Below are 60948 nucleotides of genomic sequence, written 5' to 3' on the forward strand. Positions count from 1 at the left end.
TGATTCTTAATCTGCATTATGGTGAGTTGAACTATTTAATTTTATATTAAAATGTAATAATAGAAATAATGTGCTTCAATCACCCTGATACCATAACAACCATGGTGCGGGATGATTGAAGCACTAACACCAGATGTTTGGAGTATCTTTATCTGCTTATTGTTAAACTTTCTGGAATACACATATTTCTATTGTGGTGTAGGATCTGGGCCTGCTGTCCCTCCATTCCTCTTTTTTTTCTTTCTTTCTCCAACCATCCCTCGTTCATCTCGGACTCTAACCACACACCCTTTGAGTCCCGCCCATTTAAGCCACGCCCAATATTACTCTTAAACCATGCCCATTTTTCACCTGGGGGGGGGGCTGTTTACAGGGGGGTGGCATACATTTTGCTATGGGACCCTGTTATTTCTAGTTACGTCCCTGGTTATAGTCTTTTCCTAGTGTATTGAAAACATTTGTCCCATTTGGCTGGAGTAGAGCTCTAAAGAGACCATGAAGCAATGCAGCATGATACTGATGCCAAAAACCCAGACAAGTAAATAGCAGAATGGTATATGGTTTGAAAGTACTGAAAGAATGGTCTTGGCTTCAGAAGAAAATTAATTTATTTGTATATTAGATCAGCATATACACATGCATAATATGTTAATAAAATATTAAATATGAAAAAAGAAAGTACTGAAAGATATTGCCCCCTTCCATCCCCTGGCACCTATATACACACACACCTTACCACTGCTTCCTTGCCTCTTCTTTCTCCTCCACAGCCTGCTACAATACTCTATGGAGAAAGATGAAGCATAAGGGTAGTGCTAGTAAGGGGAATATAGCATGCTTGCTATACCCACTGTGGAACCTAAGGGCTTAAAGGGGTTGTAAAGGTAAATGTTTTTTCACCTTAATGAATTCTATGCATTAAGGTGAAAAAACATCACACACTGCCGGCGCCCACAGCCCCCCCCCCCCCGTTTTACTTACCTGACCCCTCGAAAATCCCGCGCTCGCCCCTGCCATCCTCTTCGCCGCTCAGTCTGGCCGTTGATTGGTTGGAGTGGGTGGACTGAAAGCAGCGCAGCCATTGGCTCGCGCTGCTGTCAATCACATCCAATGACACAGCGTGCCGGGGGGGCGGGGCTGTGTGATACAGCGAGCGGCTATTGCGGCTATTGCTGCTGGCTGTATCACGGGAGCACGCCCGCAGGTGCTTCTCACCATGCGAGGGAGCTCGCATGAATGTGAGAAGTACCTGCAGGAGGAAGCAGCCGCCAAGGGACCCCAGAAGAGCAGGTTCAGGGCCACTCTGTGCAAAACGAGCTGCACAGTGGTAAGTATAACATGTTTGTTATTTTAAAAAAAATAAAAAATTTACTTTACAATCTCTTTAATCCTCTGCATCATGTAAAAAGGCTGTTTGATCCTGTCTCTGATTCTCACCTTCTTCTAGTGTCTCCAACTCATCTCTGGATATTATAGAGGCCAGGGGACAAGGTGCACATGTGATAACATTAGATAACCAACAGGTGGAAAATTTTCTGATACAAAGCAATTCCACACCATCGCACTATCATTAAAAATGTAATGTTTGTGTACATTTTTACATTAAAAAGTTCAGTTTGGTTTCTAGACAAATATAAAAGGGGACGGTACCCTCTAAATTTACAAACTATTGTACTTTTAAATCATTATCTTGCAATTTGAAAGACATTTCTGTAAAGTTTTGCACACTGCAGGCGGTATTGTTGAGGCAAGTGTACGCTAAAAGAAAATAAATAGAAACCTTAACGTGACACTAAACTCTGGTTGAAAAAAATCATTTCAAATATGTATTCTTAGCTCAAAAAGTACTTTCTATTGTTCTCAGGCTCCTCCAAATTCCTTTTTTTCTGCTTTGATCCAAGTTCCTGCTATAGGGTGACTACATTTGTTCTCCGTGATCCCTCTGTATGTAGGACTGTAGCACCCTCTCTTTCTCACTCCCAAGATGGACTAGATACTATGGATTTGGGATTTATAATGTGTACATTGCAGTGCACGTGATTGCAACTAAAGTGCACTGCTCATGTCAAACAAAGAGACGAGTGAAGGCGAAAAGAAGCGGTTCACAAGCTCATGGTGGTCAGTACAAGAAGGCAGAAAATCACACTAGGAAACTGTTTCATGAAAAACAGATTAAGGGCCCAATAAGTAATAGATGCGTATGGATTGCCTTTGGAGAAAAAGAAGATTGTTTAGTGTCACTTTAAGCCATGCAGATGCTCTCCATGTAGGATTCAAGACCATTACAAGTCTTGTTATACCAACTTCTTTCATTCATGTCAAATGGAGTTGGGATTTTAACAGATACATAACTTGAATATGCATGTATACATACCCACAAAGAATGGGAGAAGTGTAATTTAAATTCCATTTATATTAATCGATGTAATATAAAAGTATTTAATATTGCTTCATATTTTTCTAATTGTGTACTTTTTAAAGATAAATGTAATATGATGTAAAAATACTGACTCCCCTTAATCCAAGTCAGACTCAATAAGCATTGGTTCACAGTACATCATACAATCTGGTTAACTATCTGTTCACAATCGTTAGAAAAGGTTCAGATGTTTTGTTTTCAACTCTAGTAGAAGCTTCAAAAGGGTTATTCAGTCCCCCATATCCTATTGATGACTCCTAGAAAGTGTGTCTATCAATGCAGAAAGGAAGACATTTCACAGGTATTTTAGGCAGCGAGGATTGGTATTCATGAATTTCTCTGCTACCTTCCCGGAGAAGGGTATTAGGACACTTTTATTGGGCTTTGGCTTTGGGAATGTGTTTAGGAATGATTTGATTTACAGGGTAGCAGACTGCACACAGGAGAGGGATGGTTGACTTCCATTCCAGTGTATTAAGGCCTTGTAACAGGGTGTTTAAGTTCAGCCAAGCAGAAATCTATTTAATGAGGAAGTAATTCAATCCTAATATTTAACAGATGCATTGTAACCGGTCTGAGAAAAGCAAATACACTGCGTAACTAGTCAGACCTACAGTTTAAAAAAAATACAGCCAATAAAATCTAAAAGACTTTTAGAGAATAAAGTCTTTTGTCTCTGCTAAAAGGTAAAAACCTTTTCCCTTCCTCCCTTTTTTAGTGCGAGCAATAATTTGCTTTACTTCACCAAAATAGCGTTGAATGCAAACTTAGGGTAGATTCACACTAGGAGTGGTGGGACAGTATCGGGTGGCTATTCCAGTCCCACCGCAAGACAAGGCAAACTGCTCGTTCTATGAAACTGCAGTTCACACCTGCAAAAAAATGTGCATTTATTTTTTGGATAGGTGAACTTATCCTTTTAAATGTCTTTGCTTTGAAGTAAACAAAGGTTCACTTCACCTTACGGTACACTTTAGTAAATCAGGCCCATAATCGCCCAGAAGTGTAGAGCCTTGCAGGTGGAACAAACAAATGATAGTTATGTTTATTACCAGCTAACTGCTGTCAGCATTGGACCCGCTATTTCGGACTTTCAATTTGATCACTATTATTTACCCAAAATAAGGGTTGTCTGAACATCCTGTGCATAGTGCAATACAATTGATTTAAGTGTACCCATGCCCAAATCATTCTAAAACAGGCCACTTAAGGCTATGAGAAATTTTAAAGTGTTACTAACCCAAGACCCTGTATTCACTATATCTGGTCTACCACAGTACACAGAATATGGAAATGCAATTATTTTAGTAAATATAAACTGCTAAATACCCTTTCTCATCAGCAGTATATAGCAGTCTTGTGACTTCTATCAATATCTGGTTAAAGCTTGTAGGAGGAATTTTGGTTCTTCTCTGAGTGTCCTATGAGGCTGCATGACCCCTGACCCTCTGTCTGGGCAATGCTGATTGGCTCTGTGCTGATCACATGCACCCTCCCAAAAAAAAAACCCACACAACTCTCTAGCATTACACACCAAACTGAGCATGTGCAGAGTGTCCACAAGGCTCTGTTCTATCAGTAGATGGATTGGTGATTGTGTAAGCCCTTGTACACACGGTCGGAGAATCCGTCGGAATGTGTCCTATCGGACCGTGTCATCGGATAATCTGACTGTGTGTGGTATGCATCGGACTGATTCCATCGGGAAATCCGTCAGACCCAATTTTCCAATGTTGGAAATATTTCCATGTTGGAAATATTTCCCGACCAACTGGGCCGATCGGACATACTCCGATCATGTGTAGAGAATTTTGATCGGGCCAAGTGCCACGCATGCTCAGATCAAATTCCTACATCAAAGCTATTGGCTACTAGCCTGAATGTAGTCCCATCGTAATAAAATTACGTCATCACGTTCTGAAAGATCAGATTTTTCGCCAACTTTGTCCGACCGTGTGTATGCAACAGTTTCGGACAAGATCCGACGGACAAAATCCGACGGGAAAAATCTGACGGATTTGGTTGTGGAAATCTCCGACCGTGTGTACAGGGGCTAAGAAGGGGAGGATCAGAGAAAACAGCATCAAACAACCTTTTTACACAATATGGAGGATTAACCCCTTGGGTTTCACAGTGAGTATAACAAGCTTTACTGCATATACAGACTGACTTTACTGTTGGGGGTTTAGCAACACTTGAAAGTGTATTTAAAGCGTTTCCAAAGGCAAGACATTTTTTAATTTAATGCATTTCCTGCATTAAGGTAAAAAATGTCCTAGCAATTGTATCACCAACCCCTCCACCTCCCTATATATTTACCTAACTACTATCTTGATCTAATGCTGTGGTGCTGGTCTCTGTTCCTCTCTTCACAGGACACAGCGGCAGCAGAGAAAGCCATTGGCTCCTGCTGCTGTCAATCAAAGCATGTGAGGAGGAAAGGGGGGCAGGGCTGAGCCACAATGTGTGTGTCCACGGAACATGTCTAATGCCCCGTACACACGAGCGGACTTTTCAACATCCAAAGTCTGTCAGACCGAGTCCGTCAGACTATCCGATCGTGTGTGGGCTGCAACGGACTTTAGCTTCGCAAAAGTCTGACGGACTTTAGAAATGAAGCATGCTTCAAATTTTCCCGACGGAACTCCGCCGGACCCGGTCCCCTTTGAAAACTCCGCTCGTGTGTATGCTACTCCGACGGACTAAAACCGACGCTAGGGCAGCTATTGGCTACTGGCTATGAACTTCCTTATTCGAGTCGGGTCGTACGTCATCACGTTCGAATCCGTCGGAGTTTAGTGTGATCGTGTGTGGCCAAGTCCGTTCGGCCAAAAAGTCTGTCAGAACTCCGTCGGAACTCCTTTGGAAGTCTGTCGGACATAAGTCCTCTCGTGTGTACGGGGCATAAGAAGTGGCTTGTTATAGGGGCACACACAGAAAAGGAGGAGCCAAGAGCTGGGGGACCCCAGAAGAGGCGATTTGGGGCTGCTCTGTGCAATATCATTTTAGAAAGCCGGTAAGTATAGCATGTTCAATATTTTAGTATAAAATAAATCCTTTACTATCGCTTTAAGCTCAAAAACAACAAATAATATACTGCAGCTTATCAGTTCTTACATCTGGCTGGTGCTTTTTTCCCCCTTTTATTTCACTTGATGATCCTGCCAGTTAAACACTTCCTATCCTGGGGGGTGAAAATGCTCACTCACTGTACTGTATCTATGGAGGAGTGACGTTATCATGTTAGGCTGCTCACCTCGATTTGGACTACAGAAGACCTTTTCTCATAAGTACAAATGTTTGGGTAGGGCTCAGAACACTGCTTTAAACCCCAAACCTCCTCCCAAAAAAAAAAAATGATATTATACATAGCAGCTTACCAATCCTTAGATGTGGTTGCTGTTTTGTCAAGTATGCAAAGATAATTGAACATCACAAAAAAGCTTCTGCAAATTGAAAATGTTAGAATGCATTGCAGAAGGTGTAAATGAAAAAAAAACGCTCATCAGCCTTACAAACAGAACCACAAGTAAAGAGTTTCAACTAGTGCAAAAATGGCAACTGCCAATAGCAACAGCGGTATCACTTTTGTTTATTTATTATTCTTTTTTTGGGCTTTTCCCCTCTGTTTTAACCTGCTAAAATAAAATGTAATCTTTGTAAGCACCTCCGCCAGTGCTAAATGGTTTGTCTCATCCCTGTAAACTAATACATAAGGAAGAGAGCTTGTTCTTTTGAAAAACAGACTTACTGGCTGGATCGCCAGATGAAAATAGAAGAAATAAAGCCTATAAAAGGAAACTAATGCAGCCATCACATCCAAGAATTGGTAAGCTGCAGTATAATAAATGTTTGCTTTTGGGTTTAACACCGCGTTGAGATTTTAGTGCAGCACAGGCATAAGGGGTTATTTACCAAAGGCAAATCCACTTTGCACTACAAGTCGCTGTAGATCTGAGGGGAACACGCAAGGAAAATAAAAAAACAGCATTTTAGCTTGCACGTGATTGGATGATAAAATCAGCAGCACTTCCCCTCATTTCAGATCTACCCCTTAGATTTAAAGTTACTGCACTTCCAAGTGCACTTTCAAGTGCATTTGCAGTGTACTTGTAGGGCAAAATGGATTTGCCTTTCGTAAATAACCCCCATAGTGTACATAAGCTCAGCGGATTTCTGGTAAGTTCAGGTTTATATTTGCACATATTATTATTATAATACATGATTTATAAAGCGCCAACAGTTTATGCAGCGCTTTACAATGTATAGGGGGGACAACACAATTACAGTACAGTTCAGTACAAAAGGTACAGGAGGGCCCTGCTCGTAGAGCTTACATTCTAAAGAGAGGGATTGGTACAAAAGGTAATAGATGCAGAGAATGATTTGATGGTGGTGGCTCGGGGACAGTTAGGTGGGTGTGGGATAGGCTTCCCTGAATAAATTAGTTTTCAGGGATCTCCTAAAGGTGGACAGGGTAGGGGCTGATCGGACAGACTGGAGCAGGGAGTTCCAGAGGATGGGAGAGGCTCTGGAGAAGTCTTGAAGGCGAGCATTAGAGGAGGTGACAAGGGAGCTAGAAAACAGGAGGTCCTGGGAGGAGCGGAGGGGACTTGGGGATTTGGAGGGGACATATTGAACAGATATGACAAAACACTTTCATTGCTATATTTATAAGACCAAGCAGGAGCAAATGAGTAAAGTTCATTGTTAGGGTTTGCAATAATTGTAAGCCACGTGGGCAAATGAGAACATCCATTCAGTATTTCTGTCTGGAATATGCAGAAAAGTTTTCACATTAATTATATATCTCTCCTTGGATGTCAGGTTTTCTTGTTGGCATGGATTCATTACATGCACTAATTTTCTAGTACTTTCACCATTTTTTTCAATTGAGAAATCTAATGTGGATAATTTATATGGCCAGAAATAACGCTTTTGACAAACATATCATGGTTACTATATATAGAATTCTGTATTAGAGTAATTCTCACTAGCTAAAATAGAGGCGTTTTCTACAATGCAAACTTCTTCTGAAAACATTGTCATTTATTCATGATGTCAAAGTAGAACAAACCACCATTAAGCTCATATGAAGTATATTCTTTGTTAGATGAGGTTTTTAAAGTAGTGCAAATTCTTGTTCTGACGTGTTCCAGATGAATTAATATACTAAAATAAGTTCATTCAGGTAAAGGCTTTTGTTTGAAATTTATGACTTAAAAACAGGATGATGCTGCTCACACTTTCAAAAAGCCCTCTCTTTATATGTCTCTTCTCCTTTGAACACATTACTCCCATTCACTCCGATTCTCCCGGGTTACCCACCAAACAAATGGCACATGTACAGCTGTATATAGTAAATCTGCACCTCTGACATCTGTCCTTATTGAGTAATGGTCTACACCAACCTTGGGTCACTTCACTGCAAACAGAATGAGTTGGTGGCTTGTAAGTAATTGTCTCACAATTAACTCTGTTGCTTGTCAGGCAACGAAGACGTGTGCCAAAGGCAAGCCGTATAGAGGAATTACTGTATATACATGCTGAATCCAGACTGCTGACTTTGTGAATTATAAATATGACATTGCATAGAACAGATTTACTGAAATGGCTCCTATTACTGTCCTAAGAATTTCATTAAAATTTCCTCCATTGTAAAAAAAATTAAAAATCTACAACTAGCATACCTGCCAATATTGTGGGCCATCCAGCTAAAGGGTTCACTTTAATGGTGGCCCCACCAGTAGCATATACCTTTCCTTTAATCTCCAGCTGTTATGTTTTGCTGCTGGAAGTGAACAAAAGTACCAGGTCCTTCTGGGCAAGCATGCGACTAACACTCCCCTTTCTCCCATGTGAAAGTTTGGGTGCTTAGTGATTGCCCACTCTGGCACTCAGCACTATCACATAGGGGCAAGAAAAGAGTCCTAAGCCTTGTGTAAGGTCCAATTCATGACTTGGCATTTACACGGGGCTTCCTATTTCTGTTACCAAAAGCAGAAGTGAAGGTAGCTAAATGTGCACTGTTGGGGCCTCCGTTAAAGTGAGCATGTTGCTTGGCCCCACATGGCGAATCGCAAAATATATCTTTAGTGATGTTGCAATTAAATAAAAACATCTAGTTGTTTTCAAGCACTGTAAATAGATATTTGAAAAATTATATACGTGGCCCCATAATTTGTTGCTGATTTCTCCAGAAAAAATAAACTTTTTTCATATGGTGGATATTCTTTTTTTGGAATGCTGCAATAACTGAACAATCGGGTGTGAAGAAACTTCTGTCTGAGGTGGCTGGAGAAGGATGGCAGCCATGGCTGGGGAATGAGTAACCTAGATACTATGACCAATGTTTGTTCGTGTTAAAATTGCAGGTATCAGCTATTGATATCTATAGGTATTTGTATAGGTCAGTGATGGCGAACCTTGGCACTCCTGATGTTTTGAAACTACATTTCCCATGATGCTCCACTACACTGCAGAGTGCAGGAGCATCATGGGAAATGTAGTTCCAAAACATCTGGGGTGCCAAGGTTCGCCATCACTGGTATAGGTAATGAGTACCATTTACAGGGGCAGTCTATATGCTCATCCTTACCTTGCTTCCTTTACCAGGTTAAATATGTTAGAAAGGTAGAATTGTTAACTGTTGTATCATTTGCCTTAAAGTGGACTTAAAGTGGAGTTCCACCAAAAAAAAAAAATTCAAAGTCAGAATCTACAAAAAGTGTAGCTGGCCATAGACAAATCAAAATTCGACCAGTTCAGCAAGGATTAGCCACATTTTGATCCATGTGTGGCTGTCCCTAATCGTTTGATCTACTTCCGTTGAAGGGACATGCTAAAAACTTTTGTCGATTAGCAGCTGCAGCCAATTGGTTGCCGCTGCTGATCAGTGTACTATAGCTTAAAGTGGAACTTTACACAAAACAACTTAATAATAAATAATGTTCTTTAGCAAGGAACATAGTTTCCGCAATAATAAAAATGCTACCAAAATTTGTGTGTGCTGTAAATTGCCTCCAGCATTGCTCTTATTTCTTCTTACTGGAGGCTGCCATTTTGCTGAAGCCCCTGAATAGCAGTAAATCTTTAGGATCTTGTTGGAAGGAACTGGTCAAATAAAAAATTCAGGTTTTTTTCTGTAAGGCTACTTTCACACTGGGGCATTTTCAAGCGCTTTGATGCTAGAAATAGCCTATGCTAAGCGCCTAAAAACTGGATCGCATTGATTAGTGCGTCTTTTCACACTGGGGCATCTTTCCGGTGAGTTAGGAGCGCTGTATTTAGCGCTCCCAAAGCGCTGCAAAAACTGGACTTTTTCCCTTTTTTGGGGGTAAAAAGTACCCAGTTAGCGGCTGAAGAACAGCACTAAGGCTCTTCAAAAACAAGCAGCGCTTTAGCGCTAACGGTCAGTGCTGCCAGTGTCAAAGTAGCCTAAAGATTTTGCGTATACATGAGTACAATAAATAAAATGAATCACTGCGCTAATGCCTATTCAGCAGTGAGCATAAAATAGAGGTAACAATATATAAAAAAAAAAGTAGATATGCAGCGTTAGAAATACAAACATGAACTATGTACATAAAAATTAACTGTCATTGAGTGTAAAGAGTTCTGACACTGACGACGTTCCTTATTGGATGAAACACTGCGTAGGGTGGAATCTGGAGAGCTGACGTCACAACCCTACATGTGCTGATCGTGCCCATTTTGTTCGTTGGAAACAAATGTTAACCAAGGACTTTTTGTGTTCCTGAAATGCTAATTTTAATTCTCCAAATGTGAGTACCCTGTATGATTTTTACTTAAAAAAATTATGTTGAATTATCATACTACATTATGAGGAGCGGCTTCTCTTTTATCCTATATATGAACCTGTGGATTCACTACATGTTATGACCCTATGAGATTCATCTGTCTGGTACCAGAGTGGAGTCATGCTATAGTGGATATATCATGCTTATCTGACCACCTATAACCCAGTGGTCCATTTTCTGCGGTAAGAGGCTCTGTGTTTTGGTGCGCAGTGGAGGATTTCATAGTTCACCTCAGCTTGTCATATTTACACTGCGGGTGATGCCATTTCTTGGAACATGGACTATTTTTGCTCAATGACAGTGGATTTTTATTTCTAAAATAATGTATTTCTATTTCTTCATGTTTGTAATTCTAGCACTGTAGAACTTTATATACATGAGTACAGGCATGTGCACGCATAGACCCATACATTGCCCTTTCCCCCTCTTCTAGTTACCGATGTCTCAATTTATGCATATGTGCTTGTTCACATCTCTGAACACATCATTGTATTATGGAGCTTTACACAACTGTATGTATTTTCCTGTAGACAACAATGCACATTTGTTCAGATCTGTAAAAATTCTACAAACGCTGTCTTTTTTGCCCTTGTGCAAGAAGCCCTATCCACATAATCCAGTCCCTAATGTAATTTGTTTTCCATTGCATGTTTGAAAATGAACAAATATATTTAACTGGTTGCTATGGCCAACACATTTCTTTCACAATTTGCTGCTTATTGGAGCTGAAATACAATATGTACTGTATACATTTTCACTGGATATATTGTGTGCTTCTCACATCTTCACATTTACATATAGTTGATGGATGTAGTTGAAAGCTTTTTTTGGGCACTGAAAGTCTGAGCTCAACTTTGTATAAATTATACACACACAGACAAAATCCAGAGTTTTCGAGGATGTGTCCATTCAGCAGTGTCCATGTATTGCCTGTAAATTAGGAGGAGAAGAGATTATTAGCCTATTAAATATTCTGCACCCCAAGCTACCATCTTTTGTTTCTTCAAACCTAGCATGGTTTAAAAGTAGATAAAGAAGTTAGTGTGGGGTATTGTTTGGTTCTTTACCTCTAAGCACTAAATGGAGAACCATAAAATTAGCATCTCTGTGATTGCTGATTATGGGGTTTTCAAGACTGCTGACGTCCTCCTCCCTTTTTTCTCTTTTATGGCTCTCTATACATAGGTGGAGAATTGCCATTAGTTAAGGCACAGGGATTTCCATTAAATTGTAAAAGAGTTTGTCAAACATCTACTAGAAAATCCGTCACAGAATCACTAGCAAAGTCTGTATTTATAATTGACTTAATTACATTTTGGTAAGTTAAATATACATTTAAAATTTTATGCAACCAGGAAACCTGAATGGTGCACCACGGTCAGAGGGAATGATAAGCTTAGTTCTAATTTTACGGACATTCCTGCACTGTAATTTGAAATACTCTGTTGTGGTGACACACACAAAATGTGTGTAAATCACATTGTTGCACTCATTCGGCTCCACAAGCTTTACTTCAGAGGCCAGGGCAGGAAAAACAAAGGTTACCCCTATGCTGTGCAAATAAAGTTCCACCCAATGGGTTTCTAAAGCTAGCCATACATGTTTACATTTTTGTTGCTCAACCCTGCAGGCTGAAGGAGAGAAAAAAACGTGTTCATTAATTACCATGGGCCCATGGATGCAGGCATCGCACCTGCTAGCTATGGTAGAAGGCCTGGTATGGGCACAGGCTGCCTTATCTGTACAGCTACTGTCTTTTAGAAGCTAGAGAATGCATCATGTGCTTGTTTCTCTATTTAGAGACAAATATTCCTGCTTAAAACTCTCACTTTCTGATATATTATTGCTATTTGCAGATCTATTTGGTATTGGCTTACCTGAGTCCATTTAAGCACAGTCAAAATTCCTACGGAAGACATTCGATTTTTTTCTGCTAGGAACCAAATTTTCTCATGAATAACTTTGGATTATTTAATGTTCATTTGGCACCCTCATTGGATTGTAGCTATGATATTCAGATAGCTGCAGGATCTTGGATGGGTTGCAGTCACTGTTTGACCAACAATTTCCACTCAGTTTCTTTGATTTTTTTAATTGACTTTTGTGGAGCTAGTTGGTGCCAACAGGGCTGCCCCATGTCTGGCTAGTTTAACAATAAACTATATTAAAATCTTGGTACTGGCAGCTCCTGGCCCCAAGAGTTTAATATAGTGTAAGAGGTTTAGTTGTGATTGCCATGATTGGCTTTCATAGTGGTCACATAAATTGGAAAGCTCTCCACTAGTAACTGTGCACGGAGCGCACAGGGAGTGCGCTCTCGGCACAGCTGTATTTACACTAATTCATGCAAATATGCCACCGCCCTTTGCCAAGGCCCATTCGTGCGCCCTGTGCTAAGGGGTTAAGGAAAAGGACCACGTAACCGTGGTCCCAGATCTAATCTGAGGACCACCCTTTTTATTGCTACTATTACTTTTTAAGTATTTATTTCCTTCCTTTGTGGAAAATTCAGGTAACAGCTAAGGGCTTCACCTACAGCACTGCAAGCTATTAACTAGCGATGAGCAAACCAAGCTACACACTACTAAATGACAAATCCCTGTCTGCCCACAGTGGTTGTCGTGCTCTCTGGTTCCTCTGGGAAGCCTGGGACTATAGTAAATGGCAAGGGATACCTTCACACATAGGAGATGGAGGAACACCATTTGTGATGAATTAAATTGGAAATGACAATGATTTAGTCATATCTGGTTTCAGACCTGTTACAGCCAGAAAAACAGCTGCTTAAGCACGATCCATTCTTGATCAGCTGCTTTGGAGGACAGGGGAGACATTGGGGGCCTAATGTCTCCATAAAGAATACCTTGTCACTACTCAAAGCTATCACATTGGAGTTTTGTTAGTCCCTTTGTAATAGCAATAAAGTTAAATAAATAAAAAAAGTAAACATTTTTAAATAAAATTAATAAATAAAAAAATAGAAATCACCTCCCCCCCCCCCCACACACACACACACACACACACACACACACACGAAAATGCAAATGCAGCATAGGTCCTGCATGCATACGTAAACAGGGATTGCACCACCCGTGAGGTTTTCCAGCAAACATCAAAGAGAGTGCAATGATTCTAGTGTCATGATTCATGATCAACTCTACACTGACAGCCTGTAAAGGCATTTTACATTTCGCCTAAGAAAATGTTTAGGTACCGCAGTCTGTCACCATGTCTCAGGTGCAATTATGAGTCTTGACATGTTTGGTATCAAATTAATCTACGTGATCTCATCTATTATATTTTACTAAAAAATGGGTATTACATTGTTGTGTGCGCTAAAATTTTCTTTAGAATATTTTTTGCTGAAAATCTGCATTTGATAAATGGCTTCATAAGTATAATGCATCAAATAATGGGTCTCACATATGAAAATGAGCAATCAATTGGCTTCTTACCTGAGTAATAGCTGTCGGACGATAGAGTAATTTTAAAAATGATATGCCAAGCTAGATTTACAGACTGCTGAAAAACAGTTCTGTTTGGAAACATGCTTGGCCACATTCGTTGAAATATACAGTGGCTACTTGGTTAAAGGAGCTATTTCATGCCTTTACATTCAACATAATGTAACTAAAGCATGGTGATTGTATGCTGATATTCTAACTGCACTTATGTCCATTATTGTTCAATTACTAATATGATCAACATCAATTTTATGATTGTTTTCTGCCATATGTATGTATCAGGGCAATATTACTCCATTGAAGTGGATTTTGTTGAAGAGGGTGGATTAAAAAAGAAAAGACAGTGTTAATAAATATGTAGGATCGGCAATAAAATATGTGCATGTTATATTGAGTCTCAGCTAGGACATTTGTCTTCCTCCCACACAAATCAAGATGTTTCAGGTTAAGGCAGAGACTAAGGTGAAAGGTTATGGGAAAGTCACCAGAGGTTACAGACTTCTTCTTGTAAAGATGTTTTAGGTTTTCTCTTTGTTATTCAGAAAAGGGCTGGTTAATATCAGAGCATTACCATGCTGTTTTTTCTCGTTAGTTAATTCCTAACGTAAGAAGCTCTGCAGGAGGGAACAATACATATGAGTGGGCAACATACACAACAATGCAAGTGAAAGCAGGGAGAACAAGAAAAATAGCAAATGAACACAGCATGTGAAGAGGCAGAGCTGAATGTTGGTTTTCATCATTAATGGAATCTGCCTCAAATATGCATCTCTAACACAATGATCAGTTTATTTATTCACCATGTAATCCACCAGCAGGAACGTGTCACTCAATACACAGGAATCCATTGAGAGACACTTGTTTCTTTTGATTCTGCACATAGCTCCCATTGCAGGATGCCTGACCTGTTTCCATGAGATGGCAGAAGGATACAGAAGTTTGCTGTGGAACTTGAGAAATGCTGAACAAAAGTTTGGCTATAAAGATGGGGGATTAAGGGCTGGTTCACACCAGAAGGCATGCGTTTTAGTATGTTCCCATGTTTTCCCTCACGTTTTTCCCACTGCCAAACATGCAGGAACACACAAAGTACAGTATGCACAAATTTTAAAAACATGCCACATCAAACCAGTACCATGCAGTTTGGTGGCCGGATCATGTGGGCATTAGATGCATTTGGGGTGCCTTTAAGAATGGCATTCACACACATCTACCAAGGGCAGCATATTTTTGTGCAGAAAACATGCACCAAAATGCATGTTTCCAATGCCACTTTCACACAGGCTGTCCAATCAGTTTCCGCCTGTCACTTTTTCAGTTGGAACTCGACCAGACCCTCTAGTCTCTTCTATGGAGCGATGGATGTCCGCTGACACTCGCCGCCATCTGATCCAATCCTCTCCGCCAAAAATGGATGGTACTCCCATTCCCCATCCGTCTGGCGGATTGGATGGCATCAGATAGAAACAGACAGGTGTTTCCATCTGATTACTCTGTAGAAGAGAGGAGGTCTACTAAGCAGAGCGGACATGGACCTGTCATCCGCCATCTCTGCGGGGATCAGCAGAGAGATCCCCCTGCTGAGCATGCAGATTTTGCTTAGCGGAGGTGCCCAAGTGCGGTCCTTTCTCACCTTTTTATGCTGGTTGATTTGCAATAAACCTACTCACATGCCCAGAAAATCCAGCAGTGATCTGCCACTCTGCTTTTGCACACTAGGTCCCAATCCAGCATCTTCCTGGTGTCTCTTCCTGGTTTATAGTGTAAAAAACTATTTTTCACACAATAAAGGCCAGGATTAGTACATGTTCATGGTCGCTTGTTAAAAAATAAGGCTCATACATCTTCCTGAGGATGTGGCCACAAAATGCGTTGACGGCATTTTACATAATTTTCACAGCCAATAAATTAACAATCTTCACGTACATTCTGTCTTTACAAGAGCCTCTGCTGAGATTGCTTCCTCACTCTCTAGAAAAAGAAGGGGGAAAAGAAAAAGAAGGGAAAAAAAGGGGGGAGGGTGAAGAAAAAAAATGAAAAAATAAAAAAGGGAAAAAGGGGGTGGGGGAGGAAGAAAAAAAAAAGAATTGAAAAAAAAAAGAAAGGGATAAAAAGAGGGAGCACAAGCCTTCGCAACATTTTGATGTATAAAGGATAAAAAAATATATACTCACAAACAAGTATTGGGTCAAGCATATAATGTACCATCCATCAATTGCATCATCCAGCAAGATCAATGTAACTGGCCAGTTGATCTTGCTGGATGATGCAATTGATGGACTGTACATTATATGCTTGCCTCAATACTCATGAGTATGTATTTTTTATTCTTTATACATTAAAGTGTTGCCAAGGTAATGCCCAAGGCTTGTGCGCTCACTGTCTTTTTCCTTTTTAGTCTCCCATCGGGTATACAGGCCTTTTTTTTAATGTTCTCCTCTTTTTGGAGATATTGCAATATTCCTGCAGACAGCTGCACTGCCAGGTCCAGGTCCGCCCTCCTCCAGCTCTGAGTTTGCTTCACTGGATCTGTGCTGTGCATATCCCAGGAGGCTGCAGGAGCGGGGCACGTCATTATCGCTTAGGCGAGAATGGAAAACTGGGGTGAAGAGGATGAGGAATTTACAGAAAATGTAATTAAACACAAGCAAAAAAGTAAAAGCATTGCAGAGGTTTGCAGTGTGAAGGCCCACTTTTAGAAATTAACTATTTAAGTTCACCATTACTGGCTGATGAAAAAAATAAAACATAGTTGAGGTGGATAGAGGAATCCTCATCGCTGTACTATTGCATTCTGACAGCTAGGACTCTGTCGTTGTCCTGCTGCACCTCTGCTGCATGATCGGCTTGCCTATATATTGTCTGTTTATCATATGCCTACAGTCTCCTTTGGAGACTGGACATCAAGATTTTAATGTGCAAGTATGTAGAAATCAATAAAATGGTGTTAGCTTCTATTTACTCCAGCACTCTGTCTGTGCATTTCTCTTTTGCTTTCTGCTGGATTATAGGAACAGGACACATACAAAAACATAGACAGAGGTTCCCACCCTTCCATTTTCTATCCAAACGAGTAAAAAAAAAAAAAATAATAAAAAAAAAGGATTTTCCTATACATATCCCATAGGCCCCTTTCACACGGGCAGACTCCACCAGCAGATCCTCATGATCTTCGCAGAGAAGGCAGAAGCCTAAGCCCGCTTTCCTCTATGGGCGGTCAGACGTAAATGGACTGCCTGTTCATTTACATCCAACTGTCATTTGATCCGATCAGCTAGACGGATGGGGAACGGATCACCCATCTGTCTGTTTTTAGAGGATCGGATGCAAGCAGGTGTATATGGACACATGTCCGTTTATATCCGTCACTCCTTAGAGGGCAATAGATGATCTTGATTGGGTCCGCCTGAAAATTGAACAGGCAGACCCAATCCGTTCGCCCATGAGAAAGGGGTCTAAACTGGGGAAAATTGAAACTTACCCAGTTGTCCTATCAGAGCTGTGAATGGAACAGAGAACATGAGAGAGCATTATAAATATTCATCTTAACTGAAGAATATAGTTGCTTTCTGGCAGTGTGAAAACTTTGTATGATATAGTTCTAAATATATGAAAATTCAAGAAACACGTTCAGGTGTTGCTTGGAGCAACAAAACTTTAAATTTTTCTATTGCCATCTAGAAAGTAAAAGCCATGAGTGAGAAATTGCTACAAACTAGGAGTCTTTAACCTCCCTAGCGGTGATCCCGAGTCTGGCTCGGGCTCGGATTTCAGTACCATAAGCGGAAACCCTGGGATCGCATCGCTGGATACATGGAGGACACAGGGAGAAGTTACTTACCTTGTCCCCTGGATCCAGCGATGTCCTCCACGATGTGTGATTGAGCTGTTCTCCGCTCTGTTCACACAGTGCCCGAGTGCCGCCGAGCTCCGTTCCCTGCGACGTTACGGCGCACGGGAGCAGAGATCGGCGCCAAATTCAAAAAAGTTAAAACACACACAGTACTGTAATCTAACAGATTACAGTACTGTATAAAAAAAAATTACACATCCCCTTTGTCCCTAGTGGTCTGTGTAGTGCCCTGCATGCACTTTTATATTATAAATACTGTTTTTTCTGCCTGGAATTTGGAGATTGTCCATAGTAACCAAAAACTGTATGTCAAAAGTGATTTTAGACCAACTAGAAAACAGCGATAATAAATTATAATTATTTGCAGAATTGAGCGATATCGATTTGTGGGGAAATTCGTCATCAAACACTAAATCTAATGACAGCGACAATTCTGCAAATGAGCAAATTTCAGTGTTTTTGGATTTGATTACATTATTGAATAATTTTTATTATTATTTATTATATTATAAACTTTATCATACCCGAGATGTCTGCTAGACTCTGGTTTGAACAGATTTAAGAGAGCTATTCCTAAGAATTACAGGACTACAATATAAAACGCCAAATTTCCATGCAAAATAATTCTACCGCTTTCAGCACTTAAAACCAGAACTAATCATACCGCCAGGGAGGTTAAAGAAGGAGTACTCAAAGCGGTTCTTCAGTCATCTGTGGAAAAATGTTAAAGTCAGCAACTACAAAAACTCTAGCTGCTGACTTCTAATAAATAAACATTTACCTGTCCCAGGATCCAGCGCTGTCCCCACCCGGCCTGGTTCCTTCACTGGTCTTTGGTCAACGACAGCGGTATATTAACCGTGGGTGGGTAAAGTTTGGCTTTAAAGCTAAACTCCACATATGATCTGTTTTGCATACTTACATTGGTCCAGCTTGGACCAATGGAAGGATGCATATTTCATATCTGATACCTAAAGGGGCCTCTGGGGAGCTGACAAGCACTGTAGTAGGTGGTGCTACTACAATGATAACATAAATCTTCCAAGTCCTGTCCTGTGCAAGATATTGATCTTCTGTGTCCTCTGATCTCCACATTACTACAAGGAAACAATAACCCTTCTATTTACCTCACTGCATCTTTTTATTTCTCTTTTTCAGTGCCTAAACTATACAGAAACAAAAGCACAAGAAAATATAATACGCCTGCCCATCTATTTACTAATGCTAGCATCATAAGGATTAAAAATAGTTAGTTGAGAGAGTTCAGTTCCGCTTCAAACATGATAAGGAAAATCACTAGATGGTAGCAATAATTTGGCCAATAAATGAATCCAGCTATAGCTATACTAACTCTAGCAATCCGCCAACGACCATTAAATCAGTAAGGCTGCATTCACACCTGAGCGTAGCGTCCTTGAGGGTTTTTCTGGCATTTATTTGCAGGTTTTTATGCGCAACATTCGTGTTTGAGCTTTAGCGTTTTTTTATTAGCCAATAGAGAAAACAATCATCTGTTTCATCATTTGTTGCTAGGCATTTCAGCTTTTTTAGATTTTCCCTTAGCATTTATTTATTTTTTTATGATTATTATTAATTTATTTAATTTTATTTTTTGTTAGGGTAAGGGGTTAGGGTTGAATTAGGGGTTAGGGTGTCACGTATCTTGGTTGGAGGCCAAATCGACAAGAGGGCTTCCCTTGCGGCTCTGGTCCGAGTACCCCTGAATGTGGTGACAGAGGTACAAGGCTGAAAGAAGGACGGGTGCCAGTAGCTTGATAGCTGCAACATTACAGGAGGTTTTTCACCTCAATGCATAGAATGCATTGAGGTGAAAAACCTCGAAGGTTTACAACCCCTTTAATGTCTAATCAGCCTTATTAACGCCTTATTCTCCTTCTCCATTTAATTATTATTTTCCTGCAGATTTTTTTTATTTACTTCTAATTTATAAACTTTTAATATTAAAACTTTTTTTTTTGTTTGCTTTGTTTATTACAGAGGAAGTAAATTCTCCCACTCTGATACTTCTTTTCATTTAGTCCATTATAATCAGTAATTATCAAACTATAGCCACTGTAATCCAGCCCAAATCGCATATTACTTTCCGTTTAAAGAAACTTTAAAAAACTTGTTTCCAGGGGTTAGGCAGCGCCATCTTAAGTATTGTTTTCTGAGTCCACAGTGGAGTGCATTTCCGCCCTTACATTCAGCACTTCCTGTACTGTTAACCAAGCCTCCTTCTCAACCCAACGTTTCTATGGCAACCTTGCTTCCCTGTTCATAGCTGACTTGTTTTATTTCAAAGTATTTACTTGTGCCGATTGTCTAATGTTTGCCTATGTCAGTCTTATCAGCTTCAGCTGATAAGACTGCAGTAATGGCCAGGTTTACACTGCATGTGATGACACATGGGGTGTAGGAGGAAGCTCTGAATGAGCCTACTGGGATATCAGTGGTGTGCCGTAGGAAGTCCTGATAAATAAGCACATAGAGAGTGTGCCGTAAATCAGGGGAGATCTGGGTATGCTCAGTGATGTCATTCTAAAAGAACAAAAAGGATTACAACAATACTAAGCAAGTAAGGAGATATCTACAAGCAGTGTTCATTAGGGTTTTTTATGCTGATTTACATTGGACAAAAGGTGTGGGGGAGAGTTTACAACCACTTTAATGTTTTTACCCCTTTAACATATATTTACATGTTTCACATTGAAAAAAAGCACACAATTATAAAAAATAAAATAAAGAAAAATGTCAAATAAACTTTTCAATGCTTTGTACCATTTTCTGGCAGGTGAAGTGTAAACAAAAAGGTTCCTGTAGGTATCGGTAATTGTTAACGGTAAGTACTAAAAAAAGTCAGACAGGGACACAGCCTGCTCTAATCTACCACCCTGAAGGACAGCCAGCAGCGGACAGCAGCAGCCAGCGATACCTGCAGGAATCCCGAGGAAGAAGTGAAGATTGAGGTCAGTTAAGGTGCAGGTAAACTGCAGAGTGAAAGCTGCCTTAGGCTCCTTTCACACGATCACCTCTATAGAGCAGCAGATTTAAACTGACCTCCGCCCAGAGAGAAGGGGACGGATTCCCTTCTGTTTTTTAAGCAGATCGGATTGGAGATAGACGGGTGTAAAAGGACGCAGGTCAGTTTAAATATGCCGCTCTATAGAGGTGATCTTGTGAAAGGAGCCTAAGGCTGCGTTCACTCTGCGGTTTACCTGCCCCTTAACGGACCTCAATCTTCACTTCTTCCTTGGGATTCCTGCAGGTATTGCTGGCTGCTGCTGTCCTTCAGGGCAGATATGGTTGGTGGGTCCTGCTGGCTGGTACTGTTTTCTAGTATTGGTAGGTACTGCTTTCTGGTACTGGTGGGTACTGCTGGCTGGTACTGGGAAGTAATTCTGGCTGGTACTTCTGGGCTGATACTTCTGCGTACAGGACACTGTCAGAGTCATGATTGGACACGGTCATCATGACTTTATTTAATCATGGCTCATTCCTGCCCCACAGTATAAAAGTAGTTTTTCAATTGCAGACATTTTCAGTGTGATTTTGGCATTGAGACAGATAGAAGAGGGCTCTGTTCAGTGCTATTAGTTAGTGTGCTATACTGTGCTATTTTGCTTTAATTGTCAGTGTAGAATATTAGTTTAGTGTCAGTCTAAGGATAGTGTGAGTGAAGTGAGGAGGACCATCATTCAGCTTTGCATAGTGTGCAGCTAGAGTAGGGACAGCTCAGATAGTTTCAGTGTAGTGTAGTGAGATTGTGTCAGTAATTGTGTCTTTACATTAGGGTATAGCTAGAGTAGGGACAGTTCAGATAGCATCAGTGTAGTGACGGTTGAACACCGTCTATTTGATTGCGTTACTGCCAGTTTAATACCATTTCCTTCTGTGTGTGTTACTGCCAGTTAAACGCCATATATTTTTGTGCGTTACTGCCAATTTAACACCATTTACTTCTGTGTGTGTTACTGCTAGTTTAATGCCATATAGTTCTGTGTGTCACTGTACGTTTGGTGCATTAAATTGCAATATATTATAGTGTGTACGTGCAGCGTGTCTGCGTAGTGTGAGTACTCAAATGAAAGTGCACCAAACACCTTATTACATTGATTAAAGTGCATCTACATACAGATTTCAACTTCTTTGTCACATTTTCTTATAAGCACCGCCCCCTCCCTCCCAATAATGTCTGGGAGGACAACAAGGAGAGGCAGAAGTTTCCTTGGCACTGTAAGGGGGCCAGTGCTATCCAACCCCCAAGTTTCCAGCCCCCTGCAGTTGCCAGAGTGGAAAAATCTGCCTCCTTGTCCACATCCATTCCTGCCATAGCCCCAACATCAGCCATTGAGGAGTCAGCTGAGTTATTTGAGCACAGAATCAGACACTCGCTCCTTGATGATGCCCAGCCATTACTGGATTCAGATGTTTCCGAGGTTGAGGGTGACAGGAACATGAGCCTAGAGCAGCCATTCTCAACCAGGGTTCCGTGGAACCCTGGGGTTCCCCCAGAGGTTGCTAGGGGTTCCTCGAGCTGTGGTTGATGAACCACTTATTTGATGATACCTACAGAGTTCAAGGTTCAGCACCACTTAGCAAAGCCAGCAGCATGACACCAAATATCTTTTTAGCTGCCTTTAAGGGTGGCATTCTAAACACCATTTTAAGGGGGACATTATTCCTATTGACCACTAATATAAGGAGCATTGTTCCTATTGAGCCCTGATTTGGTTTTAGTAAGGGTTCCACGAGACATGAAAATTATTTTTGGGGTTCCTCTAGGGTTAAAAGGTTGAGAAAGCCTGGCCTACAGAGAGGAACACGGTTAGAGCACCTCTATATGGTTACGGTGAGAAGACGCCCCGACACCCAAAGAGTACTTTTTCTGCACCTGTTTGACAGGGGTCAGTTTGGCCCATCCCTACTGGTTGGTACTGCTGGCCGGTACTTCTGGGTACTGGCTGGTATTTCTGAGTACTGGTGGGTGGTACTTCTGGGTGGTATTTCTGAGTACTGGTGGGTACTGCTGGCTGGTTCTTGATCCCCCATACCTGCCATCAGTGTGACAGGAGCGGCGCTGGAGGAATCAGAGCCGCTGCTTCCTGTATCGTGCAGAGAACAGTCACAGGCACCGCCTGAGACAGAAGCCTATACAGGAAGCATTGAAAACTGCTCGCCCTTTGTGAGCCAATTCCCTATATTGGATAACTTTTTTCCTCAATGATATGTTGAACAAGACTTACCCTTCTGCAATGTACCTTCTTTGAGTTGCCTTTTTTTCATACACGTGTCTACATTGTCTGATCAGAGTGGATGATGCTTCATAGAATGTTGTTATTCTAATTTATGAATATATCTGTTTTACCATTTTTAGATAGTGAGACATGTTCCTTTTCTTGCAACCATCAAATCCCGAATGTGTCCTGATGAAGCCTAACTGTGAAACGCGCTGATGCACTAGGGCTCACTTTTTATACTTAATATCCCTATATGTTTTTTTTTTTTACTTTTCTCTGTCTTTTTATACCATATTGAAATATGTTTCTATGCCATAATAAATATTATTATTTTTCTATATCCTCATTGTTTACTGTGCTGCTAAAGTCTGACCTTGGTTCACTCTTTAGGACCCGTTTTTTTGCATTTCCAGTGCAGCATTGTCAGCTTGCTGCAGGAAGTTAAGAAATCACTAGAGTCCTAGCAAGATCAACAAGCCCATAAAAGCCTCTTCTATCTATATAAAAATACATCAGCAGAAGTTCCATTTGGCACAGACTTTCCCTTTCTCCCTCTACTTCCTCCTTCCTGGTTTCTAGGCCCAGGCAGCAGTGGCAGGGAATGCTGTACATATTTATACATAAAGCTGTGATAATAGCAGCTAACAGTAGAGGGCAATAGATCCCAACACAGGCTACTATTTTCACTGCCCTATTATGGCCATCAACCTCTGGAGAATCCCCTAGAGCAGTGGAGGTCAACTTATGGCTGTGGCCCCTGACATCACCAAATAGTTGCACATAATGTTCATGCTATGTAATACTACAGAGGACTGTCTGTAGACGCCACAGGAGATGGTCACAATCTCTGTACATGTTACATGGGCGGTTTGCAGGCTGGAAACATAAAGCCAGGTGCAAATAGAGTCTGGGAACATGTTACAAGAGATTGCTGAAGATCACTGCCACAGCAGTCCCTTTACAAAAGTCTAGACATGTGCGATTCATTTTGTTCCAAATTAATTTTTAGACGAAATTCAACAAATTTGTTAATCCAGAAATATTAGCATTAACGAAAACCTGTTAAATTGTTCCTGTAATTCGAACATTTAAAAGAACAAAAATAATAACGAAAATCTAAAATAATAACTATTACATGTATTAGAATTTCCTTTCAAATTTGGCTGTTAGTGAATGTAAAAAATACGGATTTATCCAAAGTTACGAATTATCCAAAATAACGAATGCTGCATTTAAACGAATAGAACATTTTATACAATAATACGTTTATACAATAATACATTTATTAATATTATTTATTACGTTCCATTCGTTTAGATGCAGCATTCGTTATTTCGGATAATTCGGAACTTCCGATAAATTTATATTTGTTACGTTCACTAACAGCAAAATTTGAAAGGAAATTCCAATACCCATAATTTAATAGTTAGTTCGTTATTTGCGGTCCGTCGTCATCCGATCTCCCATAGGGGAGAGCGTCACTGACAGTTCCGTCCCTGCACAGTGTGCAGAGATGGACCCTGTCATCTTCCTGCTCAGCGGGGGATCTACGGAGCGATCCCCACTGAGCAAGCGGATATCCACGGGGCAGATCATCACGGATCCGTCCCGTGTGAAAGAGACCTTTAACTGAACCTAACATACTGTTAACCTGACAGACAGCTCTCATGCTTCTCTCTACCCATGTGGTCAACACACTTTCCTGGTGCCTTCATGTCAGCATACACATGGCGTTTTCACACAGGAAACATTTTGACCCACTAAGACTGGAAGTTTGGAATATTCAACAATTTCTCCAAAAAAGGTCTAGACTTGGGGCTGGGCCTTAACGCTTTGAAGGTCCACATCTCAGGCCTTTGGGCCCTTACAGACACCAGGTGGGCCTTGCATTCTTTGGTGTAAAATTTTCTCAGAGCAGTACTAAAGCCTCATACAAACGGTACGATTGTTGGCTAACCGAGCGTCTGATTTTTGTCAAAAGGACATGTGCCAGGATGCTGCCTTGCATACTAATACTATGAGAAATTTCAGCTCTTGAGCACCACCCTTTGGGCCCCTTCTGTCAATTTTATGTTTGGTGAGCATTGATTCCAAGCATGCATGTTTGTACTTTTTGACTTTTGTGTGACGGATTTGTGTACTAACCACACGAAAATCTGACCTTTGTCTGCCAAAAATTTACTAGCCTGTCATCCAACATTTGTTGGCCAAAAGTTGGACAATAATTGTCAAAAGGAGCCTACAAATGGTAAGATTTTAGGTCAACAGACAATCCCCTGCCAACAATTGGACCGTGTGTACGAGGCTTTAGTTTAACCACTTGCCGACCAGCGCACGACGATGTACGTCGACAGAATGGCACGGGCAGGCAAATGGGCGTACATGTACGTCCCTTTAAATTTGCTGCCCTGCCATCGGGAGCGCGCCGCCGGCGGCGCGCTCTCGCGCTGGTCGGGACCCCCGTCAGTCCGGTCGCAGGACCCGCGGACTCGAACGCCACGGGCATCCCCGCGATCGTCTCATGGAGCAGCCGAATGGAGAAGTGCCGTTGTAAACAACATTTCTCCATTCTGCCTAGCAACTAGTGACGCTGATCTCTGCTCCATGTGATTGGAGCAGAGATCAGTGTTCACTAAATGAAAGCCCAACCCCCCCACAGTTAGTAACACACCCGTAGGAACACTTAACCCCTACACTGCCACCCACTGGTTAACCCCTTCACTGCCAGTGTCATTTACACAGGAATCACTGCATTTATATAGCAGTGATACTGTATAAATGACAATGGTCCCAAAAATGTGTCAAAAATGTCCGATGGGTCCCCCACAATGTCGCAGTCACAATAAAAATCGCTGATCGCCACCATTACTAGTAAAAAAAAAAAATAATATAAAATTATTAATAAAAATGCTATAAAACTATCCCTATTTTGTAAACGCTATAACTTTTGCGCAAACCAATCAATAATCGCTTATTGCGATTTTTTTTACCAAAAATATGTAGAAGAATACGTATCGGCCTAAACTAAGGGAAAAAAATGTTTTTTTATATATTTTTGGGGGATATTTATTATAACAAAAAGTAAAAAATAATGTGTTTTTTTCAAAATTGTCGCTCTATTTTTGTTTATAGCACAAAAAATAAAAACCGCAGGGGTGATCAAATACCACCAAAAGAAAGCTCCATTTGTGGGAAAAAAAGGACGTCAATTTTGTTTGGGAGCCACGTCGCACGACCGCGCAATTGTCAGTTAAAGCGACGCAGTGCCGAATCGCAAAAAGTGGTCTGGTCTTTGACCAGCAAATTGGTCCGGTCTGAAAGTGGTTAAAAGAGTTGTAAACCCTCAGGGTTTTTCACCTTAATGCATTCTATTCTAAAAAAAAGAAAAAAAAGAATGCAGAACTTCTTTTTTAAGCCGGCCATACTGTACATGGATTGAAATTCAGCCGGTTTAGCAAGAAGTGCCAGAATTTCAATCTGTCTATGGGCAATCTGGTTGTACTGAAGTCGATCCATTGATTGAATCCAATACAACCAGCCTGTTGGTTGTTTTTTTTTGCCTGATCACTTCTATTTTGCCTGTGGGGAAGGCTCACAACTCTTTCCGCCAGCAGAAAACAATAGAACACGTGTTGACGGGGGGAATTGAGCAATTTTCTTTCTTTCCACCCATTTACATCCTGCCTAATGCCCGCCACACACGGGCCGGATGTCAAGAGACATTTGCTGGTTCAAAAAGTAAAAAAAAAAAAAAAAAAAAAGACCGACATTTGGCCCGTGTGTATGTTGGTCTGTCCAACAGAAGCCGGCCATTTGGCAAGCTTCGGTCAGAAGAGCATGCTGGAAAACCAGCAGCCAACTGACTCCTGATCAGCACTCTCAGCCAATGATGGAGAGCGCTGATCGGAGTGTTCTGGCGGGGGTGTCGTCCCCCTGTCAGAACACAACAGCTCAGTGGGAAAGATTGCTATACTTACTTCGCATTGTGAGTACAGCGGCTTTAATCGGAGCTGACAATTGTTTTTTTGTTCAACCCACTGGGTTGAATGGAAAAAACTAATAGCGTGTACCAGGCTTTAGATAATGCAGTCAACGGTCAAGAGTATATTTGCATCCTCATTAAATTCTGCATTTATTAACCACTTTCTCACCGCGATATAGCCAAAAGACGGCTACGGTGCAGTCATCCATCTATGAACGTCAACCACCGTTATTGTACATCAGTATTTTGGCGTAGAACACCGGGGTTACGACAGCAGATAGCTGCCATAACCCTGGTATTTTCTTCAACGGCGGACGGTCCACTTTCAAATAAAAGGGGTCTCAGCAGCGGATCCCCCCCCCCGCCACTCTCTGGTCGTCTCCGCCGCCTACCAGAGACAATCCGATACTTTCCTTTCAGTAGCATTAAGCAGAGTGAGGGAAAGATGGCTCCCACTCAACAGCTCAGTGGGAAAGATCGCTATACTTGCTTCGCATTGTGAGTACAGCGACTTTAACCGGAGCTGACAGTTGTTTTTTTGTTCAACGCACTGGGTTGAATGGAAAAAACGAATAGCGTGTACCAGGCTTTAGATAATGCAGTCAACGGTCAAGAGTATATTTGCATCCTCATTAAATTCTGCATTTATTAACCACTTTCTCACCGCGATATAGCCAAAAGACGGCTACGGTGCAGTCATCCATCTATGGGCGTCAGCCACCGTTATTGTACATCAGTATTTTGGTGTAGAACACCGGGGGTTACGGCAGCAGATAGCTGCCATAACCCTGGTATTTTCTTCAACGGCGGACGGTCCACTTTCAAATAAAAGGGGTCTCAGCAGCGGATCCCCCCCGCCACTCTCTGGTCGTCTCCGCCGCCTACCAGAGACAATCCGATCCTTTCCTTTCAGTGGCATTAAGCAGAGTGAGGGAAAGATGGCCCCCACTCGGCTCCATAACATTGGATGACGGAAGCGACGTCAAACGTCACCTCTGCCCAATGGTCTTAAAGGGGGGAAAAAAAAGAAAAAGGGAGGGACTTTAAATTATTTATTGCACTGAAGTGTAAATGTGAGATCTGAGGTCTTTTTGACCCCTGATCTCACATTAAAGAGGTCCTGTCATGCTTTTTTGTTTACATTCCTTTTAATAGGAATGAAAGTGATCCATTTTTTTTTTTAAAAGGACAGTGTCAACATAAAAAATAAAATAAATCATAAAAAAAAATAAAAAAAAGTAATGTGCCCCATCCCGCCATGCTCACGCACAAAAGCTAACACATACGTAAGTCACGCCCGCATTTAAAAAAAGGTGTTCAAACCACACGTGAGGTATCACCGCGATTGTTAGAGTGAGAGCAATCATTCTAGCCAAATACCCCCTCTGTAACTCAAAACTGGTAACCTGTAGACATTTTTAAATGTCACCTATGGAGATTTTTAAGGGACTAAGTTTTCCGTCATTCCACAATCGGGCGCAATTTTGAAGCATGACATGTTGGGTATCCATTAACTTGGCCTAACATTATCTTTCACAATATAAAAAAAATTGGGCTAACTTTACTGTTGTCTTATTTTTTTTTTATTAAAAAAGGTGTATTTTTTCCCAAAAAATTGCGCTTGTAAGACCACTGGGCAAATACGGTGTAACAAAGTATTGCAATGACTGCCATTTTATTCTCTAGGGTGTCTAATGGGGTTCTAAGTAACGTTCTAGAAAAAAAAAAAAAAAAAAATGATTTTAATTCGTAAAAAACGTTTGAAAAACAGGCCTGGTCCTTAACCACTTGCTTGCTGAACACTTCAACCCCCCTCCTGCCCAAACCAATTTATAGCTTTCAGCGCTGTCACACTTTGAATGACAATTGTGCGGTCATATAACACTGTATCCAAATGAAGTTTTTATCATTTTTTCACACAAATTAAGCTTTCTTTTGGTGGTATTTAATCACCACTTCCGTTTTTATTTTTTGCTAAACAAGCAAGAAAAGGCAGAAATTTTTGAAAAAAACAAACATGTTTCATAGTTTGTTATAAAATTTTGCAAACGGGTGAGTTTCCTCCTTCATTGATATTCGCTGATGAGGCTGCATGGATGGGCTCAGATAAGGCGACACTGATGGGTCCTGATAGATAATATTGATAGCCAGCACTGATTGGTGACATTTAGAGGTGGCACTGATAGGTGACGCTGTGGGCACTGATAGGTGGCACAGAAGCCTCTGCAGAGGCTCTCCAGACCGGGACTGATGTCCCTCTCACAGCCGCCGGTGATTGGCTTTTTTTTTTTTCACGTGAGGAGAAAAAGTATCTGATTACCGGCTCTGTTCACATCACATAATCAGCTGTCATTGGCTGACAGCTGATCACATGGTAAGGGGTCAGGATCAAACTCTTACTCCGATCTGCGATCATCCGAATCTCATAGACTCGCTGATCACAGAGCGCACCATGCAGGGGGCGCACAGGCCATTCGAGCAGTCTATGGACGCCCTCCCGGCAAATTAGGTCGGCACTGTAGCCGTCTTTCGGTTATAGCGCAGACGTGAGGTGGTTAAAGTGGTTGTACACCCTGTACAACGACTTTTACCTACAGGTAAGCCTATATTAAGGCTTACCTGTAGGTGCTGGAAATATCATCTAAACCTCCACGGTTTAGGAGATATTTCCAATAAAGCCGCTTGCTGATGTCTACGGCGCATGCGCACTTTACAAAGGGCGGATCGTGCCGTTTCTAAAGGGGGTCATGCCTTGACTGGCGGCTCCTGCATGCAAGTGATGTCACGCGACTCCGGCCAGTGAGAGCCGGAGTTTGCGCCCCCGTAGGAAGAGGGGTGAAGGTGGACGCTCGCTGCTAGTGGGGACAGCGGTGACATCGCAGGCTTCGTTTTCAGGTGACACATACTGGGCTACTATGCATTATGCTTTACCCTTATAGGGAAATAAAGAGGAAGTAAAACCCGCCAGGGCTTACTTCCTCTTTAAGTGGTTAAATACCATAGCAACATTTTATTTCCCCTTAGTAAATCAAGCTCATTGCCTAATCTAACGTTATCTTTTTTTTGGACTCGTCATTTCCATTGTACGGAGACTGCGCACAGTCCCAGCTCTATAGACCCCCAAGCCTCACCTACACATCTCACCCTGCAGCACGACACGTAACCTCACACTGCTGCCTACTGAAAGACACTGTTTTTTTTTTTTTTTTTATACTGTGGTGGTGCCTCTCACGCCCCCCAGTGGTCGCGGAGGCCCTCTGTTCCTTCTTTGCAGCACAGCAGCCCACTTGCATGCTGGGAATTGGAGTGCAAGAGGCAGCGAATGCGAGGGCTGAGAGTGACCAGGACACTACGCTTCCCAGGGTTCACTGCGGCTCTCTGGCGTTCTATTGGCTGGGGGAAAAATTGACGTCGACTTGCAGGAAAGTGTGGTTGCACCGTGCAAGGGCTGGTTAAAAGGTGAGGCGAATGGGGTTTATTTTTTGTTATTGTGCATTGTTTATCATGAAGACGATAGATGGAGGCCGGGGAGCGTAGTAGGCTGCAGCGTGAGGAAAGCTGGGGAAGAAGGCTGTATAGGAGTGATTGAGGAAGCCCTGGCTGCAAATACCTTGTCTGCCATGGTGCACATTGGAGACCTCTCTCTCTGTGGGGTTGGCCACACATAATACTTGTTCTAACGTGTTAGAGAAGCAGGGTGGACTGCAGACATATTCAATGGGCATCCATGCAAACAACTGTGCATCCAAACCTGACATAAGCAATCCCCTTCCTGCCATTGTAGCTGCAGAGCAAGGTCCATGCATAGTAATAGTACATTGGGCCTACTCTGTGAAAAGTCTGCTAAAGGTAACCTTGCTTGTTGCTAATAGCAACCAATCAGCTGCCAAATGTCAGCTTGAACAGGCCAGGTTTGGAAAGTTAATCAAGGAGGTTGAATGGTTGCTATGGGCAACAATAAATACATTAGACCCATTATGTGGCATCCTTTACTAAGATACTGATCATTAAGCATCCTAAATCCTAAAACCAGGGCAGAAAACCTGGGTAGCAGTGCCAGTCTTTGTTAATGCCACTTGGGACTTATTCACAGATTTGCGCGTGCATTGGAGCGGGTGTGGTAACGCACATGCGTAGGTGTGAATGGATTCTTATAGGTTCACTTTAAAGTGGTTGTAAACTCTTACAGACCACTTTGACTTACAGGTAAGCCTAGATTAAGGCTTACCTGTAGGTCCATGAAATATCTCCTAAACCTACACGGTTTAGGAGATATTTGCAAAAAGACAGGCACCGCTGTCTACGGCGCATGTGCTGTAGACAGCGGTGCACTGAGCATGCCACTGCTAACGGCGATATGCCGTTAGTGGCGGCTCTCGTGCGCATGCGTGGGAGTGACGTCATCGCTGCTTCGTCCACACACAGCGCTGGAATGTGGAAGCAGATGGACACTTCGTGGTACAGGGGACAGCGGTGACATCGCTGGCTCCTGTGTCCAGTAAGTGACACATAATGGGCTACCTTTGCAGGGAGACAAAGAGGAAGTAAACTCATCAGGGTTTACTTCCTCTTTAAGGGCCCATTCACACCAGACGCAGTGAGATGCATTTTTGACTGCACTCCCCCTACTGCATAGACGGTCCAAAATCCAGGTTATCCTATGGGCATAATTAACACTAGTGCAATGCAAAAAAAAAAAAAAAGTACAGCGTTTTTCTTCACTTTAGTTGCATGTAAATGCACAGTGTAGTGCACAAAAGAAGATGAGTGATCTCAGAAAATGCACCACAAATACATCACTGTGCATGCAAAGATGCACAGTTTCTGGTGTGACTGGGCCCTAAAGGAGACAGAATGCATTTTGTTTTTTTGCCTTCCCTTCTTTGACCTAAACATCAACATGACAAATCCATTACCCCCCACCCATCCAACAGCATGGGTGGAGGAAACTCCCCTGCTGACTATTGTATTCAAACACAGCCACAGCATCCTGCCTGAATACCCAAACAGTGGATGCTTCTCATAGGATGCAGTCAGTGGTAAGCTGATCATTTTCCACCTGGCTAAAGCCCCCGTACACACTGACCAAATGTCAGGCGACATTGGCCGGTTCAATAAAAAATGGCCGACATTCGACCCGTGCGCAAATATCAACCTTTCTCAGCTAGCATTTCTTCAGAGGTTGCTAAGGGTTCCTTGAGCAATTGGCAATTTTGGCTTTTCAGATAATAAACCACTGACCTTAAAGTGGTTGTAAAGGAAACATTTTTATTTAAAATAAAATAACAAACATGTCATACTTGCCTGCTCTATTGCAGTGGTTTTGCACAGAGCAGCCCAGATCCTCCTCTTCTTATGCCCCACGCTGGCGCTCTGGGCCCCTCCCCTTTGTCAAGTGCTTCCATAGCAAGCCACTTGCCGTGGGAGCAATCGTGCATGCTGGCTCTCTGCATCCATAAGACACAGAGAGCGCAGCTCAGCCCTGCTCTCGCCTCACTGGCTGTAATTGACAGCAGCGGAAGCCAATGGCTCCTGCTGCTGCATCTCAGCCGTGCAGGAGGGAGAGACCCAGGAGAACCTCAGGTCTCGTGCACATCGCTGGATTGAGATTGGGCTTAGGTAAATATTTGGGGGGGGGGGGGGTGAGCTGCTCGCTGAATGTTTTTTACCTTCATGCATGAAGGTAAAAAAAAGCTTCAGCCTTTACAACCACTCTAATATTTTTAGCTATATGTAAGAAGCATTCTTACTAATGTAATGCTAATGTACCGTGAATTGGAGAAATAGTTATTTTTAGCAGAAGTTCTGAAAGCTATTTCAAGGGTTTCGCATTGTTAAAAAGGTTGAGAGAGGCTGTACAAGTAATAAAGCAGTTGTAAAGGCAGAAGGTTTTTTTTTATCTTTATGCATGAAGATAAAAAACCTTCTGTGTGTAGCAGCCTCCCCAGCACACCCTGATTACTTACCCGAGCCCCCTTCTCTCTGCAGCGCTGTTCACGAGTGTCTTAGCGGTCCCAGACACTCCTCCTGATTTTTCTGAGATACAGCAGCGGTGCCATTGGCTCCTGTGTCTGTCAATCAAAATCAGTCAGCCAAACAGGGGAGGGGGCGGGGTCTGAATGAATACACAGAGCTCTGACTTGGCTAGGGTGCCCCCTGTAGCAAGCTACTGGCTGAGGGGGCACTCACCAGAGGGAGGGGGCCAGGAGAGCAGAAGGACCTGAGAAGAGGAGGATCGGGGCTACTCTGTGCAAAACCAACTGCACAGAGGAGGTAATCGTAATAAGTTTATTTATTTTTTATTTTTTTAAACTAGCCTTTACAATGACTTTAAACCTCCTTTCACATGGGATGGACTCCGTAAAGTGCATCCGCCTGCTCAGCGGGGGACCTTGACGCTGATCCCGCTGGGCAGGCTGATGACAGGTCTGTATCCACTCTGCTGTGCAGAGCAAACATGGACACAGCCCCGCTGTTCTTTGTGGGGCAATCAAGTCCGTTTCTATCCAACTGTCATCCGATCCGCCAGACGGATGGGGAATGGATATCCCCAACACCATTGTACAAAACAGATAAGTATAACATGTTTGTTATTTTAGGAAGAAAAAAAACTTTTAAGCTTTACAATCACTTTAAGGGTATATGCGCGCGCACTTGGCAGCAGAAAAGACGATCCTATGGAGCATATTGTTTAGGCGCATTTACGCCTGTTTGTCTCCAAGGCACTAGAAAAATGTACAGTTATAAAATCTTAAGGTGCCAAAATGCCATGTTAGGGACATGTTCTTTTCTGCCCAAAGCTCCTCTCAAAAATATACGCTTGTGATGTTTTTTTTTTATTCAGCCTGTAAATGCCCAAATGTTCATGGGCACATATGCTAACATAGAGCTGCTTCTACAGACTGAAAGAAAAAAATGGCAAAAGCTTGTGTAAGCATTATTTTCATGTTCCTGATATGTGTCTGCTGTATCATGTACTTGTGTGAAAAGTATCCTGATCTTTGTGTTAAATCCCTGGCGTTCCTGCCAGTCCCTCTGCTTTCCCGTTAAAAATTGACCACACTAAGCAGGAGAGCACACCATGGTCACTTCTCTAGCTGTGCTGGACCTGAGTCTGCTCTCCTCCAATGATGAGACTCAGTGTTCTGCTGTTGTCCCCCACCCTCGTTTATAATGTTTTTTTTTAAATATCTATACACAAATGTTTTGCTTTTCATTTGTAGTTTAAACATAATTGTTTTTTTGTTTTGTTTTTTTACAATGTGAGGATTTACATACATTTAAGTGTTAGCAGTGATGGTGAACCTTGACACCCCAAATGTTTTGGAACTACATTTCCTTGATGCTCAGCTACACTGCAGAGTGCTTGAGCATCATGGAAAATGTAGTTCCAAAACATCTGGGTCAACCATACTATTTAAATATTTTGCCATATTTAACTTTAGTGTATGTGTTTCTGTGTAAGGAAGCATCTTTTTCATATTCTTGTAACATTTTCCAGGTCTTGCCAGGAGCATATTGATCTTGTACACGCTCTTTGAAGAAGTGACTTGACCTTGTATGCATTACCATTGTTTTTGGCCTAGGCCTTTTGAAGCTTTCTTAATTGTCAGAGCAGTATTTTGCTGTTCTTTCTAAAGGTAAGGAACCTAAATCTCAGTGTGTTTTATTCTATTTTGTTTTTTTCATTCATTTAATTATTATTTAATTTAGGCATAATGTAAATATTTAAGATCAATCAAATATGTGTTACTGTTGGAGAGATTTTCCATCACTTTCTGCCCTAGCATGATCTTAATCATAGGGACACAGCTTAAGAAAAAAAAACTGACAGAGGCTGTAATTTTTTTCACCCTACATAAAAAATATAAAACACTTAAGCTAGATCTAGGATTTATTATTTTAGGGACGCTGACTGGGAAATAGTGCTCCAGTGGGGCTAGGATGGAATGATGTCCTGACTGACAGCTGCTCTCTGCAGCAAAATGTCTCCTTGCACTGTGACTGGCTGTACCTTACCAAGAGGGAAGATGCATCCATTTGTAAACCCCTGACCCTACACTACTGCATCTGACATCACCCCTACCTTCTATCACACCACCTGCCCCTGTGATTGCTGCACTTGACGAACCCCACCACTGACACTCCAACACCATTTTGGCAATGCTCCCTGCTCTCACCACTACCATGTCAGTAATTACTGCATCCAACATCCTCTACCACTTTGCCCACAGCTCTCACTGCTGCGCTCACCACCACCCCCTGACTCTCACTATCACGCAGGGCCCCTCTCTCAACACCATATCTGCCAACACTACCAACCCCTTCTCCACCATGCCTGGCATCCCTGTTCAACAAAATTCACCCTTTACCTGGTGCCTGTGCGTATACTCTGCACCCCTGCCTTGCTCTTACCGCTACAGATGCCGAACCACTTTCTACAATGGGAAAGGATAGATCTCTGCCAAGTTTTTATTATGGTCTCTGTCCATTTGGACGTTTAACCCCCTCTTTGTACTGGTGACCATTTTCACAGAAAAATAAAGTGAGGGGAGCCAAAAATGTATAAAAAAGAAAAAAAAATAGAGCTGTCCCTAGAGATAAGTGAAATCTTTGAATGGGGACATTGTTTTTTTTTGGTCAACTGTCTATACTGGGAAATCCCCTCGCTTTGTGAGATTCCCTCACTTTTTTTTTTGCATCTCTGGGACAGGAAGAGAAGGGAAACTTCATCAATAGTGCACAGACAGCAAAAAAATAAAAATACATGTGCAGTGGTTTTAGTCCTCACCCACGCTAACCAATATTGGCTCTATAACTACTTTAAATCTTGTCACTTGATTAGATAATTAGAATACATCAGAGTCTGTGCTACCCATACCCTGCTAAGAAAGCCTGAAATAAAAACACTAGTGGAGCTATTGGACACCGAGCAAGTGCAAAACATAAATGATTACCCAATCAGTACTGTCTCCTGCTGGTAAAGGGATGTGGAGACATTTGAAGAAGAACAATGGGAAGATACTCTATTAGCAGTTCAATAGTGCTCCTTGAATGGGGCTCAATGCTTGCTACAACTGTATCTACTTTAGAGGGTACCCTACAGTCCTACAAGACTGTTCCATATGGGAATGAGTGAAAACCCCACCTGTACAAGATGCAGTAGGGATCATGGTAATCTAATGCACCTTCTGTGGGGGTGTCTAAAACTACATCTCTACTGGAAGGGAGTCATAGATACTATTAACATAGTTTTTCAGGTCCAGTTGCGTAAGGAACTAAAACAATGTTTATGGGAATTCTGTGCAGTCTCTTTGCTGAAGATATCCCTAAACAGGCCAAAGCTAGGGCACTCATCTAGGCCCTTAAGTAAATTTGACAGCACTGGACATCATCTGATCCTCCTACATTGAAAGAATGGATATCCCAAATGGGAGAGACCCTTTGATTTGAAATATATATCAGCACAGGTGCTGTTTTGGTAAATTTCTCAACTTTTGGGCTCCACAGTTGAATATGCTGGGCTTGGCCCCATTTAACCTTATTCTGGATCTCCTGCTGCTGGGTTAGGGGTGAATTAATGTTTTATCGTGTCTTTGTTCTGGGGGGGGGGGGGGGTACTTATCTGTTATTTCCTTTGCTTATTGTACCTTTTGATTTCCTTGAACTTATTACATTCTTTATGTGATGTCAGTTTATGATGTATTTATGTGGTATACATACTCTGGACCTGAATAAAAATGAGGCACATTATTAAAGCATTTAGTGCAAGAGTCTGCTTGATTGCACACACATTTATTGACTGGTTTAGGTAGATTCACATATTGCATAGTTCAGCTTAAGGCTGATTTTGCAAGGATTCTGGATCCAGATCGAGAGCTTTCAACACTAATGCTTACGCAGTGTTGTACCGCACTCTCAGTTCTTTCTTGGGGCATTCGCTGAGGGCAGACGTGAAAAGTGCCTATTAAGGGCTCAATTGTTGGCTGAAACATTCAGGTCAGTACAGATGTACTAAGCCTTGTAGTGTAGTGAGCACTTTTTAGATCAAGCAGGTGGAGGGGTCACAAACAAGGGCATGTAGCAAAGGAGAAGTGGAGGTGAGGTGCTGAACTCAAATCTTTACTCTTCAAAAGAAGTCAGTGAGCCTAATGCCTTCAATTTTGGCTGCTTGTCAAAAAAAATTAGAGCCCTCCCAAGACAAAAGGGGGTCACTTGAATTGAAAAACAAAAAAAAGTCCTTTTATTTTATTTCCAAGGTAAATGGGAAGATAAAAAGCAACCAGCCCCCCCCCCCCCATCCCTCTTTATCAAACTTGATAGGACTTAAAATGGTAGAATGACCGGGAGTAAAATAGCAGCAATCCCTCGCTATTTTGCTCCTAGGCACTTTGTCAATTTGCATTTTGTGATCTCATTGATCAGATCGTTGAGTTTTTTTTTTAAAAAGTATGAAGTTAAAACATGAAAAATTTTATTAGCATGTTAATGGGGGAAGAAATGCAAGTATAAGAAGACTAACCTTCAGCTTTAATCAAGGTCTTTTCATTATAAGGAAGCATTTTTATATATTTGTAACATTTTCCTAGGGCTTGCCAGGAGCAACTTTGATCTTTTACACACTTTGAAGACGTGGCTTGACCTTATATGAATTGCCATCATCTTTTGCCAAGACATTCTAAAGCTTCCTTAACTGGCAGAGCAGTATTCTGCAGGTCTTTCTACAGGTATGGAATCTAAATTTTGGCATACATTTGTCTAGCACTTATACAATCTAGGCTAGTGTGGATATCTATAGATCAGCCATTTTTTTGTTCTGTGCCAACCTTTGTTTGACTTTGGAAATCACTCTAAGGTTGACCATGGAACAGGTTGCAGGAAAGAAATCCTCGTCTGGAGATAATAGGGATTATTGCTAGTGGCTATAGCAGCCACTAGTGATAATTGCAGGTAAAACCCAGCATGCTGGTTGTACCCAAGTTGATCGAACAACTTGGTACATTCAGCCTGCCCATAAGCGTTTCGAATCTTGGTCAGTTCAGTAGGGTTTAAACCATGTATGGCTTGCCTAAGTTGTTGTAAGATGTCATGCAAACCTTTTTAGGGTGTAGACCATTATAATGAAGGTGAATATTGTTTGGTAGTAGTAATCCAAGTATTTGCCATAAACGAATGTGGGTGATTTTACTACACTATTGGAGGCTTTTTTTCCCCCTATGTTATGTGGTGACATGTGAGGGATGCAGGAGTAAAAGCAATTTGTGCCAGTCATAATTGTTGGTGGAAAATGCTCCAGCGAGTTTCTTCCTTAGGGGAGAAAGACTTTACTTGCACAAGTGGTGAAGTGTGAAAATTACCCGATGAAAGCGACACTATTTTTGCAAAGTTTATGGACTATGTTATGTTTATGCACTTTACTAATCACTAAATTTACTACATACGTAGGTGAGGTTGAAAAAAGACACAAGTCCAACCTATGTGTGTGACTGTGTCATTATTACATTGTATATCCCTGTATGCTTTGGTCGTTCAGGTGCATATCTAATAGTTTTTTTAACCTATTGATGCCTCCCGCTGGGACCACCACCTGTGGAAGGGAATTCCACATCCTTGCCGCTCTTACAGTAAAGAACCCTCGATGTAGTTTAAGGTTAAACCTTTTTTTCTTCTAATTTTAATGAATGGCCACGTGTCTTGTTAAACTCCCTTCCGCAAAAAAGTTTTATCCATATTGTGGGATCGCTTGTAAATTTAAATCTTATCGTCTCTTCTCCAGAGAGAATAAGTTCATTACTTGTAACATTTCCTCATAAAGGGTCTGGAGGATATTAGTTATTAGCTTTGTTTCCCTTCTTTGTACTCGCTCCATTTCCAGTACATCCTTCCTAAGGACTGGTGCCCAGAACTGGACAGCATACTCCAGGTGCAGCCGGACCTATGATGGAGTATTAAGTCACAGCGCTACTTTGGATTTGGAGTAGTATAGAGGGTGCACCCCTTTTTTCAAAACGGACTGAGATTTTTTTTTTTTTTTTTTTTTATGTAAGTTAGCAGCAGTGATGATTCATAATATATTCACATATTTTTAGGTTAATATTGTTTTATTTGTTGTGTTTATATTGAGTTGTCATGGTTTTTACACTCCAAAGTGTGGGGTCTTGAATAGTGAGTTCCTTTCAATGGTATGTATTGAAGAAAATGTTTTTTAAAAATACCAAAATTTAATTAGCAAGTGGTTCTTTTACAGTTATCCAAAATTCCCCATCACAGAGTCATGGAGATGCCGTCGTATTACACCAAACTTCTTGGAGAGCTGAATGAGCAGCGTAAGAGAGATTTCTTCTGTGACTGCAGCATCATTGTGGAAGGTCGAATATTTAAAGCGCACAGAAATGTTCTATTTGCCAACAGTGGTTACTTTCGGGCCATGTTAGTCCACTACATTCAAGACAGTGGAAGGCATAGCACTGCCTCTCTGGACATTGTCACTTCCGAGGCCTTCTCTACCATCCTGGATTTTATATACTCAGGGAAGTTAAACCTGAGTGGAGAGAATGTAATTGAGGTTATGAGTGCAGCAAGCTACCTCCAAATGACTGATGTTGTTAACTTTTGTAAGGCTTACATACGGTCTTCTCTTGATATCTGCAGGAAAATAGAAAGAGAGAGTTCCTTTGGACAGGCTGATAGTGGGAGTGATGGTATAAGTGGTGGCAGAGCAGCACTCGAAAATATAACTGTAAAAACAGGTGAGGGGGACTGTCAGAAGGAAGCACCCTGTGGAGACTGTAGTAGCTGCAATTCTGTGGAATTGATGGTGAAAGATCCCCCAAGTGCAGGCTCTCCAGAAGAAAAAAGTCCTAGTAAAACAGTGGAACCCAAAGAGGAGTTTGATTCTGATGTTGTGGAAGTAACAGAAGGTATTCAACCATATCAGATACAACCTGGCATGGAGCAGGGTGAAGAAAGTCCACAAGGTAGTTCCAATATGGACCTAGCATGTAATAATTATCATATGAAACAATTTTTAGAGGCTCTCCTCCGCAACAGCTCTGCACAGAGAAAAGAGGATCAAGGGCATCATTTCCCACGTGATTATGAGTCCCGGCAAGAGGAAGGAAGTGTTTCAATGAGTAATATGATGGACATTCAGGGGGACTGGTATGGTGAAGATACAGGTAATGTAACAAATTATCATTTTTTTTTAAAGTACTTCATAATGTTTTGTTTGACGAACAGGACAAAGTTTGTAACAGAGTGGGATTCAAAGCATTCTTTATCTGCAACGACTGCTGCTTTTAATCATTATTTTCCTACCATTTGTACTGTTGCTTTGCAGCCAACCTTCTTGATTTCCTGAACTAAATCATTGTTTTAGCCTGGATAACAGTTCCTTTAGATCAGCAGTGGCCAGCTTGAAAATTTTAGAGGGCCTCATGTGCAGCCCTTAACACTTCCAGAGAGACGCTCAATAGCAGCACATTTTCCTGCATTGAGGTACATTGCATCAATTGGGACAGCCTGTTCAATACGAATGTGCTGTAATGCACCTCAGTGCTCAAAAAATATCCATCATGCTAAATTTTTTGCAGTGTGTCATAATGCACACCTAAAGAGGAGCTTCAGTCAGTACTACAAAAATTAAACGTCAGCAGCTACAAAAGCTGTAACTACTAACTTTTAATAAACAGACACTCAACTGTCCAGGAATCCAGCCCTGTCCTCCCCTGGGCTGGTTTTTCGTGTTATTTGGGGTCCCCAACGCTAACATGTTAACTATTGGGAGCTGGGGGCTTTGCATTTGGCTTCCCACTGCACCCTGTGAATGATTCTGCAGCCTCATGAGACCTGTGATTAAAGATGAGCTCCAGGCGTGTTCGCACACCCCACGTACAGAGCCCGCCAGGAAGTCGGCACTGCGCTGCTCTTACACAGGCAGTGAGACATTGTCCCGATCTCTGCAGCCACGCATCGGGACAATGTCTTGCTGGCTGTAATTAGCACAGTGTCCACTTCCTGTAGCGGGCTCTGCACATGAGCTGTGCGAACACACCGTAACTCATCCTTACCTGTGATGTGTCTCAGAAGGTTGCAGGTGGGGGGAGGAGAGGTACTGAACGATCACTTAAATCACCTAGGCTATCTGAGTGCAAGTGGGAGCAGGTACCGCTCCCCCCAACCCCCCCCCCCAAAAAAATTACAAATATCCCCCCTCCCCCTTTGGATGAAGTTCCACTTTAAGAAGTAGACGTACAATAACATTGGTGTCAGTGGACAAAAAAATAGCCCCCAACATTGGTGTCAGTGCAATAATACCCCCAAGGTTGGTGTCAGTGGACACAATATTTGCCGCCAACATCCGTGACAATGTATGCAAAAATTACCCCCAACATTGGTGTCAATGTACACAAGAATTACAGTACCCCTAACATTGGTGTCAGTGTATGTAATAAAAAAAATAAACCCTACGTTGGTGTCAGTGAGTGCAATAATAATCACTAACATTGGTGTCAGCGGACACAATACACAATAATCTCCAGCACTGGTGACAGTATTCGCCCCCCTGCATTGGTGGTCAGTGGCATTGAAACTTAACCCTTTCTCCCACTTACCTGATTACATGCTCCTGGCCACCCTTTCTCTCCCGGAAGCTGGGACTCCGTCTCACAGTACAGTCTTTTTTTTTTTTTCATTGCAGTCGTGTTTCTACTGAGTTTTTATTACTTTCCATGATTTATGATTTTCACTGTAATATAGGCTATATATGCTATGGTCAGTTACGGTCCTTGTTTCAGGTGAGGAATAATAAGGTTTTCATAGATTTTCTGTCTGTGGTGGTGGTGGGTATTCGCCAGTGATAAAATCGATATCTGTTAGAAATATTAGGTTCACATTAATGATTTAGACCAGGGCTGTCTAATAGGCAAACTTGTTCCTCTTTCCCCGCTGCTTTTTTTTAGCAAAATCCTAGCTGTCGTGATAACAAGTAAGATTTATCAGAGCAGCAAATGTACAGAATACTGTCCAGAAGTCTAATTCAAATACACTGTAACAAAATAGCTTTTATTGGTTACCAGTTTAGGTTGGGTTCACACTGGTATGACAAACGCTCCGCAATTGGGAGCTCATGTCGCATTACGTGTGAAAATCAATGGCTCCCTATGAGAACTGTCTTAACTGGTTCAACACAAGTCGGTCTGACTTTAAAAAAGGTTCCTGCACTACTTTGGTCCAACTTTGATCCTACTTCAGCCCATTGAATATCATTGAAGTCAGATCATCATCTTAACGTGATCCGACTTTGGAATGCGACTTTTGCTCTGAGGATCTTGAAGGGGAACTCCACGCCAAATAAAAAAAAAAAAATGACAGGTCCTTTGGTCTGGTATGGATTTTTAAGGGGAACCCCTACGCCCAAAAAAAATGCATGGGTCCCCCCCCCCCCCCCCTCAAAATCCATACCAGCCCCTTATCCGAGCACGCAGCATGGCAGGTCAGGAAAGATGCCCCGTGTGTGTGGCTATCTCAAACCTGCAATTTCTCAAAAACTAAGTGAAGCTAAAGCTGTATTAAAGCCTCTCAAAAGCTGTAGGTGCTTCAAGCGAGCTTTGGCATAGATTTCAATGGTGGCTTTGAAGACGGTTTGAAGCACCGCTAAAGCAATGTGGGGTATAATTTTTTAAGCAAAGCCGATGGGGCTTCAAAGCAAAAGTAAGGTGTAAACAGGATTGTAAGCTAACTATTTTATTTATTAACAGGAGCTTTGACTGCTATTCAGAGAGCATGTTTGAAGCAAGTGTAAACGAGCCCTAAGTAAAATTATACATATCACAACTACTTAGCGTATCCATATGAATTAGGGCTCATTTTAACTTGCTTCAGCATCAACACATTAACCGCTAGTTTACACTTGCTTCAAAACCAGGCTTCGGACAGGCTTTGTTAAAGCTCTTTGAACGCTAGTCAAATCTCCTGTCACTCAATAAAATGGTTACCTTACAGTCCTGTTTACACCTGCTTTTGCTTTGCTTTGCTTCGGCTACGCTTCAAAAACTGTACCCCATGTAGCTTCAGTGGTGCTTCAAAGTGTCTTCAAGGCCTCCATAGAAGTCAATGGCAAAGCTTGCTCGAAGCTCCACCAAAGTATCACAGAAACTCCCAAGGAAAAGCAGGTGCAAACAGGACTGTAAGCTAGCCATTTTATTTAGTGACAGGAGCTTTGATTGCCGTTCAGAGAGCTTTAACAAAGCCTGTCTGAAGCCTTGTTTTGAAGCAAGTGTAAACTAGCCCTTATACTGTGTTTTTTCAGGACAAATTGGGCTTTCATTTGGTGGTAAATGGTAATGGATATCTCCTATTATTTTTGTTTATTATCAAAGGACACCTGGCACAAAATAGTAAAACAAACATTTTTTAACCCTACCTAAAATGCACTGACACTGACCTTTTGAATCTGACAATGACATTTGACCCCCACACTGACCCTTGCCCCGATCAACCCCTGATCTAGCTATTTTTTGCATATTATTACTGTTTTGACTATTTGGTTATTATTTTTTTACAATGTATCTTTTGCTCTATTCATAAGGAATAAAAAAAACATAGAGACGGACTGAATAGTGTCCTGATCTAGTGATAGCCAATGATCAGGAACCAGGCTTTCTGGTTCCTGATCATTAGTATGAGAGCCCAGTCTCTATGCTGGAAGCACGCTGTGTGCAGCATGCTCTCAGCATAAACACAGGTATGCATGTGCGACCCCACGGATAAAGATTCACTTCTGTGACACTGCATATGCGTGTGTTCTGTACAGATACATGATTCTGCACTGCCGAGTCCGGCGAATGCTATGTTCCCGGGACCTGTCGTTCATTCGAGCCACAGGCAGAACTACGATCTCATCGCCCTTCTGTGACAAGGGAAGGCAGTGATCTTGTGTTTGTGCTAAGCAGAAATACAGATCTCTCTCTTCCCACAGTACAAGCACCCCCCTCACAATTAGAAAGCACTCTCGAGTAACCCATTTAACCCTTTTGATTGGCCCTGATGTTAACCCCTTCCCAGCCAGTGTCATTAGTACAGTGACAGTGCATTTTTTATTTTTTAGCACTGATCACTGTATTTGTGTCACTGGTTCCAAAAAGAATGTCAGTGACTAGTCACAATATCGCAGTCCCGCTATAAGTTGCTGATCAACGGCATTACTAGTAAAAAAATGTAAATTCCATAAATATATCCCACAGTTTGTAGACGCTATAACTTTTGCGCAAACCAAACCAATTTTTTTTACCAAAAAATATGTAGCAGAATACATGTTGACCTAAATTGATGAAGAAATTTGATTATTTATTATATATATATATAATATATATATATAATTTATATATATATTTTTTTTAATTGTCTCTTTTTTTTAAAATTGTCTATAGTGCAAAAAATAAAAACCGCAGAGGTAACCAAATACCAAAGGGAAAATTTTAATTGTGTACTGCATCACATGACTGTGCAATTGTCAGTTAAAGTAATGCAGTGCCATATCGCAAAAAAAATGGGCTGGTCTTGAACCTCTGTTCAGTCCTGTTCGGCTTTACTTAATTTATCAATCCCCTACTCTCATTAGCTTTTAATTTTCTGCTAATTAATATTTAAACTTTTTAAAATTTTCAGTCATTTTGTTAATTTTTTTTTTTTTTATATGTCACAAAAGAATGCATACATTATGGCTTAATGTACACAGGACATTTTTTACAACCTCTCCTGAACGATTTAACTTGACAGATAGTAACCCACGTTTTAAAACATCCATTTACATGGCGTGTTTAGAAGCGTTTGGAAAAAAAATATATAATTTTTATTTTTTTCAAAATAGCCAAAAATGTAAAACGCCTGTAAATGAAATGCAGTGTTTAGTGCTTGAAATGCCAGCATGTGAACTCCTTTTTTTGCTTTCCAAAAAAGGCCTCTGAACTCAACTGCCTAAAAACGACATTAACCACTTTCAGACCGGACCAATTTGCCGGTCAAAGACCAGACCACTTTTTGCGATTCGGCACTGCGTCGCTTTAACTGACAATTGCGCAGTCGTGCGACGTGGTTCCCAAACAAAATTGACGTCCTTTTTTTGGTATTTGATCACCCCTGCGGTTTTTATTTTTTGCGCTATAAACAAAAATAGAGCGACGATTTTGAAAAAAACACATTATTTTTTACTTTTTGTTATAATAAATATCCCCCAAAAATATATAAAAAAACATTTTTTTCCCTCAGTTTAGGCCGATACGTATTCTTCTACATATTTTTGGTAAAAAAAATCGCAATAAGCGATTATTGATTGGTTTGCGCAAAAGTTATAGCGTTTACAAAATAGGGATAGTTTTATAGCATTTTTATTAATAATTTTTTATTATTTTTTTTTTTTTTACTAGTAATGGCGGCAATCAGCGATTTTTATTGTGACGGCGACATTGTGGGGGACCCATCGGACATTTTTGACACATTTTTGGGACCATTGTCATTTATACAATAATCACTGCTATATAAATGCAGTGATTCCTGTGTAAATGACACTGGCAGTGAAGGGGTTAACCAGTGGGTGGCAGTGTAGGGGTTAAGTGTTCCTAAGGGTGTGTTACTAACTGTGGGGGGGTTGGGCTTTCATTTAGTGAACACTGATCTCTGCTTCAATCACATGGAGCAGAAATCAGCATCACTAGTTGCTAGGCAGAATGGAGAAATGTTGTTTACAACGGCATTTCTTCATTCGGCCGCTCCGTGAGACGATCGCGGGGATGCCCGCGGCGATCGAGTCCGCGGGTCCTGCGACCGGACTCACGGAGGTCCCGACCAGTGTGGGAGCGCGCCGCCGCCGGCGCGCTCCCGATGGCAGGGCGGCAAATTTAAAGGGACGTACATGTACGCCCATTTGCCTGCCCGTGCCATTCTGTCGACGTACATCGTCGTGCGCTGGTCGGCAAGTGGTTAAACGAAGATAACATTGGATCAGTTCAGGGGCAGCTGAATAAAGCAGCCAACTGCCTCTGAATGTCCGTTTACCTGCAGCAGTGTACATGAGGCCTAAAAGAAAAAGCCTTTCTTTTGTTTGTAAATTTCCCTTGCTTTATACCAGAATTATATTTCAAAAATTTCAACTTTTTTATCTACCGTGATGCAAGCTGTTTTGAAACTAACACTAATTAGGCCTCATGCACACTGGATGTTTTTACAGTTGCTGCAGCCAGTAAAACCCCCAGCATGTTATCCTATGTGTCCATGCACACACAGGCTTTTTTGGCAGGGGCCTTTTCAGGCTGGGGAAAAAAAAAACAGAACTAATGGGTTTGAAACGGAGTCTTTCAGCATTTATGAGCATGCTTGAAACACAAGAATTGTGGGAAAGTGGGACTTAAATATAGCAGGGAGGTTTTTTCTTGCAAACGTAGCAAAACTAACGTAGCAAAACTCGTGTTTTTAATTCGGCAATGCTGCTGACATTTTTTATTTTACTCCTGTTACTATTTGTCTATAGATTTCATAGAAAATAAAATATTTTGTACAGGACACGGTCACCAAAAAGAGAACATTGTTTGTCGTCCCCACAAAAAATAAACCAAAATATATTGTTTTGTAAATTTAGGTAAAGCCCTTCACTTGACTTTTGGATACAGATGTTGGCCTTTTTAGGCCTTATGAACACTGGTCATTTTTGCAGCGTCTCTGAAGGGCAGCAGACATTTATTTTTCCCGGTCTCTAGACTGCCCTGCATGTTAGCCTATGTGCCCATGAACACACAGGCTTTTAGCAGCATTTATTGCCAGGGGTTTTTAGAAAAAAACAAAAAAAAACCCATGGCCAGGGCATCCAGGAGCAGCAGCGTTTTAGCAGAAAAAACATTTGACACTTGTAAACGCATGTTACAGGCAGAGTTCCACCCAAAAGTGAAACTTCCGCTTTAAGAACACCTGACCCCCTGACAGGCCACATTTGGCATGTCATTTTTTTAGGGGACACGTCACAGACCCCAGAAGATTGCCTGGCCATTAAGAACTCGCAGTTACATACAGTGTCAGTTTCAGTACATAACCTTGTCCATAAGAATACAAATACACAAGGGAGGGAATACACACCATTTTCCAAAAAAAAACAGTATACATGTCATAGACAGCCAAGTTTTCAACCTCAATACATAATGCAGACCACCCATGTACCACGCAACCTGGTAAGTACCTTTCCTGGTTTTCACCCCCCTCTTTTCAAGACGTAAAGAACTTTTTCAACACATGGGAGCAGGATAGAGTAAAGCAAACATAAAAACTAAAACCCACATAAAAAACGCAAAACACCTTTTAAAGTGTGTACAGCACCTCCTTTAATCAGCCATCCTCGGGATTATAGTCCCTCCCACACCCTTCCCATAGCTGTTCAAATATCTACCTCCCCTTTCAGTGTGTCAATAGATTCAATCCAACAGAACCAAACCTTCATACATTTTTTGGGTGATCACCGGGCCTCGTATGTCATTTTGCATAGGCATATACCTAATCTAAGTGCGCTCCGGTCCAGTGATGTAATGGCCGCCTGTACTGAAGAGGAAAGCGCATCAACAACGGCTGTAGAGCCTAGGCAGTGACATCACCCATAGACCTACTATGGGGCATTGTCCACTGTCCCTCCTCTCCCTTGAAGTCACTGCTGGAACCTGATCATGTGACTGGCCCAAGCGCCCTTAGATTAGGTAAGTATAAGCATCTTTCCTTTACAGGATAATTAGTATAAGGCTTGGAGTGGGAGTAAGTTTAAGCTTAGATTAGCTTTTGACTGAACTGCTTTTAGTTAAATACCACTGGTTAAACCATCACATCCTTCCATCCAAAGCTAATATCGGTTTTGAATGTATTTATTAAAAAAATAAATAAAAAATCAGATTGAATAAGGGCCTGTGCTAATGGGCTTTTGTGTGTCTCGAGCAGTTTTGCATTCCCATACAATTCTATGGAAATGCAGAACTCGCTTGAAGGCAGTTGCACCTGTAAATGGATTCTTAAAGAGGAAGTAAACCCTGATGGGTTTACTTCCTCTTTCATTCCCTGCAAAGGTAAAGCATAATGGACTACTGTGCATCGCATAGTAGTCCATTATGTGTCACTTATCTGACACAGGAGCCAGCGAAGTCAACGATGTCCCCTGTAGTTCCGAGCGTCCATCTTCTTGGTGGGTCTCACTGCTCCGGCGCTGTGATTCGCCGGAGCAGCGATGACGTCACTCTCGCGCATGCGTGCGGGAGCCGACACTTGTGGTATACCGCCGCGATCTGCGGCTTACCCAGTGCGTCTGTGCGCCGCTGTCTACGGCGCATGCGCCACAGACAGCGGTGGCTGTCCTCAGGTAAATATCTCCTAAACCGTGTAGGTTTAGGAGATATTTCTTAGACCTACAGGTAAGCCTTAATCTAGGTTAGCTGCTTTCTTCCCGCCCACCGTCAAATGGCGGCGGGGCAGTGCAGTTCTCGTTCTAGGACGCCATCATACGATGGCATCCCAGAACAGGCATTCTTACACGCCTGCGGGGGTGCGCAGCGATCGTGCTGTGTTGCTAGGACGCGGTGCGACCCCGATCTGTGTAAAGAGACTTGGTTACAAAATGTACTGACAAAAAATAAAAAAACAGCAGTGATTAAATACCACCAAAAGAAAGCTCTATTTGTGTGAAGAAAATGATAAAAAATGTGTTTGGGTACAGTGTAGCATGACAGCACAATTGTCATTCAAAGTGCGACAGAGCTGAAAGCTGAAGAAAAATGGCTTGGGCAGGAAGGGAGTGTAAGTTCCTGGTAGGCACGTGTTTAAAGATCTCATACGAGTCTCAAACTTACAGCATCAGCACAAGCCACAGGCTTGACACAGGCCCATAATCTGTATAAAGTGTTTTTTTTTGTTTTTAGCAGCGCTTTACCACTGTTATAGCGGCGCTTTTAACCCCTGCTAGGGGCTGAGGAAAGGGTTAATGGCGCCCATGTTGTGGCACTGCCAAAGCGATTTGCAGGTGCTTCGGCAGCGTTGCCTATTCATTTCAATGGGCAGGGGCAGTGGAGGAGCGGCATATACACCGCTCCCGCACCACCCCAAAGATGCTGCTTGCAGGACTTTTTCTCCTGTCCTGAAAGTGCACCGCCCCAGAGCACTTGGGCTTTTACACTGGGGTGTCTTGAGAGGCTCTTTTGTAGCAGGGGTTGACAAATTTGCTTGGAATCTAGGAGCCAGCTAAAAAAGTTTGGAGCCAGGTCCGTGACGGCGATCTGGACCTGTCCCTGGCCTGACATGGAGACGAGTGAGGGGAAGATAGCCCCCAGCCCCCCACCCCACCTGTCTCCAAGTCATTGCCCATAGCTGTTAGAGAGACATTTTTTTTTTTTTTTTTTTCAAATGACACATTTTTTTAAAATTGCATTTTAGTGTAAATATGAGATGTGAGGTCTCTCTGACCCCAGATCTCATATATAAGAGGACCTGTCATGCTTTTTTCTATTACAAGGGATTTTTACATTCCTTGTAATAGGAATAAAAGTGACACACATTTTTTTTTTTTTTTTTTTTTTTTTAAAGAACAGTGAAAAAAATAAAAATAAAAGTTAAAATAAGAAAAAAAAAATTATTTTAAACGCGCCCTGTCCCGCCAAGCTTGCGTGCAGAAGCGAACGCATATATGAAAGCGGTGTTCAAACCACACATGTGAGGTATCGCTGCGATCGGTAGAGTGAGAGCAATAATTCTCGCCCCAGACCTCCTCTGTAACTTAAAAAGAATTGGGCTAATTTTTTACACGTCGCCTATGGAGATTTTAAAGGGTAAAAGTTTGTCGCCATTCCATGAGCGGGCGCAATTTTGAAGCATGGCATGTTGGGTATCGATTTACTCAACGTAACATTATCTTTCACAATATAAAAAAAAATTGGGCTAACTTTACTGTTGTCTTATTTTTTTTTTTTTTTAATTAAATACATTTTCCCCAAAAAAGTGCGCTTGTAAGTCCGCTGTGCAAATACGGTGTGACAGACAGTATTGCAACAACCACCATTTTATTCTCTAGGGTGTTAGAATAAAATATATATATATATATATATATATATATATATATATATATATATATATATATATATATATATATATATATATATATATATATATATATATATAATGTTTAGGGGTTCTGAGTAAAGGGAAGGAGATAGGCAGGGGAAGCTCCATTAGCATTGCTGTTTGTAATTCCAACGGCCACCACAAGGGGGCGCCAGATTCCAGAAGGAACCATAGGATCGTAGAAGGCCTCAAAGCCGGGGGCTCAATTACCGGCCGCCGGGGGCGCGGTCCACACGATCACGCCGGGGGGGTCCGCGGAGTGAGGATACCCCCAGCTGTGCTGCCCCAGGTGCCAGGTCGCTAATTCTAGTCGCAAATGCGGCCCTGTTATATATAGCTTGAGAGGCTCTTATATCTTATAAGTGTATAAGATATGTTTGGCCATCAATGGCCTAGATCAGGCTTTCTCAGCCTAGTTACCCCAGTGGAACCAGTAAAACAATTTCCAGGTCTCGGGGTAGCCCAGATAAAACCAAATCATTGGGGGTCAGTAGAAAAACAAAATTACTTTTACAGTGGTGGTCAATTGGAATAATGCTCCCAATGGAGTGGTGGTCTGTTGTCTACCCCTACAAATAGCTAAAATGGCCTATGGTGCCATTGCTTCAGCTCTGCCAAATGCTGTTGGCTCCAGAACTATTCAGGCACCATCAAATGGGAGGTCAATCGGCCACAACTCAAGGAACCCCTAGCAGCCTCTGGGGGAACCCTAGTGTTCATAGAAACCTGGTGCTGAACCTTCAGTTGCAGCAACCAGTATAAAACTATTTTGAAGTTTTGCAAGAAAACTTTATAATACATTGTTAACCATTTGGAAAATGTGACAGAAAGCAGACATCTCACGTTTTTTCTTTCAGGTGATGTTTTAGTCGTTCCAATCAAGCTTCACAAGTGCCCATTCTGTCCATACACGGCAAAGCAAAAGGGAATTCTGAAACGTCACATTCGATCACATACAGGAGAGCGCCCTTATCCATGTGAAATCTGTGGTAAGAGGTTCACACGCCAGGAGCATCTGCGGAGCCATTCACTCACTGTGAGTACTGTGTGTGTGCGTGCGCATATGTAAAATATTTATATATATATAAGTATATGCTACTTTACCCAGTTGCCTTCCTTTGGCGTGTTACACACACCCATAAAATCTCCTCTGTACACAAGGCATTTCCTGTACATCCAGGACTGCCTGCAGTTTCTCCTTTTCACTGCTTGCTCCTATGCACAGCCCAGTAAGACCCGGTGTCTGTACAAAGAGGCGCTCTCAATCTTACAATTGGCAGCCAGTCTGAAGCCTTCCTCCTTGAATGATCACTATGACAGACAATCACAGTGATCATTCAGTGTAATGTTTTGTAAACAATAACAAAAGTAACAGTAGCTGTCTTATTTCCTCAGTACCCTATCAGACAGAAATCTGAGTGAGAGAGCTGCAGTTAATACAGAAGAATGTTTATTGCGTGTACAGGGAACTAGTTAACGCTTTTTTTAACCTTTTATTTTTCTATTTAACCCATTCATTTCAGTAGATCACCCTGTATAAGCACTATTTAAACCGTTTTGTTACCCAATCTTTTTATATTCCTGATATGTGCCTGCCTTACCATGTACTTGTATAAGAAAGTATCCTGTTCTCTTTGTATTGCTTCCTTTATGTGAAATCCCTGGTGTTCCTGCCAGACCCTCTACTTTTCTATTAAAAACCGACCACACTAGGCAGAAGAACACAGCGTGGTCAGTTCTCTAGCTATGCTGGGAACTCGGTGTGCTCTCCTCCAATGATCAGACTTGTCCTGACACGCCGCCACTGCTCAGCCCTTCACTGGGAAGCTCAGTGTACTGCTGCTTCTCCTTCCCCCAGCTCTTATGCAGCTGAGAACAGAGGGAATGTGAACACTTATAAAAAAAAAAGGGAAAAAGGTATTTATAATGTTCTTTTTATATCCATACAAAAAGGGTTTGCCTTTCGTTTTTATTCTGAATGAGTTGTTTTACGAGGTGTTTGTTTACAATCACAGTTTTATCTCCTGTTCCATGTTTCCATTTCAAAATATTTGTTGGAAAAAAATATATAATAAATTATTATAAAGCACATATATACACATTACCTTTTAAGGGTTTCCTGTTAAAAAATATGTGGTTTATGGTATATCTGTTTTATTTTAAATCAGAACTTTAAATTACTGATGCATTATGATAAAAAATGGAATACATGCAAAATGTTAAAAAACTTTAACATGCTTTGTACCAAAAATGCAATTTTGGTTTTCCAGTAAATAGAACAATAAAATGTAAAAGCTTTCCCCACAATAATACTTGTGTTCAAAATATTGCTGCATGTATCATAACTTATTATAAAGTTAGACCCCTTTCACACCGGGACGCTTTACAGGCATTTTTGCGCTAAACATAGTGCATGTAAACTGCCTCTTCTGCAGCCCCAGTTTGAAAGCCCGAGTGCTTTCACACTGAGTGTGCAGTGCACTTGCAGGCAACATCTTTGGAGTGGTGGGGAAGCAGTGTTTAAACCGCTCCTCCACCGCCCCCCACCTATTGAAATAAATAGGCGCCGCTTTCAAAGTGCCCTAAAAGCAGTTTGAAAGAAGTGGTAATCGGATGTGTTTGAGCCCCCTTTTTTTTTTTTGCCCCACTAGCAGCGCTTTGGCTAAATCGCTGCTATATCTACCGGTGCTTTACCGCTAGTGCCCGCACCACCCCAGTGTAAAAGGGGGTCTTAGACTCATGAATAGCGGAAATGTGAAAATATGGTCTGGTCCATAGAGGGTAAAAAGGTGTGAGAGCTGAAGTGGTTAATCATTATAATGCAAACATTATAATGTTTACAATGAATAGGTAACAAACATTGTATCTGTTCATCTTTCCTTTCTACAGGTTCACCGATCCAACCGACCCATTATTTGTAAAGGTTGCCGCCGTACTTTCACCAGCAGTCTGTCCCCAGGTCTAAGGCGGTTTGGCTTGTGTGATAGCTGTACCTGTGTCACTACAACAAATGAAGATTCCCACCAAGCAAGTCATGCAGAAGCTGCATCTGAAAGTATGGACAAGGATGAAGGAGATGGAGATGGAGATTGGCCTATTTACATTGAGTCTGGTGATGAGAATGAAGTGGCTGAGGAAGACATTGAGGATAAAGAACAAATACATAGGGAGGTACTGATGTGACCCACTTGAAAATCCATGCAGTTACCTCTCTATGCAGGCCATCTAGGTAGCATTGTACTAATTGGCTTAGGCCGTCCGATTTCTGCCACTACTGAGACCATCTCAGTGGTCAGCAGGTTCATTGCCTCTTTGGCTATGCACTGTGCTGCTGGTCCATTAGCAGCAAAACACTTTCTATTTTACACATTTCTTGACATTTATTTTAGTGCTGTGCACTATATTTCGGCATTAACTGTGACTTCACCGGACTTTTTATTGTTGACATTTGTGTCATGGAAAGATCAGCTGTTTATTACATTGCAAGAATGCTTACCAGACTAGCCAGCGTACAAAAGATTTATCAGCCTCTGTTCTTTTAATGCCTTTTTTTATTTTTTTTTATACTACAGTCCTATAATTTTAAGGCAGTCAAAATGCCTTACTCTCTTTGCAACTGGGAGGAATAACACATGGTGTTTTGGACGTTTTAGGCATTAGACATGTGTGTGTATGTATATTTGCACAACTAGAAATGTCCAAAAATATATGAAATTACTTTGTGGTTAATCGTTCCTAGAATTAGCATTTAACACGTTTTCAGAAAAGATGAATGTGTTTGCACAAAGGGATTTTTACAAAAATAAGGTGCCAATTTCTTTAGATGTTTAGAAAATGGATTTTATACACAGAAATGCTATGTGCCCTGTCTTTGACACAGAACCTGAAGACTTTCCTAAAAGGCTCATGTAGAAGGCTGTTCTTTTCAAAGCTGCCTTTTGCTATTCAAATGCATCTGTTTGAATGGCAAAAGCAGCATTTGACCTGCTCTGCGTGCAGTTCAAATGATACTCGATAGAACATGCCACATGTAAACAGAACAAGTAAAGGCCAGATGCAGCCTCTGAACTGCCATGTGTACTGCTGAGTTCAATTCAATGGGATTACAAGTGCAGCAGTAAGTGATTTTCTTTCTATTTTGTGGGCTGTTTGACCCATTGGGGGTTATTTACTAAAGGCAAATCCACTTTGCACTGCAAGTGCACTTGGAAGTGCAGTCACTCTAAATCTAAGGGGTAGATCTGAAATGAGGGGAAGTTCTGCTGATTTTATCATCCAATCATGTGCAAGCTAAAATGCTGTTTTTTTTATTTTCCTTGCATATCCCCCTTGGATTTACAATTACTTTACTTCCAAGTGCACTTGCAGTGCAAAGTGGATTTGCCTTTAGTAAATAAACCCCATTGTCTGTTCTATGTCCCTAGGATTACTGAGCAGGCTCATTGGAAAAAAAGAAACAGATACATGTATTTTTTACGTGCTTGTTTTATGTTTTCAGTGTCCTTATTTTGTTTTTTATTTCCTCTAGTATCCTAATATCACGCCTATTTGGGAATCCTTATTTAAATATTACATAGGACAAGTTGCACCAAAGGCCTTGTTTTGCAGCTATTGTGTACAAAAGAGTTGATAGGACATACTTCAGTCTGGTGGGAAGTTTGTAGTTATCATGTGACATGCAGGTTCCTCTTCTTTTTCTTTTTACATCTTCTTCAGGAACCAACTAGTCCTCAGTGATGCAAAGAGTGCTTTTTTTTTTTTTTTTTTTTTATTTAATTTATAAACCTCCCGGGTTGGTTTAGAATGGCACTGTGCCTTGTAATAGCTGTGATGGCCAAGGAAGTAAAGAGAGGAAGGTGAATTCTATGAATTCTCTCTCATTCAGATGGATAGCAGATTCAAGGGTGTGTAGTGGGGTTAATAAATGTTATTGTAGGATTGTTTTTGTAACTCTGTAATATCTTCTGTACATATCATCTGCATCCATTCTCTGTAGTGCCTGCATATTAACCCCCTTCACCTCCTTTCCTGCACAGTAATACCCTCATCTCTGTCCTCCCCCACTGTATGTGACCTGTAGATTAACCCCCTTTTCACCTCCTCCTCTGTGTATGACTTGTACAATAATCATGTACTAATGATAACCACTGTATCTAATGCACCATTACCAAGCTCCACATTTTAACCACTTTGATTTCAGCATGTTTCTTCCTTTCTGAAAAATTGTGGCAAAAGATGAGATTACCTTGGGGTGTCTGCTTTCTAAAAAGGAGTCATTTGCTGGGTGTTCGTATTATCCTGGCCTTTTTATGTGATAATGTTTATAATTGAAAGTAAAGGAAATTTTAGGTTGGTCTTCTTTTTAATATAGTCAAAAAGCAGTAATTATTAAATACCACCAAAAGATGAGATACAATTAATTTGGGTTGAGTGTTGCTTGAATGAGTAATTGCCGGCCAAACTATCAAAGCACTGAAAGATGACCTGATAGTAAGGGGTTAGTCAAGTGGTTAAAAAAACTAAAAACAAACGTTCCTGGAAATTGTAGTCTATCCTGAAGATAGGCTATAGGCTATAAGGATATAAGAGAAAACCACTTGAAGACTAACTCCACTTTTGTTGAGAAAAAAAACATTCCCCTCTAGGTGATCTATGTACATCGCAAGGATTTTAACAAACTTTATAGCTGATTCCTGCCTTTTGTTATTCTGAAGAAATAGCTGTTCGTGTCTGCTTTCCATGTTGAAAGTGAATCTAGTGGGAGTGATTTTATATCTATTAGCTGCTGCATTTTCAGGGTTCTAATGAGGAAAGTGGCAAGATCTACATCATTTAGACATTTCTCCTTGGGAGAGTATCACAAAAAAAAATGACTTTTTTTATTTTTATTTTTTTAGCTAGGGATGCCCAAAATCTGACTTATATCTTAGTGCAGACTTCTGGGAAAATCAGTAAGCCAATCACAGAAGCAGGAAATGACATATCTGGGGGTGTTCTGTACACCATCTGTGTGAATACCTCCAGGTAGCCATTTTGCATTTTACACACAATTACAGTGCTGCAAATTGAAACGGAAAGGTAATTTTTAATAACATTCAATTACAATATGACTTGTATAGCAATTGTATATGCTATAATTTTTATTTTTTTTTATTTGCATTTTTCTTCTCACAAAAGTGTCGTTATCCTTTTTAAATACAGGAAAAAAAAATCTACATACAGCAAGGGTCTGGATTTTTTTTTTTTTTTTTAAAGGTAACATAAACCATGCCATTGTGTCTAACAGTTTTGGTGCATAAAGGCTGTGGTAAGCTCATTAATGTTTTTTTTTTTTTTTTTTCCATATCACAGCTGTTTAGCAGTTCCTATAGTAGCAGCTGTGAAACTATGAAATATGAATTTGCTTTCTTTTTTTCCCTTAATTCTTCCTCCTTTTTCCTATTGGCTGGAACTATTACATTTTTGTATTGGCTGAATTTACCCAATAGAAAACAAATAATTGTAACTATATGCCAAAGGAGGTTTGATGTCATTGTATGCAGAAAAACTGTATAAGGGCTCCTAAGACCTTCAGCTCTCTAGCTCCCTCGTTATCTTGACCCATGCTCCTCTCCAGAACTTCTCCAGAGTCTCTGCCATACCCTAGGGACTTTCTACCCCAATCTATCAAGCTAGCCTCATACTCTAGCTGCTTTTAGATGATCCCTGAAAACTCATATCTTTAGAGAAGTTTATCCCACTGTTATCTAAAAATTTTACTTTTTTTTCCCTTTTCTACATAAACACATCCCATAAACGTATTACCTTTTGGTATCGCTCGACCTTCCTTTTTTAAATTGTAAGCTCTCATGAGGCCCTCCTGACCCTCATGTATTGAATTGTTTTGTAACTTGACTGTCTTCCTTTTGTATTGTAAAGCGTTGAGAAAACTGTTGGTGCTTTATAATTCCTGTGTAATAATAGAGCTGTGACAGGAGAGTGGGAGCAATAAAAAGCATAGAACAGACTCTAAATAAAGGCATTGTTAAACGGGATAGCAGGAGGAATGGCATGGGTCACTTTAATTCTAGAAAGTTAGCACTACATAGGAGTAAATGGACTGCTATATAGGTCTCTTCTGCAAAAACACTGTTTTGACTTAAAGTGGTTGTAAACCCTTACATATACCCAGTAAAATGACTTGCCTCAGGTGATGCATAGAGATTAAAAAAATGATCCTACGTAAGTTGTACCTGTTTATCTACAGTCATCTTTCCCTACAGCCATTCAAAGTGCAGAATTTAAACAGGATCTCTCCGCTCTAAAAAGCAGGGTATGGGGAGCTGAAGTGAGGGGGGCTCTGAGAGCTGATTGGAAGGACCAGGCCAACCCCCCCCCCCCCCCCCTGCTCACAACGCACAGGAACAGAGCTGAGGCTGTCAATCAGGGTAATGAGGCAGTGGTCAGAAATTACATTTAGCTTTTATTTGAGACAAGAACACGCTTTCACACTATGGATTGATATGCTTTGTTCGTATGTAATATCTGAGGTTTACAACCACTTTAACACACATTGTGACATGTCTAGCATGTGGAAATTCCCTTGATTTAAATTGATTTATTTAAGTTTATTTTTATTTTTTTCCCTTTTATCTTTAGCTTGTTTATCTAGAAGAATACAAACATATATAGATTTTAGTTTATGTGGGGCACGGGACTGATTATAAATAGACTTTGTCAGAGATATAATTATTTTTATAATACTAGTCTTGGTATTGCTCTGTGGAGCATTTCAGACTGACTTAACCAGTACATTATTGTATTACTATTTTACAGCTGATCATAATTTTAAGCAGGTTTGTTTTTGCTGTGACATCGCAATGAAATCTTTCATTTCTGTTTCTTGTTACAGTTTTCAAAGTCTGCAGCTTTGTACTTAAGCTCCACTGTGTATGTATGTTATGTATTTGATATCATTGTGCAGAGTTAAGGTGGGCAACTATTACATGTAAATAAGGTGTTTTAGTACTGGAGTGTTTTTATTAGGACTCCATTGCATGTTAAGCTAGTAAATGTAATCTGAGAACAGATTTCAACTTCCTTGAGGGACAGGACCAAATTCGGTGTCTTCTTAATGTGGGAATCCCACCTAAAACCATGTATACAATTAAGGTGGGTTGCTACTGAGAGCAATGTGTTTTTCTTTCCAGGAATAAAACCCCCGGTTTTCTCAAAAACGTCAAAACTTCAAAAGGACTCACTGTGTTTCTTTAAAAAAAATGTAATTATCTAGGGTTATATTACTGTATGCAAATATAGTCCATGTTTGATATTTATTATTCTACATACACAGGTAAATAAAAGGTTTCTCATCTTACCTTTATTCTTCTATGCTACAATAAAATTATCTGGAAAGTGTTCTAAGAAACAGAATGCCATTTTATGTCCAAAGACCGTATGGTTATACTTTCAAGCCTTTGAATAAAGCCTTTTAAGCCATTTCTTTGAAACAGGGCTGTGTTAATGTCCAAAGAGCTTTATTTTGTGAATGCATAATGACATTTTTTAAAGTACATCTGTCATAAATCCAAGAAATTCTGTTCAGTATTTGTTTAACAATTGTGTAAGTAGAAGTTTTCTTTACTGAAAAATCACATTTTAAATTCATTAAGCAAACAATGAATAAGTAGGATGGGATTTTAAAGGTGCTATTTGAGGCCACAAACAAGGGTAATATAAAAACAATATATTTTGTACAGATTAAAAACTTTAAACCTGAAAACAAATTACATACGTATGACAAGTAATTTGATCACATTATGTTTGATTCCAAACACACTAATATCTTCTACATGTTTCATCAAAGTGGCTTCTTCAGGAAGTATTTAAGTGCTGATAACATGACTAAATGAAGAAATTATCACAATTGGTACAAATACATAAATCATTCTGACATGTTCATTTCACATACCACATGTTTCCCCCAGATGGAATCAAGGGCCAGAGATGGAGTTGGGACAATCCCAGAGAGTCAGAGGGCTCAGTCATTTACCCAAAAGCCCAAGGACAGGGCCCCAATCCACCACACATACCCACGCTTTGGGTCAATCAAGGGGCACAATCGACACAGGACAAAATTGAGTCTAGGACATAAGTAATATTGAAGTTAGATATAGCATAACAAGTCACTTGCTGTGAGGCGGATGGGGAATAAAAGCTGGACACCTGACGGGCATTTAGCTGGAGCCTGGGGAATGTGGAGATAGTGGCATTTTTCATCCCAATAGAGGAGATCTATATATGGCAATATATTTAAAACTTATAGGGATGGAGGCGTTGTGTATAGGTTTTAAGTATTCACTATGATAGCAATTTTTTAATTGCTCGGCATGCCATAAAAATATAAATGAAGCTTGATCACTACTTACTAGGTGGATGCTTTACAAAATATAACTTTTTTGCTTACTATTCATTAATTAAATGCTATACACATACAACCTTTGCAATAGATCCCCCATTCCTTTTTTGTTTTGTATTCTTTACAAGATTTATAGATCCAATTTGGATTCCAAGATCATTGAATTATTTCAATTTGATTTTAGTAAGTATATTTATAGTTGTCCTGTAATCTATTTGAGAGAGCCTTGGCCTATATGATATATCGAAATTCAATGTTATTTATGTAGTAATGGTAGGTTATCCTCGCGCTATAGTGGTAAAGTTAGAGCAGGTTGGTGTGGTTGCAGCAAAAAACACCGACAGAGGTGCAAACCCTCCCCTCAAAGTGACAGTAAATAGTAAATAGATGGTGTTGCGCTCCACATAAAATAAATTAAGTCTAATAACACAATTAATAAATAATCTCATAAAATCTTGAAAACGCACTCATGTGATTAAAATTAAAATCACTAAATAATCGCATAAAATCTTGAAAATGTGCTCATGCGATTAAAAATTCCATTAATTCTAAAATAAATACCAAGTGAATAATACAGTGCTTGAAGCTATTTCCTACTAATATTCATAAAATGAAGAAGCTAAAATAATCTATATACTCGTGATAAAGTGACAAGAAAAAAAATCGCAAGTCTTAAAATTATCAACAGAATCGTGACATCAAACAAATCTGTGTCAGTCCATGAAAGTGCATACAAGTGCCAGCATATGTGCAAAAAAGAGTATATATAAAAATATACAATAAAAATATAAAAAACGGTGTATGAAAAAATTATTATCACAAAATGCAAAAGATAGTAGTCCAGCAAACGTGATAAAAAATGTCTCTAAATAAGTGTACAAAGGCTAAATCATAAAGTTCATGCAGAAGATGAAATAAATCCACGCTGTGCTATGTGAAGAAATGAATCCTATGAACAACCCCGGGATGATTCCACCAGTGATTTTTCAGCTCCTTAAACGTGGGTGCTCACACACTGAGTGCAGTGGGTACCTTACCTCACTGCTGTCAGTAAGACAGCAAAAATACTCCAGTGCAGCAGTTGTGTCCTCAAATGGGGTGTATATCCTCAGTAGGTATAGGGGAACTTCAACACTTTGCGGTGTATATCCTAAATGTAGTATGGGCGCCCCCAAAACCTTTTCCTCCAGATATTCCGCAAGGGATCGCAAATCAGACCCAAGAAAGAAAGAGGGGTGCTCCAATAGTGAAGTACGTTCACACAAATGCTTTATTATAAAAAGGAACTAAGTCCTGGGTACTCACACTTATACAGTAACAATCAAGCGGTTTTTTCACTAACAAACAACGAACGGCTTCCTCGTTCGTACCCCGGACGTCACTTCCGGTATCCTCCTAGGCCAATCCAAATTGGCCTAGGAGGATACCGGAAGTGACGTCCGGGGTACGAACGAGGAAGCCGTTCGTTGTTTGTTAGTGAAAAAACCGCTTGATTGTTACTGTATAAGTGTGAGTACCCAGGACTTAGTTCCTTTTTATAATAAAGCATTTGTGTGAACGTACTTCACTATTGGAGCACCCCTCTTTCTTTCTTGGGTCTGATTTGCGATCCCTTGCGGAATATCTGGAGGAAAAGGTTT

The 60948-nt window shown here is 41.0% G+C and overlaps 1 protein-coding gene across 1 annotated transcript; it reads left to right on the plus strand.

Annotated features, from left to right (window-relative positions):
- The first annotated feature begins 30168 nt into the window (after positions 1 to 30168).
- Positions 30169 to 58400, plus strand: ZBTB8B (zinc finger and BTB domain containing 8B). The gene is made up of 6 exons (XM_077482008.1): positions 30169 to 30237; positions 34280 to 34418; positions 37368 to 37505; positions 39026 to 39956; positions 50769 to 50947; positions 52801 to 58400. Exons 4-6 carry the CDS (start codon positions 39053 to 39055, stop codon positions 53092 to 53094), a joined length of 1377 nt encoding a protein of 458 aa, XP_077338134.1. The 5' UTR covers positions 30169 to 30237; positions 34280 to 34418; positions 37368 to 37505; positions 39026 to 39052; the 3' UTR covers positions 53095 to 58400.
- The last annotated feature ends 2548 nt before the right edge of the window (positions 58401 to 60948 follow it).

The sequence above is a fragment of the Lithobates pipiens genome, unplaced genomic scaffold (assembly GCF_037356315.1).
Source record: "Lithobates pipiens isolate NorthernLeopardFrog02 unplaced genomic scaffold, aLitPip1_a1.2 Scaffold_16, whole genome shotgun sequence".
NCBI classification, from domain to species: Eukaryota; Metazoa; Chordata; class Amphibia; order Anura; family Ranidae; genus Lithobates; species Lithobates pipiens.

Excerpts from the sequence above, each read along its gene's own strand:
- ZBTB8B (XM_077482008.1), top strand. The coding sequence starts at position 39,053 with ATGGAGATGCCGTCGTATTACACCAAACTTCTTGGAGAGCTGAATGAG. Across the intron at positions 39,957-50,768 it reads CTGGTATGGTGAAGATACAG|GTGATGTTTTAGTCGTTCCA; the intron begins GTAATGTAACAA and ends TTTTTCTTTCAG. Across the intron at positions 50,948-52,800 it reads TGCGGAGCCATTCACTCACT|GTTCACCGATCCAACCGACC; the intron begins GTGAGTACTGTG and ends TCCTTTCTACAG.